Genomic DNA, 63,330 nt, shown 5'->3' with positions numbered 1-63,330 from the left:
GATTGTAAAAGAAGGCACGATTTGTGCAGTGATGTTATAGTTGTATGGTATTTATCACAAACCACTATAAATCATGTATACATTTTAAAGGGAAGATACAACATTTGCAAACATCAAAAAAAAAATGATCAAATTATCACGAAATATCTTATAATAATAATAATAATAATTTGGGAGGCTAATCATCCTTACTCGCAGCTGGTATGCTGAATTGCGAAGGACGTGGCTACAACATGGTCGGGCCGCTGGCACGTAAAGGCGCCTATGGCTGCCGGCCACATCGACCCATATATGACCACGGAGCACAGCCTAAGATCGAAAGTGTTTGATTTTTCCGGAGGGAAGAAAACCGGAGGGCCCGGAGAAAAACCCTCGTGGCACAGGAGAGAACCAACGCACAACTCTATTCACATGCGATCCGCGGCCAGGATTCGAACCGTGGTCACCTTGGTGAGAGGCGAGCGCTTTACGCACAAGCCACCCATGCCACCTTACTGAATTGCTAGGGGTTGACAGTCTAAAGCATCCTGTAAAATGGTGGCTCCTGGTGTGCTGACATTTTCAAGAAAAACTGTATTTTTCCAACGCTGGTCGGCCGACCAGCGTTGGAGAAAACTGGCTTTTTTCAAAAACTGCTCCTACTTTTTCATATTTAGTTATTCTGCATTTCTTTGCAATAGATTACACACTTGTGAAGGGGTACAAGCCTGCTAGACTGATTCTTTGACCTTACAATTCCCAAAAGTCTTTACATTTCTCCGTTTCATCTTAAGTAGGGTCAGGGAACCAGACTACAAGAACATGATTTGTTGTCTTGGTTTATCCAGCATATACAAGCCCAAAACGTGAAACAAGTCAGTTTAACAATATTTGCTATAACATACTAATCCTCCAAATCGATTTGTTTCTGACAAGTGCAGCAAAAGCAAATGTTGTACATTCCCTTTAAAGGGAAAATACAAATATATTGTTTCAATGACTTTTTAAAAGTTTTGTGTTCGTAGATGCTGGAAAAACCAAGAAAACAATCATGTTCATGAAGTCTGGTTCCCTGACCCCACTTAAGATGAAACGGAGCAATTTATAGACTTTGGGGAATTGTAAGGTCAGGAAACTAGCTAACCGGCTTGCACCTGTTCCCAGACGTGTAACCAACTGCGAACAACATGTGGACTGAAAATTTGGTAAAAGGGGGAAGTAGTTGGAAAACAGTCAGGAAATTGATACAAAAATACCACTTTTCTTGAAAATGACGGCACACCAGGTGCCGTGATTTTACAGGATACTTTAGACTGTCATTCAGTAAAAGTTAAGTAAGGTGTTTCATAATAATTCGTTATTTTTGTTTTTTGATGTTTGCAAATGTTGTATATTCCCTTTAAGTACGGTGTTCGATACGTGCCATCAGCGTCACATTTTTTGGGCGTCCCATTTTTAAGCTCTGGCAGGGATCATTTTGATAGATTTCAATTCATGCCAGACTTTCATGCAAGATGGCGAGAGCTAATTGTGCACCCGCACTGGTTAACCTAAACTTGAATAGTAAAGGGTATCTCTTTGCTCTTCATTAAATTGATTGGAATTGTTTAGAAGTTGCAGGAAAAAAAAGACTGACTTTTTACAAACAGTCAATTTTTTAATACAAAGTGCATAAAACATTAGAATCATTGAAAACAAAGACACTTACAATTTCATTATCTTCTTTTTTTATTGACCAACTTGCAAATTGTACACAACTGTCTCCTTATACCAGCATTTCCAGAAAATGGTAATCACACACATTTTCATGGAGCAATAATTAAACATAGGTTTTCCTGCTTATCTAAGCACATGTAGCATTCAAAGTCTGTGGAAAGATACTATAATTTCGTTGTTCATAACATTGTTCGGTTCAGCTGATGATTCCGATTTCTGATTAACAGGAGTATATATATTTGGTCTAGTGTAATTCACAAATATAGCATTCTAATTTCGTCTGAATTATAGGAATTTCGTCTCGTGGAAATGGCTTTTGAAATGAAGCTTACATTTATTTGTTCTTTTAATCATTTTTCGCTCTTCGGACATTTATATTCAGTGTGTGCAGTAATATCGAAAGCAAAAGTGGAAACTATTTGACGAAACCAACTTAATCATTAAAAGAAAGCCAAACAGATTTGAAACATACCTGACCTCAACGCTGCAACTTAATTGTCACTAAAGAATTGAATAACTGAAGCATACATGTATATAAAGTGAATGATGAACAAATGTGATGCGATCAAGCTACATGAGTCGTTTGTCGGGAATTTTCATTTGGAGATGGGGCCACTTCATCACATCACTTCATCACATCTCTTGGTGTTCCGACTTCCATAATTTTTTTAACTAAAGATGGTATCAGTATGGGTTTCCACAGCAGTAATGCTGAATTGTGCTCATTTCAGATCTGTCAAACAAAATTTGACCCGGGTCGATAAATGACTCATTGAGCTTGATCGCATCACAAATTTGCTTTTTTAAATTCAGTGCTAACTCTACATGAGACGAATTTCCTAAGACTTGGATGAATTAGGATGTTACATTCGTGAATTACACTGCACCAAAAATGAAATCTATTGAATTCGGAATGAACAAAAGGAGCCCAATGCCGTTCTTGAACGAAGTAAAAGTATCTTGTCATGGAAACTGAACGATACAAGAGTTGAAGTAATAGGAAAAACATACACATGTATTCATACATACATACCTTTTGCTTTTTTACAATTGTTACCCATACATAATCCTTTGAAATACACTGCTAATAATAATCTGAATACATCGTGCATTGCATGCAGTAACTAACATGCAATTTCATTGAATTTCCAAAAGCAGAAACGTGCAAATATCTCGGCACTCTCCATTTACTCAAGGCATGCACAGGAAAGACAGGTACATTGTATCTTGAATTAGTGCATAAATAAACTTACAGACTCCGAGAAATAAAATCTGATGCATGCAGATTGCTAAAAGACTAATGGCACATTGTAAAGCTTTGGTATCAAATACTGTGGACTTGTTTATAAAAGAAACAGTCCGAGTTTGTTAAGCCTGGATGTGACTTCCAGGATATAAAAAAAGAATAACATGACTGTGGACTTGCCAAAGATGTACCACTTTTGCGTAACGGCTTGCAATATACATTTAATATTAAGTATGAAAGACTAGACAATGAATAACTATGTCATTATTAGAGACCTGGACTAACATGTAATATTCTTTCTATAGTTCAACAGTGGGAATAAATAAGGTCCAGTTTGAAAGGAGGTAAAACAGGTGTGGTTAGGTTTTTGGCAATTTTTTGAGTTTTTTAAAATGTAATTTAAAACATTTTTACAATACAAACTTTATGACTCCACCCTGCTAGAGTTTGCTGTGCAAAGTGTGGTATTCGGCTAGTTGATAATAAAAACACACTGAGATAGCCTGTGCAAGGCATTCACAGGTTACAACAATTTATAAATATAAACTATTTCCTTACTGAACATTCTGAATACAAATAAGGCACAAGCAACCTTAAGAAAAACAAACATTTCTGATAATCATGCCATATATACACGTAAATTCCTTCATACAATTTTATCAACGATATATAAAGGCATTTTTGTCAATATATTTTATTTAAAAAAGAAAAAAAATCTGAAAAATCCATAATAAAACGGTTGGAATTTTCTCTACAGGGTAGTGCAAAAAGAAGGAAACCCACTTTTGACAGCAATGTTCACCTACTTGTTGAGCATATTTCAAAAATTCAATTTAATGGTAATTAAAATATTTGTCTTTTAACAAATTATTCATATTTCAAAAATTGAATTTGATGGTAATTAAAATATTTGTCTTTAAACATAATTGACATAGAAATGATTGCAAATGATTGTCTCTGAGATATGGTAGTTTAAACATTTCTGGTTGTCTACGGACGGCTTTAATTCCATCCGCTCGACTGAGCTCTGGAGCTTGATTTGAAGACAAAAAACACTACGCTCGACTTACACGCTGACAACAGTGATTTTGGTGACTTGTATTCAAATTAGTATAATAACACTATTCTTGCAGTTGTTTTAAAAGATTTTTTTCACCATGTATGGTTGAAGAGCTATACTTCACATTATAAAAAAAAAACCAGTTCAAATAAGTTAAGTAAGTAGGTTAAAATTCCTGTCAAGAGTGGGTTTCCTTCTTTTTGCACCACCCTGTATTTCCATAATCAACCCAATTTGTCCTCTAAAAGGGCATGATATACTTCTTAAGAAGAGCCTTTCCATATTTCAGAGGATGAAATTACTGATGAACGTCCATCATTTAAAGATCATTTCACCAAGTCAAATTTGGTTTTAAAGGTCATTCTCCGTGTTATTTTCGAGTTTCCTCCCAAAAAAGATTCCTTTTCTATTAAATTGCTATTTTTCTAGCAATACAAAAGTTATTCACTTTTGAATGCGGCATCAAACTGAAAAAAAAATGGCCCATGTTTGGTTATTGAATCATTACTTTACAATTTCAAATAATTGCCTGCCAGACAATAATTTTGTCCTATCAGGGGTAGGTTGGTTCCCGCTCCACAATCAGTATCGATAATATGCGGAGTACCGGGAGCCAGTCTGCTCTTTTTCATAGGTTTGCAGACGTCAAAATGAGGAAAAAATGAGATTTTTGGTTGAAATTAAATATACAAGTTGAAAATGTATTAACTCTAACTCCCTAGGCATTTTTGCTAGGATGTAATCTCAATCCTGCAATATCCTCCAAATGCCTCCATGTAAAAATTGCATACAGCTTCAATCCTCCAAAAGCATCCCTTATTTCTTGAATGTGGTCCTTGGAGGGGTGACCACTGCCTCAATCCTGCAAAATCCTCCAGCAATCACTGTCAGTATGTTGAGGCAGAGTCAGTGATATCCTGGAGCAGTGCGGAGGATTTCAAGTATAATATAGGCCTAAATGTATGCATAAACAACACAAGGTCCGGCGTAAGACCTTGACACAGTGCATCCTCCAAAATCAGCCACACACTTTTGTCATATAGCCTCAATCCTGCAAAATCCTCCATTTTGCAAAGAGAATTTGGGAATGTTAGGGTTAATAAAAAAAAAAATCGAATTTATTGAAGAGCACGGGGATGCAACTTGAACAGTGCACTGGTTATGTCTATGTTCACCCTTTGCGATCACTTATTTTTATTTGGTCTTTGTGTTGCGTTTCCTGCTTCTACTTTGCTTCTCTCCATTGGACACTTGGTGTTTCAGCCAGTTTCCCATGCGTTTCCACGGCGACAGTTCCCCGTCACTATGGCTACCGTTCCCGTTATTGTTGTTGCCGTTGCCGAGTTCCGTTGTCCGCCTCTTCTTAGGGGAGTCGTCCTGGGGCGAGCTCTCGGGGGATTTGGCAGCGTGGCCGCGTTTCCTCCTCGTTCGGGAGCCGGCCGTGTCATCTGCGGACGTTGGACTGCTAGTGGAAGAATCGTCGGACGGACTACCGGCTTCGCTGGTCACCGTTGCCACAATCACAGTGGGTTCCATGGGGATGCCAGGGGGTGATTCGTTACTTGCTGTGACCCTTTGACCTTGGGTGACCTTGTTAGGGGTAGCGCCAGCTTTGGACGGTCCATCGGAGACATCCGATTGTTTTTCCTGTCCCTTAGTCTCTTTGGATTTCTGCTCGTTCAATCTTTTAACCTGAAAAAGTAACCAAAAACTGTATAAGTGAGGCTGGTTTAACCCTCCTAGTCTGCTGCACTTCACAACCCTTCAAGTTTTTGCAATGGCACTTTTGCCCATAGAGTTAGCACCCACACTTCAAATTCCGTTGAGGTAATCTTCTGTAGAGTATGGATAACACTTTGAAATGATGCACATTGCTTTTGTGTGGCTAAGTTCATCAGGGGAAGTAGTCCGATTCGGTCACGCTTCACTGCTCTCCACAGTGCTGCTTTGTGTGTAGTGACTCTCTGCGTGACAGAAAATACACTTCGTATCCCTTCACCTGAAACTGACCTGCAGGGTTTTAAAGGGTTTTAAATATTGCTCTGAATATTGACTTCCCACTAGGAGGGTTAACACATGTGCACTTTCTTGGGAGCTTGTGTCTCTCATCCCCAACTGACTCCCATAAGAAAGTGCACATGTAAACAAAGCGTGAAATCAGAGTACCAAAGTGTGCTGCATATTTTGGTTCACACTCATAGCTGAAGTGTGTGAAGACATCAGCACGCGAATCGGCGCGTGAACCAGAACAAAGACAGCTGACGCCAGACTTCGATTTTCTATTACGCTTCAGGCCTAACACAGAACACATTTGGCTGATTTGATAAGACTTGATAAACAACATAAAAGGAAGTGCAGCTTTAACCCCCTCCCCAAAAGCCCCAAAAGCCCCACTAAGCCTTGCCTACCTCCTCATCAATGCACTTGAACTGCCAGGACCACTTGGTATTGTACAGAAACTGCCTCAGATCGAATCGGTTATCATCCGTGGCGTAGCTCTCGGCATGGTAGGCTGGAGTCAGCGTGGTCATCTTGTGCCGATTGATGGAGTAACAGCGGAAGAAATGCTTCACCTTCTCCGCCACCTACGTAAAAGTAAGAGGTTGCAATGCATGTGGTCAGCATTACGTCCTGATCAGCCGAGCCGATGAAAACATCTTTTCATTAGCGCGTGCGTTTTCATCAGTTGCTGTGTGTGACCACTCAGCACTCCAGACTCAATAACATTGAGTTTGAAGTAATATGTCTGGGAGCTAGATAAGGCAATGTAAAACATTCCCGAATATTCGCGCCACATATCGATTTTTCAAAGCCCCACAGGATCGTTTTCCAAAGCGACTAACATTTATCCAAATAGTGCAGAAAAAAAGTTATTCAAATATTAGCAAGTGAAACTCAAATGAACAAACCGACATTTGTAGAAGTCAGTGAGTCCACTAGACTTGGGGCTACTTAACAGTTAGCAGAAAAGTTATGTTACTTTAGTAGACAAAAAAAGCTTAAGCAGATTTCACGCCTTTGCTGCAGTTTTCAGAAATAAATGGATTTGGAGGACTAGTATGTTATAGCAAATATTGTTACACTGACTTGTTTCACGTCTTGGGCCTGTAGATGCTGGAAAAACCAAGAAAACCGATCATGTTCTTGTAGTCTGGTTCCCTGACCCCACTTAATATTAACAGAGCAATCCTTTGGGGCATTGTAAGGTTAAAGAATCAGTCTAGCAGGAGCAGGCTTGTACCCCTTCATAAGTGTGTAATCAATTGCAAAGAAAATGCGGAATAGCTAAATATGAAAACTAGGAGCAGTTTTTGAAAAAAAGCCAGGTTTTTCCAACGCTGGTCGGCCGACCATTGTTGGAAAAATACCATTTTTCTTGAAAATGTCAGCACACCAGGAGCCACGATTTTACAGAATGCTTTAGACTGTCCTTCCCTAACAATTCAGTAAGGTATCTTGTGATAATCTAATCATTTTTTTTTTTGATGTTCGCAAATGTTGTATCTTCCCTTTAAGTCAGCATGCCTTTAGCTGACCTTGCTACTTTTTATTTCCATGGAATGGACGGAGACTGTGTCCAAATTTCTTGGCTAGGACTAGCAGTAACACACGTGTATAATGGGTGTGAACTCTGCCAAATCACTTAGACATAACCTGGAGCTGAAATGACATGCCCAGTTCTTACAATCCCGTAGTCTATAGAATGTGTATCACATCTCGGTGTATATATAGTTTTGGAGTTGGAATTTACCTGTGATGGAGTACAGGTGTCTTTCCATTCATAGACCAGCTTGCAGAACATACTATAGGGTCCACACATGGAAATCTTCCTCATTCTACCGTACATTGATAGCTCTGCATAGGTCATTCCCATGTCCTCCTACGGCATAAGCAATAAGCAAAGGAACATTGCTAAGTTTAAACACCATCAAGCACGTCTGACAATCTGTATGACTGGACATAATGTGGAAGCTCAGCTTTCGTTCCAAAAAGTTTGGAGAGGGATAAACACTAAATCCTCATTAACCCTAAGTACATTGAATTTGGAAGGGCCTATCTGAAAATCCCTTCATCTATCATAATGCAAGAACCCAACGGCACATTTTAGACCATTGAACTTTCAAGGATCATCAAGCCTTCAGAAGTAACAGGGTCCCCAGCACTTTATGAAAACAACAGGGTGGAGAGCAGGGTGGAGAACAGGGCAGGGAACAGGCCGGGGAACTGAGTTGGAACGGAGTGGGGAAACAGGGTGGGGAAACAGGGTAGGGAATAAGGCAAGGAACAGGGTGGGGAACAGGGTGGGGAGCAGGGCAGGGAACAGAGTGGGAAACAAGGCAGGGAACAGGGTGAGGAAACAGGGCAGGGAACAGGGTGGGGAAACAGGGTAGGGAATAAGGCAAGGAACAGGGTGGGGACTGGCAGGGGGATGGTACTTGCCTCATCTGTCTGTGCCACTTGTCCCTCCTTGAGTGGTTCTAACTCAGCAGTTGGTGGTGCATCCATGATCCTTGACAAAAAAAAATGCATTCTCCATTAAAAAGGAAAAAATTGTAATTCACTATTCGGACGGAAATTTCTGAAAAATATTTTTTTTTACAATTGAGCTCTTGGGGAAGGTGTAGCTTTGCAAACATTTACTGCACTCGTCGGTTTCTCACATCATTTGCCGTTGTCTCCCAACAAGTGCGCATTTGTCTCTTCATTATAATTTCATTCCAATTGAAGATGATCCTTACCCTCTCAGTGACGGCAGACTGAAGTTCTCCATGGCATACTTGATGAAGCTGCGTAGATCCATCTTGCTGATGCCACCGATTGGGTTGATGTCAGCACTGGAACAATCGTACTTGGTCAGATACCCACGTAGACTTAAATCATGAGGGGAAGAAAAAAAATCTCATAACACCATATTTCCTTCCTGCGTATTTTAAAAATAAAAAAGTGAGGACGGGCATTTTTAATGTTACTAGCATTGTGACTTTGGCAGCATTCATTTCATTCATTCAAGTTAAGCTCTAGTTGCATACAGCAGCTGTTGAGCAAGCATGGAGAGTCAGTCCAACGCCCAACACAAAAAAAAACCTTCAGTATTCCCTCCGCAGCGCTCGCTTGAAGAATTTGTCAGTGGTGATGGCGTGGATGTTGACTACCTGCCAGATTTTTGGTTCTTGTCCTCATTGAACAAGAGGCGCTTGGTGAGGTAAGTGTTTGGTTGTCTGACAAGATGGGCTAGGTATTTTGTTTGCTGAGGCTGTAGGAATTCGGCAAGCTTTTCGCATCTGCAAATCCGCAAGATGTCGACATTACTCAGCTTTAGTTTGAACTCATCATCCTTCCTGTTGTATCAAGAATCAATCTCCTGAAGAAGGAGACATATGTGGACTTAAGTCTGTCCCGCTGTTGTTAATTTAGGTTCCATGTTTGGCAGGAATACTTTAGACAGCTTCACACCATAGAGTTCAGTAAACAAGTATCATGGTATCCAAGTAAATCGAGTGGATCGTAAGCTTCCCTCTCCACTTCACATATACAGGTTTATGGCTTCTGACTAGCCACCCTTTAACAAAGGAATTGACATGGAAGACTGCCAACAGATATATCAGGATAGCACAGTTGGTAGAGTGGGGTTACAACAATTGATTAAAAAAATCAAACATTTGAAAATTGAATAACCTTTCATCCACGTTGGCAGATCCCAGTACAAGCAGACCCCCCGGTTTGTCCATGGCCCACAGGCTGAGTTGAGCGAAGACATAGGATAGCACCATGCGGGTACGCGCCTGGACGTTCTGTAAGGCTAGGTTCTCTCTCGGGCTGCCCCCCTCCGTGCGGAACCGGGGCGCTTTACCGCTGACTTTGTTGAAGACATTGACAGTGGAGTTGACGGCAGAATCGATGGTGATGCCTGTGTGGTTACTGTGGGGAAATAAAGTCACGTTAAAAAGCTTTCAATTCATGCCTTGTAGTTTAAAGACACGTAGTTCACATTTGCAATTACCCAGAAACGTACCTACCGATTTAGCACACACAAAAAAGAGTTGCTCAAAGTGAAGATGGGACTGGTACCAAATACCCTCTGAAATGATTCCGCCTGAAATGGTATCATTCAGAAGAAAACAATCATTGGAGGTGGTCTAAGAATATATGCCAGCAGGCAGTTTTTATGTGCGTTAGCAACGGAATCCAGTTACGGGATACCGTATTTTTCTCTGTTTTGTCCAACTGTATAGCATCCACTGAACTGAAACTTCAACAAGTTAGTTGTGATGCACCCTTCTTAAGATTTTGAACAATTTTGTCAAACAGAAAAAAAAACACACAAAAAGCAAATGTTCCCATGTACTTTTAGACCATTATTTATGTTTAATACGACTTTCAAAATTCTTCGCCAGGACACACAGTTGAACATTTCTGTTGGATGTACATGTAGGCAGTAGTATACACGGACAGCCAACGTCTTAAGACACGTCCACACCTGTTACTGCCCTCATGCAACTTTCAAAGTGCATGAAACGTTTGTCTAGGTTACAAGCGTAACTCGCTCACTGTGGTGAAGTATGGGTGCCACAGTGAACTCAAGTACACTAACCATTCATAAACTACATAGCTCTAACAATTAACGACAAACAATTCAATAAACTACAAAGGGGTCTTGTAGAGTGGTTAGAACGTGGAGCTACGGAGTGGAAGGTTGGTGGTTCGAACCCCATTCGGACCAAAAGCTGGAAAACTCTCTCTGACGACCCAACAGTGAAATGGGTACCTGATTCGTTCAGGGAAGGTAAGACGGCGAGAGGAGAGGACTGGGCACCGCCACTCATATGCCGCGCCCAAGACACAGTGGACCTCTAACATCCCACTGCCCCTACGGCCAGTAATGGCTATGGGTACCTTTACCTTTTACCTTTTTTTTTTACAAAGGCATACTGACTAGATGCATGCAAAATAATTATAAAGTCAAACAAAGAAACTGACTGGAGCGGGGGATTTAACCTGACTAATGCATGATATCTTTGACCTCATTGAAAGTAAATATTTTCACTAGTGCACGATTTGCACCATATGCTCTGATCCATTCTTACCATCCTATCTCGGCAGCCAAGTTCTTGGCCCGGGTGTACGTATCCACAGATGAGTTGACAGTGCCTAGGTAACAGGTGAAGAAGATCCTGCCGGCCAGCTCTTGTGGGTCGGTAGGCAGGTAGGAGGGGTCGGCTGTGATGCGCCGGACGTCTTCCAACACCTGCTCATCTGAGACAAGACAAAGTCAGGGGAAAACTGAATATCGCTAGAACTTTGTGAATTACCTGGCCCACTCAGATGTTCTCACATTTTCCTTTTGTCTTGAACCCTAACAACACCTTACTGCAACTTCCACTCCACTGCAACAGCGGTCATAGAAAAACACCAGAAAATTGGACAGAAATAGCGCTCAGGACTCAGTCTGTTATTCAGTGGAAATCAAAGATTGTAACCTCCTGGACATTCTGAATTTCAATTTTAGTAGAGATAGCCTCCTAGATTATTTTTCATAACTTCCCTCCCCAAAACCACCCCTAAAGCCGTTGCCAATCTCTGGCCTAGGTCTAAGTGAAGTCCCCGCCTCTATGCTAAATAGACCCAGACGTTGGGTCTTAATTTGTTAATAAAGTCCTCCATTTTGAAAGTCCCAAGTCCCAAGTGCTTGATCTCAAGAAATATTTCGACAATCTGTTCTATGTATAGGCCGCAAGGAACTCTAAACATAATCGTCTGTGAGCTGGCATATAGGAGTTTACAGATTTGTCATAGTGTTGTGAACCCTGTAAATTTATTCGTTTAGGATTTAGTAAGAAATTCATGTATGAAGGGGAATAAAAAAAGAGCCCATAAAGAATATGGCTTACAAAATTGCATAAAATAATTGAAAGAATGAAAAGACAATATTGTTTGGATGTGACCATACCTCCATCACTGACTGTAGCACACACCAGTCGACACATGGAAGCAACAATGCAGGCTGTGGCTGAGCTGTCTATACCACCACTGAGAGGCAAGAAGTAACCAGCCTAAAGGAATATCACATACAAACAAGCATGTCAGGGCTATGGCTATCTCCTCCTCATACAAAATAGTGAGCCATGACTCACCTGGCCACTACGACGTAGGCAATCCAAACAGCCAGCAGGCTGGGGCTCTGGCTATCTCCTCCTCATACAAAATAGAGAGCCATGACTCACCTGGCCACTACGGCGGAGGTAATCCCACAGCCAGCAGGCTGGGGCTCTGGCTATCTCCTCCTCATACAAAATAGAGAGCCATGACTCACCTGGCCACTACGGCGGAGGTAGTCCCACAGCCAGCAGGCTGGGGCTCTGGCTATCTCCTCCTCATACAAAATAGTCAGCCATGACTCACCTGGCCACTACGGCGGAGGTAATCCCACAGCCAGCAGGCTGGGGCTCTGGCTATCTCCTCCTCATACAAAATAGAGAGCCATGACTCACCTGGCCACTACGGCGGAGGTAATCCCATAGCCAGCAGGCTGGGGCTCTGGCTATCTCCTCCTCATACAAAATAGTCAGCCATGACTCACCTGGCCACTACGGCGGAGGTAATCCCATAGCCAGCAGGCTGGGGCTATGGCTATCTCCTCCTCATACAAAATAGTGAGCCATGACTCACCTGGCCACTACGGCGGAGGTAATCCCACAGCCAGCAGGCTGGGGCTCTGGCTATCTCCTCCTCATATAAAATAGTCAGCCATGACTCACCTGGCCACTCCGGCGTAGGTAATCCCACAGCCAGCAGGCTGGGGCTCTGGCTATCTCCGCCTCATCCAAAACAGTGAGCCATGACTCACCTGGCCACTACGGCGGAGGTAATCCCACAGCCAGCAGGCTGGGGCTCTGGCTATCTCCGCCTCATACAAAATAGTGAGTCATGACTCACCTGGCCACTCCGGCGTAGGTAATCCCACAGCCAGCAGGCTGGGGCTCTGGCTATCTCCGCCTCATCCAAAACAGTGAGCCATGACTCACCTGGCCACTACGGCGGAGGTAATCCCACAGCCAGCAGGCTGGGGCTCTGGCTATCTCCTCCTCATACAAAATAGTCAGCCATGACTCACCTGGCCACTACGGCGGAGGTAATCCCACAGCCAGCAGGCTGGGGCTCTGGCTATCTCCTCCTCATACAAAATAGTCAGCCATGACTCACCTGGCCACTACGGCGGAGGTAATCCCACAGCCAGCAGGCTGGGGCTCTGGCTATCTCCTCCTCATACAAAATAGAGAGCCATGACTCACCTGGCCACTACGGCGGAGGTAATCCTACAGCCAGCAGGCTGGGGCTCTGGCTATCTCCTCCTCATACAAAATAGTCAGCCATGACTCACCTGGCCACTACGGCGGAGGTAATCCCACAGCCAGCAGGCTGGGGCTCTGGCTATCTCCTCCTCATACAAAATAGTCAGCCATGACTCACCTGGCCACTACGGCGGAGGTAATCCCACAGCCAGCAGGCTGGGGCTCTGGCTATCTCCTCCTCATACAAAATAGAGAGTCATGACTCACCTGGACACTACGGCGGAGGTAATCCCACAGCCAGCAGGCTGGGGCTATGGCTATCTCCTCCTCATACAAAATAGAGAGTCATGACTCACCTGGACACTACGGCGGAGGTAATCCCACAGCCAGCAGGCTGGGGCTCTGGCTATCTCCTCCTCATACAAAATAGTCAGCCATGACTCACCTGGCCACTACGGCGGAGGTAATCCCACAGCCAGCAGGCTGGGGCTCTGGCTATCTCCTCCTCATACAAAATAGAGAGTCATGACTCACCTGGACACTACGGCGGAGGTAATCCCACAGCCAGCAGGCTGGGGCTATGGCTATCTCCTCCTCATACAAAATAGAGAGTCATGACTCACCTGGACACTACGGCGGAGGTAATCCCACAGCCAGCAGGCTGGGGCTCTGGCTATCTCCTCCTCATACAAAATAGTCAGCCATGACTCACCTGGCCACTACGGCGGAGGTAATCCCACAGCCAGCAGGCTGGGGCTCTGGCTATCTCCTCCTGTGGTGTGGGTAAGATGCATGGGATGGGCTTGCTGACACGGTGGGAGGATTCCACATCACCTGACAGGGCAAACTCCACCTTGATACGAGGGAAGGACTTCAGAACACTTGCCTGCAGAATAAATAAAAACGATAAGGCCAAAAAAAATAAATAAGTCGGTCTCTGGTCAGCGCGCGCGTCGATTTTAATCATGCGCGTCGATCTTTTTTTTTTCCAAAATGTTCCGCGGTAGCTCCAACAGCGCCCTCTATTTCCGCACCTCCTCAATTTTTTTTAACAAAGAGCACCAAGGAATGGGAAATTGCACCAAGGCAAATGATCGAAAGCACCAAGGCAAATTATGGAGGACACCAATGTACATGAGGACACCAAAAAAGCAAAATAGTACCCCACCTTGTCTGTACAATCCAAGCTTGAAGAAGAAAAAAAAAAAGCGAAAGAAAAAAAAAGCCGCATGGCCGCGTCAATTCTGGAACTTTGGTCTGACCAGAGACCAAATATTTTTTTTTTTTTGGCCTAAGAGATACGACACGAGTCACTCCTCATTGAGGAATTTCTTAAATGAGTGCCTTATTTTTCTTAAAAGTAATGTATACCAGTGGCAAAAAAAAAAAAAACATAAAAGTTTAAAAGTAAATAATAACATCAAGCATCCTGTGAAATCGTAGCACCCGGCATGCTGTCATTTTTCAAGAAAAGACAAATTTTGTATCAGTTCTAACGATGGTTCGGACTGAACCACTGCCGTGACAAGAAATAGCTTCTTTGAATACCACATCTGCTACTGAGCGTAAGCCACCAGTCTGAACACTCAGTAGGCTTCCAAAACGTACGTACAGCAGTTGTCTTCATGTTTTTCCAGCACCAATGGACGCAAACTATTAAACAGCTCAGTGGGACGATGTCTGCTATAAATTAATAGCCTAATAGGTTGTTCCACTTAATTTAGATACCAATAACAAATCTATGATACGTACAGAGGACTGGTTGTTGCTGCTGATCTGAGCTTTGTAGGCTCGGACGTCTTCAAGGTCCAAGGTAGCCACGTTGACATCCTAACATGAAGAGACAGAAGAAAAAAAACCGAATCATTATCTGTTGGATTGGTATCATGACGGGGGAAAAAAAGGCCTGTTTGCAAGCAACACAAACTACATGTAAAACTGAAATTGGGATGAGATGACATTTCACTTTTTAGGCACAGGGTGATATCAACTAGTTAGAGGTAATATACAACATTTGCAAACATAAAAAAAAACACTAATTACTATACTTGACTGTTAGTGAATAATAGTCTCAAGCATCCTGTGAAGCATCATATAGTGTGCTGTCATTTCCAGAAAAGTAGAATTTGGTATCCATTTTCAACGGTGTTCGGCCGTGCAAAGTTTGGAAAAAAAGCTGACTTTTTTTTCTTCAAATACTGCCCCCGATTTACCAAATTTAAAATAGTCCACATTTGGTTGGCAGTCGGTTACACATCCGTGAACGGGTGCAAGCCAGCTAGTCTGGTTCCCTGAACTGACAATTCCCCAATGTCTATAAACTACTCCATTTCGTCTAAAGTAGGGCCAGGGAAACAGACTACAAGAACAGCATTTGTTTTCTTTATCTATAAACACAAAACTTTAAACGGGTCATTGTAATAACTTTGCTATAAAATACTAACCCCAAATCCATCCATCTCTGAAAATTACAGCAAAAGCAAATGTTGTATGCAATTTTTTTGTGGGTGGGTGGGGGGGGGCTTTCCACCTGCTCCTGAAATGCAAATTACGTATTAACTATGTAGCACAATAGCTTAAAAGGGTTGCGAAAATGTTACTTGTTTGTCCATAGAAAGGCAGTGTAAGTCTTCGGTCAACCTACCACATCTCGGAGTGAGAAATCATCTCCCTAGTGACAATGCTGCCGTTGATGCTAATCAGCGATCCACCTTCGTAGTAAACTCTCTCCCCATCGCACCCTCTCAGATTGGAATACATGTAGATACCTCCACACTGTAATCAAACCACACATTATTTTGTGAATGCTGAGAGCGCCCTCTGTTGGTGTGAATTGGCAGGCAAGAAATCAACGAGTTCCTTGTTAAGTTGTTAAAAGTGCATTTTTTCCTGTAAGATTGCAGGTGTCAAAAATGGATTGAATACTACCAAGAAATGTGCAAAGTTTAAAGGTATAGTCCATCATTTGTAATTTGTGCATTTTGTTCGTTTGAAGCAACTGATGTGCTCAATATCTAAAGAAGGGTGCTGAACAACTAACCTGATGACGTTTCAGCTCAGCTTTAGCTATATATTTCAAGAAAAAAAAACATTCTAGGATCCCAATTTCAAATCAAAAGTTGCTGAATCATGTTTTGAATTGGGCCTGAATTCAGCGTCGCGAGACACGTTCTCACTAAGCCGATTGCAGCTACTCCATGTCGCGCACTGATCCGACGAATTACAGCAACCGCGCGCACGTTTGCGTCGTGGCAATGCTTGCGCGCCCTTCGCCAAATAACAAAACGAACTACTAATTTGAATTTCCTATGGTGCTTCTAAAGAAGCACCGTTGGAAAGGCCTTCTTTTGTTGATTTCTTCAAAATGACAGCTTGCCAGAAAGAATAATTTCACAAGGAGTTTCGTCCCCTTACTATCTTTCAACCAAGCATGTTTTTCAACCATAATTACGCCAGTTACTTTTTGGATAGCTGCAAATGAATGACTCTGGCTTTAAGTACACTGCTAATAATCAGGTTTTACAAATAAATGGTTCTTAAGTTTTTCCTCCTAAATATTTACCATATTCAATAACTGGATAATACAGTGCCATGTATAAAATTGTTTGAATATTCAAACTCCCGGACTATGGAATGGATTGCCTTTACGCGATGGAATGCAAACATAACAAAAGTGCTCAAAATCTTAGAGTGCATAACAACTATTAAACCTATTGAGATTTTAGCTCAGTGATTACTTTACATTTTGAGAAAAAGAAAAAACAATGCACAATTAGTGGTCTCATAACTGGATTCCATTGCTAATGCATGTAAAAAATAAGTGTGCCAACTGGCACATTTTCTTAAACCACCTTCAATGATTGTTTTCTTCCAAATGAAACCATTTCAGGCGGAATAATTTCACAGGTAAATTTGATACCAGTCCTACCTTCTCTCTGAGCAAAGTTTCCGTCGCTAAATCGGTAAATAATATTCCGGGTAATTTCAACTGATCCTGCATGTCTTTAACCCTAACTTTCCCAAATCCTCCAAAGTCCTCTTTGCAAAATGGAGGATTTCGCGGGATTGAGGCTATATGGCAAAAGTATGTGGCTGATTTTGGAGGATGCACGGTGTCAAAGTCTTTGGCAAGACCTCGTGTTGTTTATGCTCATCCGTGCATAAATGTGATGCGATTAAGCTAAATGAGCCGTTTGTCAACCCTGGTCAAGTTTTTTTACAGATTTGAAAAGCACACTATCTCAGCATTACTGCCGTAAAAACCGCATGCTGATACCATCTTTAGTTCAAAAATTATGGAAGTCGGAACACCAAGAAATGTGATGAAGTGATGTGATGAAGTGGTCCTATTTTGGCCTGAATCTCCAAATGAAAATTCCCAACAAACGACTCATTTAGCCTGATCGCATCACAAATGTAGGCCTAGATTATACTTGAAACCTTCCGCACTGCTCCAGGATGTCACTGGCTCTGCCTGAACACATTGACAGTGATTGCTGGAAGATTTTGCAGGATGGAGGTTGCATCCTAGCAAATATCCCCAGGGAGTTAGTGTTTAACGCAGTTAGCAAAGAAAAATGTTCATGAGCACTGTACCTTGTATGTGGCTGCTTTGACCAGGTCAGTAACCACGTGACCTTTGCGGAGTTCATGATGGCTGCCGCTACCATTGGTGATAATCTCAACTCCGTCCAAGTACATTCCAATGTGTGGGCTAAAATTGAAATACAGATACTGTCAGAGTTAGAGACGGCTGTGCCTGGTCCTACCAATGCTTCACCCTTACCCTCCTAGACCCTTCAAAATCCATCAGGTTGTTCTGGAAGATTTTAAAGGATTGAGGAGAGGAGAAGCCAGACTACCTTACAATTGAATAAGGGTAGATGCCTTTTGGAAGTTTCAGTAAAAAGAATGTGACACTGGTTTTCTGCACCGCGGAGGATTTGGAGGAAGAAATTCATAATTTGGCATTTTCCAAAATTTATTTAAGTGTGCCACATTAGGGAACACTCAGCCGATTTTGTGCCCAATTTCCGGATGCCACCGTATTTAGATTTCGGACTACATTTCATGACACTGAAATTGTTCACAAAGGTTCAACAGCAAGCATCGTTGACATAAGAGTACCAGTATTTAGATGAACGAATTTGAACTTTGTTAACAAAGAAGTTTGGCAACACTGCATGAGGAAAGTCGAGGGAAACATTGAAGTGAACGTTAGGAAACACCACTCTATATTTTCTAAGTCTCCCTTGTTTCTTACCTATTAGCTGTCCACAGGCCTTCACAGACCTCTGTCCCGATGCATGTGTCTCGGGTGGAAATAACACCATCTCCAATGGGAACTGTCGTCTAACACAGACAGAAACAAACTAAATTCAACCAAACTTTTATTTTTGTAGGAAATCCAAACGTATTCACTCGAGTTTTACATAATTCAATTTGCAGAAGTAACCTGTGAAAAACTTACTCAAAGTTCGTCTGAATTAACAATTCTACCTGAATGCAAAATTGTTACCAAAAGTACAAAAATGTAAACATCCACCAAAAGGTATTCTGCTCTGTACTCAACTGTCCAGTGTCCACCAAATGTGTTTAGTATGGATGCCAAGGTCTTGGATATGGACTACCTTGCAAGAAAAGTGGCTGGTGCCTTAACCCTAACCCACCTCACTCCTCCAAAATCCTCCTGGCGGTTTTGGAGGATTCTAGAGGATTGAGGATAAATGGTGATTGAATCAAATGAGGATTCTGGAGGATTGAGGATGAATAGTGATTGAAGCACATGAGGATTTTGGAGGATTGAGGATGAATGGTGATTGAAGCACAAGAGGATTTTGGAGGATTGAGGATGAATGCATTTTGAGGCAGGACTGTCTGATGATTTTGAAGGATTTGGCGTTGGGTTATCCTTCATTTAAACACGAGTGCAAAATTTTGGGATGAGGAGGATTTTGGAGGATTGAGGATGAATGCATTTTGAGGCAGGACTGTCTGACAATTTTGAAAAATGTAGGCAGAGTTGCAAAATTTTGGAGGATTTTGGAGGATTGAGGATGGTTGTAAGCAACAAGGGCCTAGGGGGTTAGGGTTAAGAACTCTTGTGACAACTTTGCAACGGAGTGTAAATTGCAGGATAGGCCGTGCACAGGGGCCAATTCAAGATCAACATACGGTCCGCTTCCACAAACTTCACAGACTTTCTGTGTGTGTACAAAAGACACGAGGGATTAGCGTGTTTAGATGTCACCCATCAGCCGTGTCTGTGTACAATACAGCCAGTGCGTGTTAACACAGGCTTCGAAGCGAACTGGTTAAACCAAGCAGTCCTTCTGGTTTGAAAATCACAGGCGGGTAGAAAAAGGCACACCTTGATTTTTCTAGGCGTGTGTTTTTTCTAGGTGTGTGATTTTCTAGGTGTGTGATCTGTGGTCCAGGGAAGTTCAGGCATGCAATTATTCACACTTCTCGGGAAGCTTTTAGGTATGCGATGGTGTGGGGGTGTGATCGCACACCTCAAATCAGAAGGACTGACTAAGTATGCATTGCAATAAAAATTTTGTCAGTTACTTTTTGGATAGCTGCATGTGATAAACTCTACCTTTAAAGGGAATGTACAACATTTGCTTTTGCTGCAATTTTCAGAAATAAATGGGTTTAGAGGATTAGTATGTTATAGCAAATATTGTTAAAATGACTTGTTTCACGTTTTGGGCTTGTAGATGTTGGAAAAACCAAGAAAACCAATCATGTTCTTGTAGTCTGGTTCCCCGACCCCACTTAAGATGAAACAGAGCAATTTATAGACTTTTGGGAATTGTAAAGTCAGAGAATCAGTCTAGCAGACTTGCACCTCTTCACAGGTGTGCAATCAATTGCAAAGAAAACAATGAATAACTAATTATGAAAAATTAGAAGCAGGTTTTGAAAAAAGCCAGTTTTTTCCAACGCTGGTCGGCCGACCAGGGTTGGAAAAATACCATTGTTCTTGAGAATGATAGCACACCAGGAGCCACGATTTTACAGGATGCTTTAGACTGTCATTCCCTAACAATCCAGTAAGGTATTTCATGATAATTTGATCATTTCGTTTTGTGATGTTTGCAAATGTTGTATCTTCCTTTTAATATCTGCAATAAATCTTACATACCTGATTTGTAATCCTTGTAATCATCCTTGGCAGGAAGTACTCTTCCACCACGCGTTCCTTGGCCCAACCCTTGAACCATCGCAGCTCACGGTAGTTGCCATAGTTGGCCATGTCAGTCTTGGGCTTGATCAACAGTATTTTCCTGCATTGAGAATCAAATAACACGGTTCTAGATTTACATCTTCTTGCCAAAATGTGGGCACTGTATTATCTGTCTGAAAAATAAGGATATGCGGAGTAAAATATTACTTAAATGTACGGACTGGAAATTTATTCAGTTTGAGCTCCAAAATGACAAAAAATTACAGCAGCCTCACTCCATCAAAAATATTGGTGGAATGACAAACTCACGTTAGAAACGGCTATGAAAAATTATGACTGGAAATCCTTTAAAGAAAATTAAAATTAAAAAAAGATTTTTTTTTTAGAAGAACGAAATTTAAGGAGACTGGAAATTTATGACACAAAAAATTGTGAGATAAATATTCGATTAAGGGAATAAATGTGAGCTTGGCCGGTGTTAAACACTATGTTTAAGACCAGTTGGAGTCTGGAATCTGATAAAGATGTGAGCCGAAGTCCTTTCGGTCCAAAAGTCAAAACAATTCCAAATTATAAATTCACCCCTCTAGCTATGTTAGGGTATGGCCCACTCGGGAGTCGTCATAAACTCAAGATTGGTGCGATGTGGCGCAGAACGCAGCTGTGCCGGTGTAATATGAAATACTGACCCACTGTTAATATTGTGCTGCCTGCGTGAGGATTGTGAACGTTCAACATGAAGCCCATGACGGGCTTTCGACCAATAGGAATGCGTTAACTGTCTTAGGCCAAAAAAAAAAAGTCTCTGGTTTCTGGTATGCGCACGCGTCGCCGTAGCCATGCGCGTCGGTAAAATGAAAAAAAAAAATTTTAATGAAAGATGATGTCTCAAAACTGCCAAACTCACTGGTTTGACTGGAATCCTGCTGCTGCACAACTTTAACGTGTTTTTAGATGGGGTTATGATCGAGAATAAGCTTTATGTGGCCTCTCTGGACTCCCATATATTTGCACTAAGTTTAGTCGGGCACCATTTGCAGTCATCAGCCGACATTTGAAGCAAAAAAGTCAGCCGCACCACTTTTTGGACAAGCTCCATACCAGAAACCAGAGACTTTTTTGGGGGCCTTAGGTATTTATCAATGAAGATTATTAATCTGCCTTCCACCAATGACCCCTCAGGTACTGAAAATAATACTAAGATAGCATGAACAGAGATTATGTTGCTTTTTACTTCAGTACCTGTTCAGAAAGATCACCCTGGAGTTGTAGCGGACACCTTTGTGAAGAACAGGCCTGAGAAATAAAAAAAAAAGGAATGTTTTATGCAATGATTTCTACTCAGTCATTTAGAGTGAAGAAAACCGGATGTCTCATTTTAACATTTTCAATTTTTTTTAAAAGAATTTTGGATATTTTTATAATTATCAGTTATAAATTTGAAAGACAGCATCACTTGTAAAGGGTTAATCCAGAAAAGTTGACTCACATGCCGACGTCACATATGATGTCCTCAGTGACCTTTGACTTGAGGAGCTCAGCCAGGACTTGGAAGGAATGCAGGCAGGTATCGGACTCATAGAAGTGATCGTTGCATCCATAGCCACTGCAGGAGTAGAACAAAATAATCAACTGGTTCAACTGCATGTACATGTATGGCTTTACAATAGAGGACAGACACAAAAAGCTTAGTCTATGGGAGAGTGTTATATTATAGGGGCAAAGGGAAACACAAAGCATTGTCCTCGGGTGTATAGAAATTCACGACTGTATGATCAATGATAGTGTTAAAAAAAACTGAAGTGCTGACAAAAGGCACATTGCATCCAGCATGGGCTATAGGTTACAGTATGTTCTTGCAGTGGACCAGGCATGAAACTTTGCAAAGGTTTTCAGAAATTAACGCTAACCACCCCAACTCCATCAAAATCTATCCCCCTATTTTGGTGGATTTTGGAGGCCTTGGTCCAGGAGGCCTGGCGTGACTAAATATCGATGGAGTATGATGGACTTGGGCCTACTGGCCTGAAGCAGTGCTAGGGGTATCCGATTGATTTGCCTACAAATGTAGCTTCCTGTACTGCTATTGTGATAAAAGCCATGTGTAGCAAGTCCATGAATGTCAACCAGAGCGTCAGTGGTGGATTCCATTATGTCATGTACTGTTTTGTATTGGAAGCACAGTGATTGATGGATTTTGATGGACTTGGTCCAGTTCCTAGTAAAAGCCGCTAGGGAGTTACGTTAACAAAAGGAAGGTCCATTACAAGTAGCATGTTAGAACAGGATACAATGTAAAACAAGTTTCTAAACCCTAGCATGTGGCTTAAATGTACTGCACATGTAATGGTACACATCCTGTACATGTGGCGCCCAAAGGATATTTAGAATAATTGCATTTTCTGCTGATGCATCGTACAAAGTAAACACAAAACTCACCATATTTCTAGTTCTGGGCCAAGGCGATATTTTGCACCCATTGATTTGGCAATTTCAATGCCTGCAAAATGAAAGAAAAGTCTGCATGTTATTATACTTAGTAGAATAAAGTTCAACTTCCATTGGTTTACGGTACCTTAAAATAGAAACTGAGTTGTCATTATATTTACAGGCATAATTTTTTTTAAATAAAGTTTCTTGAAAGTAGGGAGGAGAAAACAGTTTCTGCCAAAATTTTTTTTTTTTTGGGGGGGGGGGGGGAAGGGGAGCCAAATTATCCACTCAAGACATTGAAAACAATGTCTCAAAATAAAGTGCATGACACAACAAAATCACAAATTGAACAACAAGTGTCTTGTGGTCAGACTACAGCCTAACTTTATTATTCTGACTTCCTTTTCTGTCATGATTGTGCGTAGAAGCAGCCAGCAATTGACGTCAATTGGAAATTGGCATTTAGGACCTGCCCGTTCTTACACCTCAAATACTGGTACGCCCACTCCCACATCCAAACATACATACATACATACATCAGCAACACTGTGATAATTGTTTTCATAAATGAAATTCTGTTCATCTTCTTGAGCACACTGCCCCAAGCAGATACATCTTTACACTTTGCATGTACATTATGTGAATGGTTAGACTTGTTTTTGCCATTTTGTGTTAAAAAAATAGGCCTTATTCACGAGGCGGCCATTTTTGATCGTGTTCCCTGAATCTATTTTATACATTGTAAACTGTTGAATGGGATGGTGCCAGACTATTTTATGATTGGAGTGCGTTCCAAGCTCACTTTCAAATTTGTTTTTTAAATGTGACTTAAAACCCAAGCCTCACTTTTAATATTTTTTTTAATGTTGCTTAAAACATTAGGATATGTTTAATCACAAATTTAAATTATTCATCAGAGCAGACTGGTATTAATTTGTACTGAACTTTTATTTTGTTGCTTACTACTCGCAAGTTCTGAAAATGAAGTGTTTACCTCACTTTCAATTTAATATACGGTATCTGACTGATGAATCAAGTCCATTGCCATACAAATTAAGGCCTAATGGCCATTAAATTTTAAAGAAACCATTTGAAACCTATTGTACTTATTTAATTGGCCATTTTGCGGCCTTGCCGCACTGTTTTTCTTACTTGGTCGGAAGCTTCTTTGTTGATTTTGACAAGAGCTGCATAACAATGGGAACAAAGGATCTACAGAAACCCACGCTTGTGGTTCTGTTAACGAGACGTCTTGCATTTTGTAAAATTGTAGGCCTAAATCATTTGTTGTTGAATCCCCCCCCCCCTTCCTAAAAAAAGTGCAGTAAAATTATTAGTATCCTCTGAAATTCACGGCAGATACACATTCCAATAAAAATATACTGCAAATAGGTTTTTCTTCTTAAAAGAAATACAAAAGAGGGAGGGGAAATCAGGTAAACAATTTACTTTATTCTGTATAGGGATTACTAATTGTGAAAACAATTGAGGGAAAAAATAACTTGTGTGGGAAAAAAAGTAGGGCCTTTACAACATGAAACATACTACATGTAGGCCTACTTCAATAGGAAATTGTTTGTTTATTCTGAAGAAACAAGATAAGATTATACATGACAAAAATGTAAACAAAACAAAAATGTAAACAAAGTCATGCATTCAGGCGAACTTTAACACTGAGTTAACAATACTTGAAACCATGATAGTGTCGTAGAAAGAGCGGGGGGTATTGATTTTTTGAGGAATTTTTTTTTAGGGTAAAACGATTATGAAAGACAACAAAATGCAACAGTATAAAACAAATTGTGATCACCGCGATGCACATGTTAAGCTGGAGTTATGGGGACCGTTTTTAATCGTACTCGCAGCTCTGGTGCAATGCTGAGAATTGGGGGCAACTTTGTCGTGAACACTGCATGCGGTGTGCAGGGAAGAATTGGTCAACACACGAACTTACTTTTCAGAATTCGTTTGCAGTTTCCTTCGAAGTCCATTGCCCACTGATTCAGCGTACACGTTGCGAGCGTAACCTTTCTTCCCATGGTTGAATCTGGATGGCTTTAAAACTGAGACACAAAAATCATAAAATGCGTCTGCTCTGCATCTGACCATGGAGGAAGGAATGACCAGCTAGCTGCTGACGGCAAAAAAATGCACAAGTTTCCGGGCAAGCGCCCAGGTATTTTGCGGAACTTGCAGAACGTGCGGAACTCTGCGGAACTCAGCAAAAAATGGAGATTACACTGAACAAAGACAAAATACTCAATTGGAAAATAGACTGACGTTCAAATCTCATTACTTAGCCCTAAAATTACCCTTCAAATTACGAGGGGTCGTCCTTCTGCGTGTGTTGAACTTGACGCTGTGTTGACGCTATGATCGCAGAACACATGCTGTAAAAGGATAAATACCGTTTACAAATCCAGTGTTCAGATGCGCGTGCAACTGTCGTTAGCTGATAAGGGGACGTGCTATCACTACAAACATTTCATGTCGATATATCCTCCAAAAATTTATTTGAGCATTTTTAGGGGAAAATTCACACATGAGATGAGATGTAATGAGATGTCCATATCTTACAAAGTCAGGTTTTTTTTCAGGGGGTTTGTTCCGGCCATGTGTTATTATCAAGCACGGGCATCCATCACGTGTATAATGGGTCCGATGTTGTGGGAGGGGGCATATTTATCGCTACATAATCAACATTAAAAATGATCACAATGTTTTAATTTTAATGTGGATAAGTGTATTATATCCTCAACAACTCCTGTGATTTTTTGGGGGGAAAATTCGTCCGGGAAGACCATACAAAAAAGGCATGTTTAGGAAGTACTTTGTTATTTTTTGCAGTGTTGGAACTTCCAGTTTGGAAACCGTCCACGCGTCATGTTGTAACATTAGGCCTAAAGAATTACCTTACTTCTAATAATGATACAAAAAGTTAAGCATTGATCGAATGTACTTGTATTTAGTATAAATAATATCACGGCAAACTTGTATCCGTGCGGGTTTTGTATCGATCTTTTGTAAATTTATCATGACCCTGTTTGAGCGTGCCGTTCTATTCTTTAAACAAAGATTCGTAATAATTCGTAAGTATCGTAGAGTACCCCAAATTTGCGCATACAAATATTCGCGCAACCAACTTTCTTGGCTCGTATCTTGTTTCCACGCAACACCGTCGTCAATATGTTATTCCCATATTCTGGTATATTAGTTATAACTTTTTACTATTATTGTTTTAAAAACAATCTATGTTGGGGATTCTACGTACCCATCCTTACTCAACATGTTGTGACTTTATAAGCGACGACTTAGCAGCTAGGTGGAGTTTCAATAGCAATTTGAGCACAACAGGTTTGGTGGTATGTCGGGGAGTATAGTTCTGAAATGACCATTCTTAAGTTGCCCTAGGTCGGGATCAAGTGGGTCAGTGGACTTCGGTAAAAAGTCAAACATTAAGAGTTTAATTAACATGTCGCGCACAGGTGCGCTTTTTTTGGATTAATGTGTTGAGACTCACCCCCATGATACCAAAAACGCATGATACCAAAAACGCAGATCAAGAATGGAAGGAGTCGGATAAAAAAAAATTGGGGTCATCGTCCACAGACCGCTGGGTCCGGGTTTCGAAACGGACCTCGTTGCATTTTTTGGTTTCCTATACACGCGCTCATTCAATTAGGGTTAATAAGAAATGACAATCAAAGAAATGGAGAGCTTCCTATTTTTTAATCCTAATGTGAAACACACGCAATTAACAAAAGCTGTTTCGGGGAACTACGTTACCAAAACAGCAAATTCTGGGCGGACTACTTTTCGTAAGTTGCACTCCCCTAACAAACTGCGCGTAGGCTTGACCGTTAAACTTGAATAGCGCCCTCAATCAACTAAAAGTAACCACGCAACTCGATCGTCTTTGCACACTGTACAATTATTATGTAATCATTTACCATTCTTTCTAATAACAACAGCAAAGAACCCCTTTATCTATCTTAATCCAAATATGAACACACGTAACTAGCAGGAGCTGTTTCGGCGAGCTACGTCGCCGAAACAGCTAATTTTGCTTGAACTACTTTTCGTACTTTTTACCCTAAACCAAACCTGCGTAGGCTTGACCGTTAAACTTGCATAGTGCCCTCAATTGTATTGACTGAGAGTATCACCACGAGTAATCGTCACTGAACAATGTACTCGGTAATAGAGTTCTTTCCAATTGCTACAGGCTGAGGAATTCGAACACACTTTACTTTCTCTTTCAGTAGCGGGCGTTACACTATTGACAGTGCACTCTGTTCCTTATTTTTTTTTTTCTCAAACTATTCTTCTTTTGTTTCTTTTCTCGCAATTAACCATTCGTTTCACGTAGCGCGACCGTTCAGTACCGGTACTGGTCTCGCACACATAATTGTATAAGGCCAAATCCACAGCACAGCGGTTGTTATTTTTTAGGGTGGGCCAAACATTATTTTGTTCCCCGAAAAAGTAGGTCCAAAATGTTCGGCCCCAAATTTGATATGAAAAGCAAGGGGGCACTAGGACTTTTCATGGCATCATTGCATGGTGGCTTAATTTTAATGCTGTACGCAACATGGCTGCCTTTTTTTGCGACGTCACACTGAAAAAAAAATGGTCAAAACCTTGGCTCTGTCAATGAAGATGCCACAGTGAAAAGGGACATACATACGCAACGGCGAATCTGGGCGGAGGCCAACGGGGGCACCCCCCCCCCTTTCAAAAAGAAAGAAAGAAATTACCAACTACCCATTTCTTTTCTTTCTTTTTTACTCAGTCAGTAAAATTCCAGCAAGCGTGTTCTCCACTTTATAAAACTTGAGTTAGTCAACTCGTATTACACAAAGCTGCTAAAAACGGGGGAAATTTTGTTTCAAGAAATAAAAAGGTCATCATATCCACGTTTTGGTATATAAAAAGTCAGCAATCGTAATGCGGAAGAAAAAAATCTATGAAGATATGAAAACTATAGTAAGATATATCAAGTTAAACATTCAGCAAAATAGATTTGTAAAAATATAGCAAATTCTTCAGGGATCAGTGGAGAGTACTATCACTCGGTTCCCTCGTTTTTTTGAAGCAAAAGAAGCAGTAAATGGCGGATAGAGATGAAGAGCTTGCCTAGTAGAGTGATGTATATCAAAATTCAGAGAAACAAAATTAATGGATTGAAGAGTTTAAGGTATTGGAAATAGACCGATACTTTGCGGGGGGAAAATACGGCGAATGTACCGCATATACGAATACACAATTTCAGCCAAAGTGCATGTTCATGAAACAGGTTCGTTTTTTACAAGACATTTAAATCGTTTGTTTATGACGGGAGTTTCGAAACAAAGACAAAGCGCAGACTGGAGCTGACAATCCTCCAAGTGTTTCCAACTGAGTATGAAGACCGTATGTACATGTACAATAGCCTAGTGGTACGAGTCATCGTCCACAGACCGCGGGGTCCGGGGTTCGAAACGGACCGCGGTGCATTTTTTGGTTTTCAATACACGCGCTCAGTCATTTTACTAAAGAGTCTTAATTTCCCGTCGTCAAATACCAACCGGCCTTAGCTCAATCAGTTAAGTCACCGGCTGGGACTGTCTGCGAAGTCCAGGTTATGCATCTACTCATAGGTACGGGGCTCTTTTGCTGTCTCGGCAGCAAGGCATAGGGTGTCGCCTCGTTTCCTCCCTTAACGGTGCTTGGCCCTCCGGGGTTACATGGATGGATAGGGAAGGAGGTGTGGTGGGCCGGGGAATCCGAGACCCAGGAAGAGTCCTATATGGGAGTTGGTAACCAATCGCGACCCCTGAATGCTTGGTCAACACCACATAACTTTTTGTTTTTCTTTATCCCATTATTATTTTTTTACCATTGTCGAGGCTTTATAAGGTACAGTGAAAACGAAATGTTTTTTTTTTCAAAAATAAATTCGCCCTTAACATTTTTTTCTAGCCGGGTTACTAAAACAGACCCTGAAATTTTACAACCCGTGTGGGTTTTTTTTCATAGAGTGTGGGTTACTAAAGAGTGTCTTATAAACATGAATGTGCACATATAGCCTAAAATATGTATCCTGAGGCAATCTTGTCAGTGTTTAAATAATTTGACCCTAAACAAATATTAAAATTAGACACAAATTGATACAGGTTTGCTTGTGAATTGAATGATTTATTTCTTCCAGTCCTTTCATCTTTGCCGTAGCCTAATAATTTTTCACTCGCCAACCGGGCTACTTAGGCTAGCGGGCCACCACTAAAGTAGAACCCTGAACTTATGTAACAACTGTAGGCCTACATGTACTAACATTTCAGTTTCAACAGTAACATTCAAACACAACTAGAGGTCAATGCGTTTGTGAGTTACAAACGCAGAGTGGACACCGTTGAGGGCTTTGAACTTGATGTTCAAAAAATGGGTGGAAGCCGTACACAGGAGTGTGAGCTCGTGTTTCTGTAATATTTGCATGAAATTGGGCCCAAAAATTGCTGTATTTTGCAATGGAGTGCATACGCATCATTTTGCAAAATGGCGATGGGCCACAGGACTCCTTTTTGGGAATGATATCCTTTGATGGAATTTTCTCCCAAAAGTCATAGGATAAATGAACAAAAATAAAACGGAAAATATAAGATTATGAAATAAGCTTTGATTTGGTGGGTGTCTCAAACGCACGGTTATGCACCTTGGAGAGTTGTGGGTTACATAGACTGATTATCAGAATCTAATATATATATATATATCTTTTTTCATTTACATTACGTAGAATATGGATCTAGAGGTTCTAGGTTTTTCCCCTGATTGGGAGCCTAAAATTAGAGTCGGTTACAAATGAGAATAAAAGAAATGCCTCGGTTGCTATTTTGAATCCTAATACGAAATACACGCAACTAGAACTGTTTTGGCGAACTACGTTAGTCAGCCAATTATACGAGAACTACTTTTCGTAAGTTCAACTCCCAAAACAAACTGCGCGTAGGCTTGACCGTTAAACTTGAATAGCGCCCTCAGTCAACTAAAAGTAATCCGCAACTGATCGTCACTGTACACTGTACAATTATTATGTAATCACAAACAATTCTTTCTAATCACAACAGCAAAGAATCCCTTTAATTATCTTTAATATCAAAATGAACACACGTAATTAAAAGGAGCTGTTTCGGCAAACTACGTCGCCGAAACAGCTAATTTATCTGGGAACAACTTTTCGTACGCTTAACCCCCAACCAAACCTGCGTAGGTTTGACCGTTAAACTGAAATAGTGCCCTCAATTGAGTGATCGCAAATATTCATCATTGAACAATGTACTCGAATTCCTTCCAATCGCTACAGTACCAAGGAATTCGAAACGCACCTTACTTTCTCTTCCAATATCCGGCGTTTACACTATTGACAGCGCACTCGTTACGTAATGTTTTTAGCACGTTCATTGTGACGCCAAATTGCCTATTCAACTGCACTCTCGTTGCATGAACCACCCCTCACTCAAAACTATTCTTCTTTCGTTTCACTTCTTGCAATCAACGAATGTATCGGGCCACATCCAGGACACAGTGGGGTTTTTTTAGGGTGGGCCAAACCTTCTTTTTTTTTTTTGTTCCCCGAAAAAATGTATTTTTTTTTCAATGCTGTACGCTGGTGGCTGCCCTTTTGCGACGTCATCTTCAAAAGATATTGGTTTGGTGATTTTTTTAGGGGGGGGGGCGTGGCCCCCGTTGCCCCCCCCCATCCGTGCTATTGTGTCTGTATGTCCCCATTCATCTGTGGCATGTTGACAGAGCCAATTCCAGCAAGTTCCAAATGCATGTATTCCACTTCATAAATCTTGAGTTTTCAACTCGCTATCAATTATTCGATCGAAGTCATTGATTCGTGTTTAACAAAATTTTTGTTTCAGGAAATAAAAAGGTCATCATATTTTGGTATAAAAAAAAGAGTTCATAAGCTCTTGCGGAAGTTATTATCATATCACATCCCTGTCCAGTTGATGAACTGTAGGTTGTTCGATATAAGGAGGGGCTTGGAAAAGAGTAATTGCTGGGGCGTTTCTGTTCTAGTGTCAATACCGTATCTCATTTCCAATGCAACAGACCCGAATATACCGTCTAAACACATGTTGATCGGGTAAAGCGGTGTGTGCCCTATTCGCTCTTTGTATCGCGATGTTGGAACAAAAGCGGAGAAGCTGAAGTGGCGACTCGCGCGTTCAAAAGAAATTACGTAACGGCGGGAGAAGTCCGTTGCGCCCAAAAGTAAAAGAAAGCATGAAGTAACGTTGCCATGGTGAACCATTGTGCATGCATTATGTGGTTTGATCCTTCGGAAACAACGCTTCGAGTCGCTTGCGCGCGACCAAAACCTCTTTATTCAGTCTCACAACAAACCAGGTAGTGTGACGCTTCAGTGAACCGGCCCGCCAACCGCCGCCCGCCGGTGGGTGCGGCTTTCGAAATTTCTTTGGACAGACATTTAAAAGACCTTTTCGTATTCCGCAGGCAACTCCCGCGGGTGTGCACGGTTTATGGGGTAAACGACATTAAAGATGACACCCCGTGCTGTTTACATGCCTTTTTCATCAAGGCTAACTAGTTTTCGATGTGTATCTTTTGTTTTAACGAGAACATTTACTTTTATTCCAATTTTGGGCGTCTGCAACCCTCTGAAAAAGGAGTTTTCATTTTGCACAAAAACGAACACGACCTGCGTGAGCTGAATTAATATCTAAGAGCCAAACATTCGAAGAAACGAGTCAGTTTCTAAACGTCAATTTTCGAGGTGAAACGCAGCGAGGGGACGCATCTTTAACAATTGAACCTGTGATATTTTCGGCTTGTACTCGCTCCCCTCCCCAACAACAAAACATGTTATTGTGAAATCGCTAATTTTCTAGCATTATAAAAGTTCTTCACTTTTGCATATATAAGACATGATCATGGGCGTCGCTAGGGGGGGGGGCAACCCCGCCCCCCTCTAGGAAAAGCAAAAAAAAAAAAAAAAAAAAAGGAAGAAAAAAATGGAAAAAAGAAAAGTAAAAAAGCGCGAAGTCACACTGGTGTAAATTTAATGGGTTGGGGGGGGACAAAATGTTCCTGCCCCCCTCTTAAACTGATAAATTGAGAATATGTTGAGAAATACAGGCATTTGTTGGCAAAAATATGTTTTGCCACCCTCTAGAAAAAATCCTGGCGACGCCCATGGACATGATATAGGTTGGTACCCAACACCCTATCATGTTCGAGAATGGATTGGAAACCAGTTCAGTTGCCTGACAGGTCTGTTTGTTATGTGCGCAAACGCAACCTGATATAAAACGCTTCTTGTTTGGACGCCCCCCCCCCCCCCATTAAAATAATCATATTAATAAACACACTTTTTTTTGGGGGGGGATTGAGCAGTATTTCAACAACAAAAAAACAGCGATAAAAGAAAGAACTAGAAGATAGGCCTAATTGAGTACATTTAAAGAAAAAAAGGAGAAAAATATTGTCCAAACAATAATCAAATAATAGCATTTACAGGGAGCGTAAATAACACATTCTTATTGCTTTAATTTTGAGCTGTAGTATTAATTTCATCAGATTTATATCCAAATTCCGATTCAACTTTGGCTCTCGTAGCAAAGCGCACATGTTAACAAAGCGTGACGTCATTATGTCTTAGGTCTTTTGGGCGACATGCAGACACTACCGGGTTTCAATACCGTATTTTAATTTCTTAACATGCAACAGGCCTACACCGCCCAAGCACAGATAAATAGCCGGTATATGCCCCATTCGCTCTCGTATCTCGCTTCCAATGCAACAGACCCGAATATGCCGTCTAAACACATGTTGATCGGGTAAAGCGGTGTGTGCCCTATTCGCTCTTTGTATCGCGATGTTGGAACAAAAGCGGAGAAGCCTGAATTGACGACTTCGCGTTCAAAAAGAAATTACGTAATGGCGGGAGAAGTCCGTTGCGCCCAAAAGTAAAAGAAAGCATGAAGTAACGTTTCCATGGTGAACATTGTGCATGCATTATGTGGTTTGATCCTTCGGAAACAACGCTTCGAGTCGCTTGCGCGAGACCAAAACCTCTCTGTGCAGTCTCACAACAAACCAGGTATTGTGACGACGCGCCGCACGGTGAACCGGCCCGCCACCCACCGCCCGCCGGTGGGTGCGGCTTTCGAAATTTCTTTGGACAGACATTTAAAAGACCTTTTCGTATTCCGCAGGCAACTCCCGCGGATGTGCACGGTTTATGGGGTAAACGACATTAAAGATGACACCCATGCTGTTTACATGCCTTTTTCATCAAAGCTAACTAGTTTTCGATGTGTATCTTTTGTTTTAACGAGAACATTTACTTTTATTCCAATTTTGGGCGTCTGCAACCCTCTGAAAAAGGAGTATTCATTTTGTACACAAACGAACCCGACCTACGTGAGCTGAATTAATATTTGAGAGCCAAAGATTCGAAGAAACGAGTCAGTTTCTAAACGTCAATATTTGAGGTGAAACGCAGCGAGGAGACGCATCTTGAACAATTGAACCTGTGATATTTTCGGCTTGTACTCGCTCCCCTCCCCAACAACCAAACATTTTATTGTGAAATCGCTAATATTCTACAGCATTATTAAAGTTTTTCACTTTTGCATATATAAGACATGATAAAGGTTGGTACCCAACACCCTATCATGTTCGGGAATGGATTGGAAACCAGTTCAGTTGCTCGACAGGTCCGTTTGTTTAATATGTGCGCAAACGCAACCTGAAATAAAACGCTACTTATTTGGACGCCCCCCCCATTAAAATAATAATATTAATAAACATACTTTTGGGGGGGGGGATTGAGCAGTATTCTAAAGAAAAACAGCGATAAAGAAAGAACTAGAAGATAGGCCTAATTGGGTACATTTAAAGAAAAAAGGAGAAAAACATTGTCCAAACAATAATAAAATAATAGCATTGACAGGGAGCGTAAATAACACATTCTTATTGCTTTAATTTTGAGCTGTAGTATTAATTTCATCAGATTTATATCCAAATTCCGATTCAACTTTGGCCCTCGTAGCAAAGCGCACATGTAAACAAAGCGTGACGTCATTATGTCTTAGGTCTTTTGGGCGACATGCAGACACTACCGGGTTTCAATACCGTATCTTTCTTAACATGCAACAGGCCTACACCGCCCAAACACAGGTAAATAGCCGGTATATGCCCCATTCGCTCTTGTATCACGAGAAGTTGAACGGGCGAAGACTTCCCATTCACATTGCAATAACGTTTACGTTTTGAACAAAAAGTTACGTAATGGAGGACTCGTACGAACAGTGTGCTGCACCTGTCGTGAAACAAAGACCGTATCTTGATCTATGAAAGCAACTCTTCCGCGGTGAAACCAATGAATTGATCTCTGCAAAGAAGCTGGTGAACAATATAGTATTCGGAAACAAAGCTCAAGAGTCGCTCGCGCGAGACCGAAACCTCTCCCTCGGTCTTTAAACAAACTATACTAGGAATAGACGACACATCGTGACCAACATAACCTGCTCCACACATGCTCATTCTACTCCCGTCCCTCGACTATGGAATAATGCGGGCACCCGTACGGTGAGCCGGGCCCGCCGCTTTCACAATGCCTTCCGAACAAGATACTAAACCAGACACAAGGTCAAAGTGAAAGGACTTACCTGCATGTTCAAACGTTTCGTTACAGAAGTCAGTTCAGTTCATTTTATTTCCAGTGTTCACAAATCAAGTGTATGGGTGCACAAAAAATTGCACCAAAGTCTGTTTCGAACCCCGGACCCCGCGGTCTGTGGACAAGTACCCTAACCACTAGGCTATTGTATATACAGTCTTTGAACCACCGAGTCTTAATATATAGTTGGAAACACTTGGAGGATTGTTAGCTCAATCTGCGCTTTGTATTCATACATGCCTGTAAGAAAAAACTTCTAAACTCCCGTAATAAACAAACGATTTAGATGACTTGTAAACGAACCTGTTTCATTAAGGCACTTTTTCTGATTTTTTTGTATTTGTATACGGTGCATTCGCCGTTTACAAAATGTATTCCGCTGAATTTTACTCTACATATGATACTATATAGTTATTTATTCCTGACATTCTTTTGTTGGCTTATAAAATTATTGATATATAATTATATAATATTCCCTTGTTTTTATTTGCATGTAAATATTTTTCTCTGAACACATCATTTTGCTGATTGTCACTTAGTGTCTGAACATTAGGCCTACTGTGTTATAGGGCCCATGCCTATATACATGCTGTGTTTTCTTATGGATTCCTCTACAGTTTTTCACTTGGACATGTACATGTACACGTATACATACTGATTGGTGAACACTGGAAATAAATGAACAGAACTGACTTCTATAACAAACGTTTAAACAGGTAAGTCCATGTTGCAGTATCCACTGACTACTCGATGTCCTTTCCTCTTTCCTTTCACTTTAACATTGTGTCTGCTTTTAATTCATTTTGTTGTAGAATTTTAAGCTTACATTTGTAAGACAGGTTCGTTTTCACTGTCGGTTTTTTTTTTATTACGTATCACATATACGTATCACATATAAAAAGTAAAAGTATCTCGCTAAGGCACTTTGAAAGCGGCGGGCCCGGCTCACCGTACGAGTGCCCGTATTATTATTACATAATCGAGGGACGGTAGCTGACTAGTATGAGCATGACTTGTGTGGAGCATGTTATGCTGGTCACGATGTGTCGTCTATTCGTTGTTTTTAAGACTGCGGGGCGAGGTTTCGGTCTCGCGCGAGTGACTCTTGAGCTTTCTTTCCGAATACGATTGTTCACCAGTTTCTTTGCAGAGGATCAAATCATTGGTTTCACCATGGAGGAGTTGCTTTCAAGATACGGTCTTTGTTTCACGACGGGTGCAGCGCATATACTGTTCGCAGAGTCCTCCGTTAGGCCAAAAAAAAAAGTCTCCGGTTTCTGGTATGGAGCTTGCCCCAAAAGTGGTGCGGCGACACTGCTTTTTTTTTTTTTTTTTTGGCTTAAAATGTCGGCTGATGACTGCAAATGGTGCCCGACTAAACTTAGTGCAAATATATGGGAGTCTAGAGAGGCCACATAAAGCTTATTCTCGATCATAACCCCATCTAAAAACACGTTAAAATTGTGCAGCAGCAGGATTCCAGTCAAACCAGTGAGTTTGGCGGTTTTGAGACATCATCTTGTATTGAAAAAAAAAATTCATTTTACCGACGCGCATGGCTACGGCGACGCGCGCGCATACCAGAAACCGGAGACTTTTTTTTTTGGCCTTACGTAACTTTTTTGTTCAGAAGGTATACGTTATTGCAATGTGAATGGGAAGCCTTTGCCCGTTCAACTTCTCCGCTTTGTTCCAATATCGTGATACAGGAGCGAATGGGGCATATACCGGCTTTTATTAACCTGTGCTTGGGCGGTGTAGGCCTGTTGCATGGAAAGAAAGATACATGTATAAGGTATTGAAACTCAGTGTCTGCATGTCGCCAAAAAGACCTATAAGACATAATGACGTCACGCTTTGTTTACATGTGCGCTTTGCTATGAGAGCCAAAGTTGAATCGGATGATAAATTCATTGGTTTCACCGTGGAACAGTTGCTTTCATAGATCAAGATACGGTCTTTGTTTCACGAAGAATGCAGCGCACTGTTCGTACGAGTCCTCCGTTACGTAACTTTTTTTGTTCAAAACGTAAACGTTTTTGCAATGTGAATGGGAAACCTTCGCCTTTTAAACTTCTCGTGATACAAGAACGAATGGGGCATATACCGGCTATTTACCTGTGTTTGGGCGGTGTAGGCCTGTTGCATGTTAAGAAAGATACGGTATTGAAACCCAGTAGTGTCTGCATGTCGCCCAAAAGACCTAAGACATAATGACGTCACGCTTTGTTTACATGTGCACTTTGCCACGAGAGCTAACGTTGAATCGGAAGTTGGATAAAAATCTGACGAAATTAATACTACAGCTCAAAATTAAAGCAATAAGAATGTGTTATTTACGCTTCCTGTCAATGCTATTATTTTAAAATTGTTTGGACAATGTTTTTCTCCCTTTTTTTATTTAAAATGTACCCAATTAGGCCTATCTTCCAGTTCTTTCTTTATCGCTGTTTTCCTTTGGAATACTGCTCAATCCCGGCCCTAAAAGTATGTTTATTAATATCATAATTTTAATGGGGGGCGTCCAAATAAGTAGCGTTTTATTTCAGGTTGCGTTTGCGCACATAACAAACAGACCTGTCGAGCAACTGAACTGGTTTCCAATCCATTCTCGAACATGATAGGGTGTTGGGAAACAACCTATATCAATTATGTTATAACCTTATATTATGCAAAAGTGAAGAACTTTAATAATGCTAGAAAATTAGCGATTTCAGAATAAAATGTTTTGTTGTTGGGGAGGGGAGCAAGTACAAGCCAAAAATATCACAGGTTCAATTGTTCAAGATGCGTCCCCTCGCTGCGTTTCACCTCGAAAATTGACGTTTAGAAACGGACTTGTTTCTTTGAATTATTGGCTACAGATTGTTGCAGACCCCCAAAATTGGAATAAAAGTAAATGTTCTCGTTAAAACAAAAGATACACATCGAAAACTAGTTAGCCTTGATGAAAAAGGCATGTAAACAGCACGGGGTGTCATCTTTAATGTCGTTTACCCCATGAACCGTGCACACCCGCGGGGGTTGCCTGCGGAATACGAAAACGTCTCTTAAGTGTCTTTCCAATGAAATTTCGAAAGCCGCACCCACCGTCGGGCGGCGGGCGGCGGGCGGCGGGTGGCGAGCCGGTTCACTGTACGCAGCGTCGTCACAATACCCGGTTTGTTGTGAGACTGCACAGAGAGGTTTTGGTCGCGCGCGAGCTACTCGAAGCGTTGTTTCCGAAGGATCAACCACAAAATGCATGCACAATGGTTCACCATGGAAACGTTACTTCACGCTTTCTTTTACTTTTGGGTGCAACGGACTTCTCCCGCCGTTACGTAATTTTTTTTGTGGACGCGAAGTCGCCAGTTCAGCTTCTCCGCTTTTGTTCCAACATCGCGATACAAAGAGCGAATAGGGCACACACCGCTTTACCCGATCAACATGTATTTAGACGGTATTCGGGTCTGTTGCATTGGAAGCGAGATCATATTGAAACTAGAACAGAAACGCCCCAACAAGTACCTCTTTCCCAAGCCCCTTCTAATAACGAACAACCTACAGTTCATCAACTGGACAGGGATCTGATATGATAATAACTTCCGCAAGAGCTTATCAATTCTTTTTTTATACCAAAATATGATGACCTTTTTATTTCCTGAAACAAAAATTTTGTAAAACACGAATCAATGACTTCGATGGCATAATAATTGATAGCGAGATGAAAACTCAAGGTTCATGAAGTGGAATACATGCATTAGGAACTTGCTGGAATTGTACTCAATGAAAAAAAAAGTCGGTTACAACCAATTGGCTTTGTCAAGATGCCACAGATGAATAGGGACATACATACACAATGGCGGATGGGGGGCCCAACGGGGGCCATGCCCCCCCCCAAAAAAAATCATCAAACCCATATCTTTTGAAGATGACGTCGCAAAAAGGCAGCCACCAGCGTACAGCATTAAAAAAAAAAAACATTTTTTCGGGGAACACAAAAACAAAAAAAAAGGTTTGGCCCACCCTTAAAAAAACCCCACTGTTTCCTGGATTTGGTCTGATACATTCGTGAGTGCGAGACCGTATCAGACGGTCGCGCGACATGCAATGAATTGTTGATTGCAAGAAGTGAAACAAAGGAAGAATAGTTTGAGAGAGGGGTGGTTCCTCCATCGAGAGTGCAGTTGAATAGGCAATTCGGCGTCACAATGAGCGCGCTAAAAACATTACGTAACAAAGTGCGCTGTCAATAGTGTAAACGCCCGATACTGGAAGAGAAAGTAAGGTGCGTTTCAAATTCCTTGGTACTGTAGTGATTGGAAGGAATTCGAGTTCATTGTTCAATGATGAATATTTGGGGGATACTCTCAGTCAATTGAGGGCACTATTTCAGTTTAACGGTCAAACCTACGCAGGTTTGGTTGGGGGTAAACGTACAAAAAGTAGTTCGCAGATAGTTAGCTGTTTCGGCGACGTAGTTTGCCGAAACAGCTCCTTTATATTACGTGTGTTCATATTGATATTAAAGATGGATTCTTTGCTGTTGTGATTAGAAAGAATTGTTTGTGATTATATAATCATTGTACAGTGTGCAGTGACGGTCAGTTGTGCGATTACTTTTAGTTGGCTGAGTGCGCTATTCAAGTTTAACGGTCAAGCCTACGCGCAGTTTGTTTGGGAGTTGAACGTACGAAAAGTATTTCGCGTATAATTGGCTGTTTTGGTAACGTACTTCGCCAAAACAGTTCTAGTTGCGTGTATTTTGTGTTAGGATTCAAAATAGCAACCGAGGCATTTCTTTTATTCTCATTTGTACCCGACTCTAATTTTAGGCTCCCAACCAGGGGAAAAACCTAGAACCTCTAGATCCATATTCTACGTAATGTAACAAATGAAACAAGATATATATATATTAGATTCTGGTAATCAGTATTTGTTACCCACAACTCTTCAAGTCGCAGTACCGTGCGTTTGAGACACCCACCAAATCAAAGCTTATTTCATAATCTTATATTTTCTGTTTTATTTTTGTTCTTTTATCCTATGACTTTTGGGAGAAAATTCCATCAAAGGATGTCATTCCGAAAAAGTAGTCCTGTGGCCCATCGCCATTTTGCAAAATGATGCGTATGTGCTCCATTGCAAAATAGAGCAATTTTTGGTCCCAATTTCATGCAAATATCACAGAAACACGAGCTCAAACTCCTGTGTACGGCTTCCACCCATTTTTTGAACATCAAGTTCAAAGCCCTCAACGGTGCCCACTCTGCGTTTGTAACTCACAAACGCCTTGACCTCTAGTTGTGTTTGAATGTTCTTTTTAAACTGAAATGTTAGTACATGTAGGCCTATAGCTGTTACATAAGTTCAGGGTTCTACTTTAGTGGTGGCCCGCTAGCCTAAGTAGCCCGGTTGGCGAGTGAAAAATTATTAGGCTACGGCAAAGATGAAAGGACTGGAAGAAATAAATCATTCAATTCACAAGCAAACCTGTATCAATTTGTGTCTAATTTTAATATTTGTTAATGATCAAATTATTTGCACTGACAAGAGTGCCTCAGGATACATGTTTTAGGCTACATGTATAAACATTCTTCTTTATAAGACACTCTTTAGTAACCCACACTCTATGACAAAAAACACGCGGGCTTGTAAAAATTAACTGTCTTGTAAAAATTTCAGGGTCTGTTTTAGTAACCCGGCTAGAAAACAAATGTTAAGGGCGAATTTATTTTTGAAGAAAACCATTTCGTTTTCACTGTACCTTAAAAAGCCGCGACAATGGTTAAAATAATAACGGGATAAAGAAAAACAAAAAGTTATGTGGTGTTGACCAAGCATTCAGGGGTCGCGATTGGTTACCAACTCCCATATAGGGCTCTTCCTGGGTCTCGGATTCCCCGGCCCACCACACCTCCTTCCCTATCCATCCATGTAACCCCGGAGGGCCAAGCACCGTTAAGGGAGGAAACGAGGCGACACCCTATGCCTTGCTGCCGAGACAGCAAAAGAGCCCCGTACCTATGAGTAGATGCATAACCTGGACTTCGCAGACAGTCCCAGCCGGTGACTTAACTGATTGAGCTAAGGTCGGTTGGTATTTGACGACGGGAAGTTAAGACTCTTTAAGTAAATGACTGAGCGCGTGTATTGAAAACCAAAAAATGCACCCGGTCCGTTTCGAACCCCGGACCCCGCGGTCTGTGGACGATGACTCGTACCACTAGGCTATGTACATACAGTCTTCATACTCGGAGTCTTAATATATAGTTGGAAACACTTAGAGGATTGTCAGCTCCAGTCTGCGCTTTGCCTTCATACATGCATGTGAAAAAAAACCTCTAAACTTCGAAACTCCCGTCATAAACATATGATTTAAATGTCTTGTAAAAAAACGAACCTGTGTCATGAACATGCACTTTGGCTGAAATTATGTATTCGTATATGCGGTACATTCGCCGTATTTTCCCCCGTAAAGTATCGGTCTATTTCCAATACGTTATACTCTTGAATCCATTAATTTTGTTTCTCGGAATTTCGATATACATCACACTCTACTAGGCAAGCTATTTATCTCCATCCGCCATTTACTTCTTCTTTTGATTCAAAAATACAAGGGAACCGAGTGATAGTACTCTGCACTGATCCCTGAAGAATTTGCTATATTTTTACAAATCTATTTTGCTGAATGTTTAACTTGATATATGTGAAACTATAGTTTTCATATCTTCATAAGTTTATTTCTTCCGCATTACGATTGCTGACTTTTTATTGAAACAAAATTTCCCCCGTTTTCGCAGCTTTGTGTAATAGCGAGTTGACAAACTCAAGTTTCATAAAGTGGAGAACATGCATGTTGAAATTGCTGGAATTTTACTCACTGAGTAAACAAGAAAGAAAAGCAATGGGTAGGCCCCCCTAATTGGTAATTTCTTGCTTTTTTTAAGGGGTGGGGGAGGGGGTGGGCTTGGGATTGCCCCCGTTGGCCCCCGCCCGGATCCACCGTTGCGTATGTATGTCCCTTTTCACTGTGGCATCTTCATTGACAGAGCCAAGGTTTTTACTAATTTTTTTTTTCAGTGTGACGTCGCAAAAAAAGGCAGCCATGTTGCGTACAGCATTAAAATTCAGCCATCATGCAATGATGCCATGAAGAGTCCTAGTGCCCCCTTGCTTTTCATATCGAATTTGGGGCGGAACTTTTTGGACCCACTTTTTCGGGGAACAAAATAATGTTTGGCCCACCCTAAAAAAAACAACCACTGTGTCGTGGATTTGGCCTTCTACAATGTGTGCGAGACCAGTACCGGTACTGAACTGTCGCGCTACGTGAAACGAATGGTTAATTGCGAGAAAAGAAACAAAAGAAGAATAGTTTGAGAGAGGGGTGGTTTCCTCCATCGAGAGTGAAGTTGAATAGGCAATTCGGCGTAACAATGAATTTGCCACACAAAAAAATAAGGAACAGAGTGTGCTGTCAATAGTGTAACGCCCGATATTGGAAGAGAAAGTAAGGTGTGTTCGAATTCCTTGGTATACTGTAGCAATTGTAAAGAACTCTATTACCGTGTACATTGTTCAGTGACGATTACTTGTGGTGATACTCTCAGTCAATACAATTGAGGGCACTATTTAAGTTAAACGGTCAAGCCTACGCAGGTTTGCGTTTAGGGTAAAAAGTACGAAAAGTAGTTCGAACAAAATTAGCTGTTTCCGCCACGTAGCTCGCCGAATCAGCTCCTGCTAGTTACGTGTGTTCATATTTGGATTAAGAAAGATAAAGAGGTTCTTTGCTGTTGTGATTAGAAAGAATGGTAAATGATTGCATAATAATTGTACAGTGTGCAATGACGTTCGGGTTGCCTGATTACGTTTAGTTGATTAAGGGCGCTATTCAAGTTTAACGGTCAAGCCTACGCGCAGTTTGTTTTGGGAGTGCAACTTTCGAAGAACTTTGGGAGTGCAACTTTTTTTTTTACGTAACAAAAAGACGAATCCACCTTCAAAATCGTACCATGTGGAAATTGCAATCATGGCGCCGAAAGACCCGATGTCTATTATCTGTAAAGACCAGACGCAATGTTTCATACAATTTGTCCTGCTGCGCCGCCGATCTGCCGATGGTTTACGAATACATGAACCTGTAATAGGCCCTATTCTTGAAATTGAAACTGGACTGAATTAAAAGAACATTTCTTTAAAATGTTTGGGCATTTTACATTATGCATTAAAATTGTACATTAAAAGAGGGAGAAACTTGGAGGACCGCATGATTAACTTCTGTAGTCGTGAGATAAAACTGAGCTGTGAAGTTACAATTTGCATAGGCTAGAGGCCTAATTACTCCTCTGTTTTAGTTTAATTAAATTACACTAATTTTTAACTTGAATTCAATTTACATGTTCAAGCGGTTTGTTCTTGTTGATAAACCGAAAATTTCAACTTGAAACAAAACATTAGAAAGCATCCTTGCAACAGTTTACAAACTAAGTCTTTACAATTCCTTTTTCAAAAATATAATGCACGAAAACATGCAGACGAAAATACATGCTATCAAGTTAAGAAACTTAGAAGGCTTAAATGTTAAAAATGTTTTAAAAAAATTACTCAAATAACTCCGGGGGGCCAGGAATTGCCTCAGATTGCACCGCAGAGCATCTAGAATCCAAAATTTCACGGGGCCCTTAAGCTAGCGGGCCCCGGACCCCACGCCAAAAGGCGTTCGCGCTCCGCATTCTGGGCAGATGCCCTATACGCATCCTTGCAACAATTTACAAACTAAGTCTATTCAGTTCCTTTTCAAAAATAAGCACGACAATAACTATGCAGACGAAAATATTTGGTTATACAAGTGAAGAACAGAAGAAACTTGTAAACGCAAGAGTATATTATAAACCAATGAAACAATCCTTATAATCTTAAAACTATTTGCTCAAATTACTCAGGAGAAAAGGGGCAAGGAATCCCCTCAGAATACACCACAGAGCATTTAGAATTCAAAATTTTCCGGGGTCCTTAAGCGGGCCCCGGACCCCACGCCGTAAGACAGGCGTGATCCGCCCTCGCAATAGTCCTCGGAGCAAAATATGCCACAACGCATCGTTGCAACAGTTTACAAAACTAAGTCAATACAATTCCTTTTCCAAAATAAAATGCAAGAAAATATGAAGACGTAAATACATGGTTTTCGACCTTTAAGCACACTTTAACTTAAAATTTGTAAAAGTAAGAGAATATTTAAAATAAAATCTGTTGCTCAAATAATTCAGGGGAAAGGAGCCAGGAATCGCCTCAGATTGAGCGTCTAGAATCCAAAATCTCCCGGGGCCCTTAAGCGAAACATTGAAATTAAAACATTGTGATCATTTTAAATGTTGGTTCTGTAACGATAAACATGCCCCCCCCCCCCCCCCCACAGCATCAGACCCATTACACGTATACTTTATACCGTGCATTAGGCCTATTTTCACAAAAACCTGAGTTGGTAAAACGCGGAACTCTTATTATTGAAGGTCTTCCCGTGTGATTTTTGCACAGAAAAAAAATCAGAGGAGATGTTGAGGATATAATACACTTATCCACATTAAAATTAAAACATTGTGATCACTTGTAATGTTGGTTCTGTAGCGATAAAAATGCCCCCTCCCGCAGCATCGGACCCATTACTGTACATACCGTACATCATTCTGCCTGTTTAAAACGCGGGACTCTCTGAGGCCCGTACCCATCGATCGCGCTGCCTGGATGAAACATGGAACATTTAGTACAGAGGGCCTTCCCGTGGGTTTATTTTTCGTCCAAAGAATAAAAGAGAGGATTTGTTGAGGATATAAGACAATTGTCGACATTACGAATAAAACATTACGATAATTCCATAATGTTACCGTCTGCAGAGCCCCCTATCAACTGTTTAATACACGTGCTTCACAAAGCTCTGAGTTGAAGCTGCACCCCTGGCTTGTAAACGGCATGTATCCCTTTACAGCATGTGTTCTGCACTGTTTTGCAAATACTACACCCAATTATAATTATGGGCACAAACAGGTGGGATATCTTTTATTTTAACTAATTTAAGGGCAGATTTATGAGGATTTTTGGACTTAAGAATGAGATTGGGCCCTTGCTGTACTTTTAAAGCCAGTATTTAATCTTAATTTGGTGTTATATTCCTAATTCTGCAGAGTTCCGCAGAGTTCCGCAGAGTTCTGCACGTCTGCAAGTTCCGCAAAATACCAAATACCCACTCCCGCCAGGTAAATAAATTCGTCGGAATGAATTGATTGACGCGAGCACTCGTGCTAAATTGCGCCCCGCTGCAAAGCTGTGCAAAAGAACCGCAGTATTGTTAGCCTTTCGCCAAGACCATTGTGGCTTAGGGTAGCAGACCAGTAAATAAACTTCCATAGACCCCAATGGTAAATGCTCCCACTTCAAAAAATCGGGAAAAATACTCATAACTCTCCAAGGTGTTCGAGACGCACATCAAATTAAAGCTTATTTCATCATCTTTCATTTTCTTTTCAATTTTCGGGGGGTCAACTGATGACTTTTAGGAGAAATTTCCATCTGAAGATGATCACCCCTGAAAATAGTCCTGAAGCCCATCGCCATTTTGAAAAACGATGCCTACACTCCATTGCAAAATAGAGCGCTTTTAGGGTCCAAATTACATCAAAATTACACAGAACGGCAAGCTCCCAGTCCTGTGCACGGCTTCCACCCATATTTTTTACAAACCCTCAAGTTCATGGCCCAAAGCATGCCCAAATACCGAAGATTTTGAGGGCATGCAAATCGTGATTTGGCCGGCGCAGGCAATTTCGGACCGATTTACTGGTCTGCACCCTATAGAGAAGCGAGGTTTTGAAAAATTTCCCCAAACCACTTGTACGGCACGAGGAAGGATGGATGACTCATATTTCATCAAAAAATTGCAAGAAAAAAAATCTCTGACTGCGATTTCTGGCCTGAAAACAAGCCCTCTGTTTGCGGCTACCTTACTGTAGGGCGCCCCCAACGGGCGTTAATTGAGTTTTTGCTCCTTCCGACCCCAAATTACCCCCCCCCCCCTCTTGTTCGCTCGAAATTGCTGTGATCGGACGACGGTCCATCGGCGCTATTCAGATTTTGGGCGCATTTGTTGCGGAACCGCCATTGGTGATCCCGTTTGAAACGCTGCCCCCCCCCCCCCAGGTTCCGCCCACCTGAAAAAAAAAACCACTCCGCAAACATTTGACAAAAACGATGGAAGGCGCCATTTTGAAACTACAGAGAAGCGAGGTTTTGAAAAATTTCCCCAAACCACTTGTACGGCACGAGGAAGGATGGATGACTCATATTTCATCAAAAAATTGCAAGAAAAAAAATCTCTGACTGCGATTTCTGGCCTGAAAACAAGCCCTCTGTTTGCGGCTACCTTACTGTAGGGCGCCCCCAACGGGCGTTAATTGAGTTTTTGCTCCTTCCGACCCCAAATTACCCCCCCCCCCCCCTCTTGTTCGCTCGAAATTGCTGTGATCGGACGACGGTCCATCGGCGCTATTCAGATTTTGGGCGCATTTGTTGCGGAACCGCCATTGGTGATCCCGTTTGAAACGCTGCCCCCCCCCCCCCCAGGTTCCGCCCACCTGAAAAAAAAACCACTCCGCAAACATTTGACAAAAACGATGGAAGGCGCCATTTTGAAACTACAGAGAAGCGAGGTTTTGAAAAATTTCCCCAAACCACTTGTACGGCACGAGGAAGGATGGATGACTCATATTTCATCAAAAAATTGCAAGAAAAAAAAATCTCTGACTGCGATTTCTGGCCTGAAAACAAGCCCTCTGTTTGCGGCTACCTTACTGTAGGGCGCCCCCAACGGGCGTTAATTGAGTTTTTGCTCCTTCCGACCCCAAATTACCCCCCCCCCCCCCTCTTGTTCGCTCGAAATTGCTGTGATCGGACGACGGTCCATCGGCGCTATTAAGATTTTGGGCGCATTTGTTGCGGAACCGCCATTGGTGATCCCGTTTGAAACGCTGCCCCCCCCCCCAGGTTCCGCCCACCTGAAAAAAAAACCACTCCGCAAACATTTGACAAAAACGATGGAAGGCGCCATTTTGAAACTACAGGTAGCAGACCAGTAAATAAACTTCCATAGGCCCCAATGGTAAATGCTCCCACTTCAAAAATTCGGGAAAAATACTCATAACTCTCCAAGGTGTTCGAGACGCACATCAAATTAAAGCTTATTTCATCATCTTTCATTTTCTTTTCAATTTTCGGGGGGTCAACTGATGAATTTTAGGAGAAATTTCCATCTGAAGATGATCACCCCTGAAAATAGTCCTGAAGCCCATCGCCATTTTGAAAAACGATGCCTACACTCCATTGCAAAATAGAGCGCTTTTAGGGTCCAAATTACATCAAAATTACACAGAACGGCAAGCTCCCAGTCCTGTGCACGGCTTCCACCCATATTTTTTACAAACCCTCAAGTTCATGGCCCAAAGCATGCCCAAATACCGAAGATTTTGAGGGCATGCAAATCGTGATTTGGCCGGCGCAGGCAATTTCGGACCGATTTACTGGTCTGCACCCTATTAGAGCGGCGGAGCTGCGAAAGCACGACGCAACTGGACCAAAGATTAAGTCAGCGCGCACAAGTGTGTTCTCCCGCTCCAGTCGCTTCGTGGTTTCGCCGCTTTGTCTGATGCCGGCAAGCAGCCACGATGGCCTTGGTGCAAGGCTACAGTATCGTAGGCACATACATGCAACTAGTGCCAGCATTTTTCCTGAAACCTTGGTTTGGCTTCATCTCTTCATCAATGCAACAATGCAGCAATCAGTGGTGCGAAGGAATAAAAGCCTTGAATATTGTTAACCAAATGTTAAAGCTTCAAATGTTGACCTAAGACCCCACACATAGTAAAGCGCCTGCTTTACTATGTCGTGTGCTCATTGTTTGAATTTGCTTGAACTGAATTTGAAATTGTCTGACAAGAGACGAAATTAAACATTGAAAGTGCACTCTATCGATGCTGATGGCGAATTTGAATATTAGAAACGGTGAATTCGAATGATGAACGTTTTAAAATAGCCGCGAAAAAATATATTCTTTTATCACTCTCATTTTGTTTCGAGGAGTATTTTGAAAGATGATTTTTCAATTTTAGGATATTCTTGCATGGACTCGAAACATGTAACAGGAAAAAAAAAAGACAAATTGCGTCAATTTAAGTTTAAGTGATCTCAGTTTAATGTAGAACACGCTCATTTAAAACACAAAATAACGCCTATGACATTGTATATCATCAAATGACACGCAATTGTATTGAGATTCTTTTTATGGTCACTTCCCGATGTCATTCACATGTTAATATTTTACGTATTTCAGATTAGAAACCACATATAGGCCTACACTGAACTCTTGTGATCAAAATGACCGAGATTCCTCCTTAAACACATTAATTTTCAAGTTAAAAATGAGGAATTGTCTGACAGTATGCCACCTCTATCTATAGAGGAGAGTAGGCCGGTTGTCCAAAATGCAGGATAATCCCTTACACATTCATAATTCTCTGGAAACAGGATATCAGGAAAAAAAGTACGATTCAACACCAACATGCATTAATGTGCCAACCTTTTTTTAAGCTTTGTGTGGACCTAAAAACAAAACAGGTCCACACGATGCAGGTTGTGTGAACCACTAAGCCAGGTCCACACAGGGTGTCCCCCCTCTAGAGGCATTTTTGGGTTAGGGTTATGTCACAAAATGACGAGGAACCCTCAGGGAAAACATGTTTTTAAAAAGGATTAAAAGAGTGTTCGCACCGGAGTAAAAAAAGAACTTTCAGTCTCCGGTTTTCCTTTACACGAAAACAAATGAATGTCCACAGAAGGTAACGTAGGCGTGGGTGCGTATTTGTACACTGATCTCAAGTGATTAGACATCCGATTAATCTTTCCCTCTTTTCTATACCTTAAAATCTTTTCTTTTTAAACAGATAAATGACACTTCCGACTTTTTATCGTCTATATCTTTTAAAGTTTGTAGTGATATATTAAGTGTCGAGAAAAACTTTGTATAGGCCTACATCTAAGATTTTTTTTGTGAAAGCATATTACACAGAAAAGTTCCATTAGTTTACTAGTAAACTGACAATTAAAAAAAAAAGTTTCTCACATCTCAAGCAAAGACAGTTTAACTTTCTCAGTCCAAACTTCACATCTGAGGATTTGTTTTCACATTTGCTCCGAGACTATACAAATATCGTAACATGCATCCTTCAGTCACCTTATGCCGACTGAGTGTACCATGCACTATGCAACCGGTCAACCCTTCTCGTTTAAACGGATGTGAATCATTCATAAAAAAAAATCACCTTTATAATAATAAAATGACTGCGAAATTCGCTAACAATCAGAATTATACGAATGGATATAAAATGAAATGTATACCTCAAAAATGACGCCATGGCGACCACGAGGTGCCTTTTACCCCCTCAGACGTCATTAATGTAACCAAGCAAGGGGGAATACATCGATATCTTCAGTTTTTGACATTCCCAATACAACACATAAGTTAATGACTTGTTAAGTAACATAATTTAAAAAAACAGTAAATTTTGTAATACTTCCGCTAGACAGAAAAGATAAATATAAACTTTACTTTCGGAAAAGAAATCAATGTTACATATTAAATTTATAACTCATTACAATACATTAAACAGCACAGGCAACCAATCTTGGCTTTAATTTCAACTCAATTTTCAGTTTAAAACTTCAAACTTTAGAAATATTAGGTTATAATGGCCGCAGTTGTGCGTTCAATGCATAAAACTCGTTCAACAAGTAAGCAGTCAGCACATGCCACGAATGCACAAATCGTCATTCGTTGTTTTTAGTGTTGATTCGGCTTAACCTCTTTTTCAGCCTGTTATAAAATAGTTGACAACAAATTTTGAAGCCACGTTTCAAGTCAATAATAATTATCCATCAATTAATTAATGAAAAATAGTATCGTGAAATTGAAGATGACAATGAATCGAGTAAGCTCGGGTGATTAAGCGTGTTCACGGAGTTCCTGCCCTCCCCAAGAAAATGTAAAAGACCACTGCCAGTGATTTTCAGCCCAATCAAATTATAAGCGCCTAAAATGACGAGTAAATTTATTACAATGTACAAACATATCTTCTACGACCAGAAAAGGACAACATTCTTCTATCTCTCTTTCGTGCTCGAAATATTGTTAAATTAATGGTTGACTCCGTCACAGGTTTTTGGCAATTATACTCATTACCTGTTTTCACCTGGAAGCCCTTAATACTTTTAAAAACATTTTTATACGAGAAAAGAAAGTTTTTGATCATGCTTTCAAACTGCACTTTTACATTATAAAGATAATCAAAATGTTTTTACTCTCAGTGATTATCCAAAAGTCACCCAAATTTACGTCATTGTAAGCAGTATTATTCATCACAACTAATCAATACAAATATCCATCTTAAAACTTGTTTACATATTTTAAAAGTGCGTGTCGAGTTCGTGCTGCTCGACTTTGTCCGGTGGCATATCGATGTAGGCGTCACTCCCTTTGTTGTCAATGGATCCTGCGTTGTTGCTCGGTGCATTGCGTCTAAAAACAAAACAAACAAAAGTTATTAAAGACTTGAAAGTTTGCATGGTGGAGCGTTAAGTTTGTGGTAGCAGCAGCATAAAGTCAAATCTCGTTTTGTGACTTAGTGCAGCTCTGAAAAGATTCCGCTATGTAAGGCAAAAAAAAAAAATAAGTCGGTCTCTGGTCAGCGCGCGCGACGATTTTAATCATGCGCGTCGATCTTTTTTTTTCCAAAATGTTCCGCGGTAGCTCCAACAGCGCCCTCTATTTCCGCACCTCCTCAATTTTTTTTACCAAAGAGCACCAAGGAATGGGAAATTGCACCAAGGCAAATGATCGAAAGCACCAAGGCAAATTATGGAGGACACCAATGTACATGAGGACACCAAAAAAGCAAAATAGTACCCACCTTGTCTGTTCAATCCAAGCTTGAAGAAAAAAAAAAGCAAAAAAAAAAAAAAAAAGCCGCGTGGCCGCGTCAATTCCGGAACTTTGGTCTGACCAGAGACCGAATATTTTTTTGGGGGGGCCTAACTCGACGTTTCACACAGTACTTATACAAATCTCCATCAAAGTCTTCGAACCGGGCATAATTATTAGTTGTTTTGTTAAAAGGTGGAGAATTAATTGTATTCATCTTTTAGCAATTTGTGCTACTCTACTATGCTAAATTTGTATGCCATATTAGGATCATCTATGAATTCATAGCTATCAGATTTGCCCCAAACAAGCTTTGTCTAACTAACGTTTGAAACTGAATGATGGCGTTAACCTTAAAAAAAAAATCGAAAACCATCCGAAACAAATTGCGTTTGCATCTTTAACAGGGGTTTTTCTTTTAAGCAGTTTGTTTAAGTCTGGGTTCATGGTTGGCTAAAAATCAAAAAGTCTAAAGACGGATGGTGTTGCCCATAACAATCGATGCAATGAAAAAGACCAGGGTCTGTACTGAATAGACATGTACATGTATTTACTGTATTCGTTAGGGTGGGAGATGGCAACCTTCACGTGGTCCACCCTGTTTTTACTAGTGGCATCAAACCGATGTAGGCAGCAACACGCTACTTTTTATTGTAGTCTGTCCACTTGTACTGAATCATAGGAAAGAAACAGACGACTATATTCTTTGATGTAACGTGAGAGGGCGCAGTTACAAGTGATGACGTCATGTTACGTCCTGTCTCATTAATAACGCATAACAAGTTTACTTTTAAAAACTGACCTATGGCGGGGCTGTGGTCCACTCGAGAGGTTGCGTAGTACGTGAGAGGTCCCCATGCCCTCCTCCTGGGGCAGGGCTTCGTCTTCCTGATCACTGCCACCAGGATTAAAGGTGACTTTACCAGCAGGAATACTCAGCATTTGGCCACTCTCCAGGGCTATCGTCAGGGTACCAGACCGTGCTCGTGTTTCCTAAAAAAAGAAAGAAAGCGAAATGACATACCATTTCAGGCGGAAGAATTTCACAGGGTATTTGGCACTATAGTCCTATCTTTACTTTGAGCAAGGTTCTGTAGGCTCTTTTCAAATTACAAGTGGCTTTAAAATAAGACTGTCATGATAATTTTATACCCAGATATAGAATAAAATAGACACTCAATCCTACTGAAATTACTAGCCAAAGCCCGGCTCTATGTTTTCGATACAGGTGTATTGGATTTTAAATACATTAAGCCTCACCTCCTCGAACTCCTCTTTCATCTTTTTATCCTCGTTTTCTTTCTGAGTCTTCTGGCTCTCCGGTATGACGTCATCAAGGAAACTCAGCTCAGCTTGAGTGAAGATGTAGTCCATGCCTTTACGAATGATTACAATAGCCAGCACCTGCACACATTACAACATCAAAAATGTAGTAAAAACTGTGGCATAAACAAGTTGATTGCCTTTCGAAGATTTTCAATTTTGAACTTTGATTTCAAAACATGAACTCAAAACGTATTTCTGTTTTGCAAAACTGAAATATTCTTTAGTTGTTTTTAACTATAGACCGATCCGGGCACGCTATCAATTGTATCAGGAAGGCCCCCTCCAATGGCGGTAGGATTGTGCTAGCTATTGGTCAGACTCATAATATAGGTTTTCCCGGCTATTTTAAAATGTTTTTGTCATTCGAATTTTCCGTTTCTAATATTCAAATTCGTCAATCAACATCGATGTAGTGCACTTCCAATATTTGTTTTCGCCTTTTAATTTGTCAGACAATTTCAAATTCAGTTTAAGAAAATTCAAATAATGAGCACACGTTTTCGTTTCGGGGTATTCAATTTCGTCTTATCTACATCAAACACGGTATTCAGAAATCAAATTCGTCTAGTTGATTTATATACGACGAATTCGATCTCTGAATGCTGCCATTCAGCAACAACTTCTAAGACGAATTTGATCTTTAATGACGAATATTCTCAACCAGGTGACTAAATAGGTGACCAAATTTTGAAATTGAATGGTGCACCAATGACACACGCTTAATTAGCGGTAGTAAATATAGAATTCCCTGGATCCCAACAGACCTAAGACATGCGCTTTGTTTACATGTGCGCTTTCCTAAGGGAGAGCCAATCGTCCCTACATGGCTCCCATATAGGAAAGCGCACATTTGAACAAAGCGTGACGTCATTATGTCTTAGGTCTATTGCAAGCCACAGTGCGTGGATCCTATACTCCTTTTTTCTGACTAAATATACTCACCATGATCGGAAAGACAATTGCACCTTTGGAGGTTTTGATGATCCAGAGAATGGCGAGGCATATTGCCTGGATGGCAGTGAACAGGTGAACTTTCCATAGCTTGACGTGCCGGAGGTAGATGTGATCTGGTTGATGTTTGGCAGGCATCAGGAATAGGAGCAGCCGATCAACAAACTAAAAAAAAGGAATTTATACCAAAAATTACTCGAAATAAAGAATATGATAGGATTGCTAAGATTAGGTTGATAGAGATCTATATCCGTATAAGGGATGAGCAAAATCACTACTTGGAAATGGAATGCCAGAAGTTTGTAGAAACCCGGATGCTTAGAATGTTTTATGAATAATGAAGCTATAACGTAATTTCTAACGTCAATTTAATGTTACAATTTGCAAGAAAAGTAAAGTGTAGGCAAAGTTACAATGTTTTCACACACTTATTAATGCTTTAACAATTTTATTTTGCTTTCACAATTTTGTTTTGCTTTCACAATTTTGTTTTGCTTTAACATTTTTTTTTACCTGCACTCCTCTAAGAGAAGAAATACCCATGTAAAGAAACACTCCATACAGCACGGGCATCGGAATAAACTAAGGAGGAATGAACAAAACATTGAAAAAAACTGGTCACAGCTGCACTATAATTGGCCTGCAGTGTGAATGACCTGATAAAGTCAGTGGTAAACTCTAAAAAGTCCCGGGCGTGATCAGCTTCGACCCCGGTCAAAATGACACTTTTCGGGTCACCTTTCTTGACTATTTGATCCCGAACAAAGTGTCATTTTGACTCAAAAAATTAAATTATTATGAACACAAAAAGTGTCACTTTGACACGACATATTTGTAATTTTGACACAGACACTGGTCAAATTTGACTCGGTTTCAGGGTTGAATCTGACCCAGAACTTGTACCTTTACGAGCATACACACCATAAACGGATTTACTGCACAAAGTGATTTGCAGCCATTACACAATATAACAATCACCTTACTTATACATTTAATAGGAGGATATAACTTACTTCAGTCAGATCAAAGTATTCCTGTTTCCATAAAGTCTTAGGAGATGACCATTAGTTAAGTTACATTGTGCACGGTAGTTATGGTTTCTTTCAAGTACATATTTTGCTATAACATAACTTAATTGTAAAACGTATGTTGAATAAACATGATTTACGCGATGCATTTTTGACAAAATTTTCTGAACTTTTTTACCCTTAGTACACCAGTCATCAGACTCGATACACCCATCATTATGAACACCATCAAACCAGTTACACGCTGCTCCCTAGAAGAAAGAGAATTAACAAGAAACTCTAACAAAATAACCCAACCGTATAGTAGTGCCCACGTTTTGGAATTTTAAACCATCTGGATAGATTTAAAGTATACGGATATGTACCACAACTATCTACCTCAAATATTCCATCTCAAATGGCTTACTAGGAGCATTTCTTTTTTTCATTACCAATGGTTGAAAACAATTTCGGGTCAAATTCGACCCAAACCCGGGTCAGATGTGATCCAGCGACAAAGTGGCATTTCTCTGGGTCACTTTTCCAAGCATTTGACCCGGAAATTTCATTTTGAAACAAACAAATTGTCAAGTCGACCCAGAAGAGTGTCAGCCAGGTCAATCTGATCCGAATTCCGGGTAGAATCTTACCTGAGCTTTTAACAAAGCAGTACATTAGCCCATGTTTTTTTCCCCAGAACTACCCACTCGTAAGTGTAATTTATGAAACAGTTTTTAGGAAACCTATAGTTCAAAGAAATAAAAACAACCACTTACAGACACCCTTCTACTTTGGGCGGTTCTCCTGGAATGACCGTCTTAGACATGACACGGAGACTGTCGACGTGGTTGATGGAAAGCACAGTGGCTGCAACAAACCACGGCATGCCCAGGATCGACATGAGGAAAAGCAGCAAGCCTACCACGAACAGGTCCAAATGGTAACCAAAGCCTTTCTGTTGATATAAAAATAGAAAGACGGTATAAAAACAGAGAGACGGTATAAAGATAGAAAGACGGTATAAAAATGGAAAGACGGTATAAAAATAGAATGAAGGTATAACAATAGAAAGACGGTATAAAAATAGAAAGATGGAATAAAAATAGACAGACGGTATAAAAATAGAAAGACGGTATAGAAATAGAAAGACGGTGTTAAAATAGAAAGATGGAATAAAAATAGACAGACGGTATAGAAATAGAAAGACGGTGTTAAAATAGAAAGACAAGAAAAAGATAGACGGATGGTGTAAAAAAAAAATAGACAAATGGAATAAGATAGACAAGGCCCAAAAAAAGTCTCCGGTTTCTGGTATGGAGCTTGCCCAAAAGTGGTGCGGCGACGCGGCTTTTTTTTTTAAATTCAAATTTTGTCTTATACCTTGAGTTTGTTTTCACGTCTGTTTACGATGACAGCAGTAATCTGTTGGTCCATGAAAATCAGGATTCCGCAGAGAAGGGCTGGAATGATGGCCGCGAAGTACGTCCACCACGGATTGACGAACAAGGGCACTAACCACCCTCGGTCACTACGTGTGGGCTTAATACAAAAACAAAAAAATCATTGTTCACTAGAATAACATAAAAAAAGAATGCATCATGGTTCATGAATGGTTGTATCTTTGTCTTCAAATGGATATAAATATTTTTTTTAATTCTTGAATGTCTATAGTTACCAAGAACTTTGTATACATACAAGAACATTAATTACATGAAGTTGATTGCTATAAAGAACATTGACCCCAAAACATAAATTAATTTATATTTAAGATTAGTAAAATGCAAATTGATCAATTTATGTTTACATGCATGTTGTAACGACTTACTTAAGTTTTATATTGATCTTATCGGGCTTCTTAAGGAAGAAAAATTAAACTCTTGTTTGACTCAAAGATATGGAATAGAAATTGGAAAGAATGTAGTATCCAGACGCCACTTCAGCAGTTGTGTACAAAGTCTATGAAGAGTCAAGAACATTTCATAAGTATGTCCTAACAAAATTTGAAATGTTTCTCAGTCCCAGATTCATGTTTTTTCAACATTTTTGCATTGACTGACCTTTATTGAGATGATATATGGAGAAAAAAGTGGCGGAAGGTTGCAACATTCTTTCCAAAATTTAATGTAAAACGATCAGGCTATACATAATTTAATTATGGAAATGATATGGTTGATAAAATATGAGTTAATCAACCTAATTACCCGGTAGTTAAAATGTAAATTTAACACTTTCCAATGTTTACCTGAAACTGGTTTGGCACGGTCAGTTTCGGCGTTGGAAGTCCCACGAGTATGTCAAACACAGTCATCGAGATGAACGCAAAAAAGACTCCGAAATTACTGATGAGATAACGAATCTGTAAAACAAGAAATGACCACTTTGCTGAGTCATGCGCTGACGGGGCGTAAAGGGTTAAAGTTAATTATGTTTAGACCGCAGCCGCCGCATATAACTACACAAAGATTCATGACAATTTTAGCTTGCTACCCAACTGATCATTAAAGAAATTGAGCCTCATAACTAATCAAAATGAGTAGAACTAGATGTGTAAACATGTGACTGAGAAAAAGTATACGACACAGCTGCGAAACTGTTGTAATCTGTCGACCAAAAAGATACAGTGTAGAGGCACTGAGGCTACCCACAATGATATTGAAACTTATAATCGAACACAAGCAAATGCCAGCATTTCTAATTTTTAATGCACATCATACACGAAGTTTCATGACAAAATATCACTCGCAGTTCAACTGTCGCCATTTTTTTGTTTTATTTCTTACAATCCTGACAAAGACCTTTGACATTTTGACATCCTGTCTACCACCAATCTTGCTCCCCTTTGGAGAATCCGTTAAAAAGTACGCTTTTAACATTTCTTCAAAATCAGGTTTTGTCAAACTTTATGTTGTATCATTTTTTCAATTCAGCAAACTTGACTTAAGAGGTTTCGACTTAGTTATTTGCAGTACATAATGGGGCTATATTCGAAAATTTAAAGTTTCAATTGTATACCCTTCTCCCAAACCAGTACCACCTATATGTTCCCCAAATCCAAATTTAAAATATATCTCAAACTTAGTTATTGTCATCAACATATTTTCTTTTTGTCTCTTCTAAGACCTTGACATATTTGACTTGTTACCGGATCTCTGATAAAAATAAAGGCTACGAGATCTGGCTCACACTCTTAAAAAGTCCCAGGTCAGTTTTGACCCGCCATTCTTGTTTTGGTCGTAATGGCAAATTCTTGTGTCAAAATGACACATTTCCGGGTCAAATGGCTCCGGAAAATGACTCAGAGAAGAGTCAGTTGACCCGGATTTGGGACGATTTTAACCCAAGACTTTTCACAGTTCACGTGCTTGACAGCCAAATATGAAAAAACAGTTTGTTAGTAAATGAAGTAAAATGAAGGAAAGACTGTTAGAATTACCTGTGTCGGGAAGAACGTGGTGAATTTGAAAGTCTTGAGTGCGTAGGACAACACGAAGGTGCCACAGAAGAGGATGACGCAGAACAGGAAGACATCGGGTACAGGTTGGTGATGGCCGCATGTCTCCCCTTCCAAGGTACCGTTCAAGAGTTTGCAGTCCTCCTCGGATATCTCGCCCCAGTCTGAGACGTTGCTGAAGGTGTCGTTTGGTTGGATGCAGACGCAGTCGGATTCTGTCATGTTCATGTCATGACTGGAATCCGGGTGTCTAGAAAAAATGCAATACATAATTAACATAAATTATGCAAAATACATGGGGTGCAATTGTACTCATGGCGTTTCGTGAACATGAAATAAACTAATTTTTAAAATTTTAATGAAACTCATGTGGTATTATATTTTCAATGTTTTTTGACAATTGGAATTAGGTTTTGGTTTATTTCCTAGAATGGAACTGAAAGTAAACTCACTGCAGTGCAGACTGTGTATAGACAAAAATCGTGGGTTTTTTTTCAAAAATGTTTTCAGGCTGGAAATGAGTGTAGTGTGGCGAGGCTACACAAACTGCCTATTACATACATTGTTTATTCTATGTATTCTTTTGGTCGTAATGACGCCTATGTTCTTTTACATATACGCAAAAGAAGAGCTGCAGATGTTGATTGAATGATTCAGTCCACTAATATCGGATAATGTTGTTAAATGTGTTTTCGCCAATCTTACTGCGATCGTTAGAAACGCTGACTCAATGCATTGATTTGAAATTAAGTTTGACAGCCCAATGTGAAATTTGGATCAATTTTGGATTATTCCCGACTATTGTCATACCATTCAAAAAGACGTGAAATGTGATCTTTTTGAACCAATGAAATACCTTCAAGAGATTTCCTCGTGCCCAAAACTGTTTTGCTAGGAACCGCAGACAACTTACGCTTCCAGCGGGTACTTGTGGTTGATCTCAAGCAGATTCTCGATAGCCTCCACGATGAAGATGAACGCAATCAGGGCCGCGAACGCCTCCTCCGTAAACCGCGTGATGTATCGCACGTAGGCACTGAAATCCGTGGCGACTAGAATGATGCAGATGACGCAGGTCCAGAAGCCGATCCAGACACGGAAAGACAGGTAGTTCAGTCCCATAGATCTGGATATTTTAACATAAAAAACATTGTTAGCTACAACACACATGGACTATACAAATGAAGATATGGTACTCTCCACGTAATTAAGGCAACGATGCTTGAATAGCGTGAGAAATCTTCCGACTCACTGAGACAGAACAAAGTTTGTGACAGAACAACCAGATGCAACGTCGTGGAATATTATATTATGCGAGACTTCAACCAAAGTAAGTTCTGTACGTTACGGCCTGTGACGTTGATTTTTTACTGTCAAGACAACCGAATAGTGCAAATAAAAAGCCTACACGGAAACGGAAATCTTTCAATGGAGATTGTTAACTGTATGAACGATTTACCGATAACATGCAGCATGTAAAAGAAATTAATGTTGCATTCATCAGAGTATAAACAAGACTTAAGAAAGGGAGGCTGGACTGATGTAGTTCGGCAGATAGGTGATGGGATTGTGCCTTTGATGACAAGCATGTCACTTGACACAAAGTCAGAGTAGGTCATGAGAAAGAAATTTTGCTATAGGGTCATCGCAGATTTGTCCTTTGAAACAAATATAGGTAGAATAACAAGCAATGGCAGCCATTTTGCTATGGCCCTATAGCCACATGTCTTTCTCATGACATACTCTGAGTGTGTATCAAATGCTATGCTTGTATCAACAAAGGCACAATACTCCCAAATAGTTCCCCATGACATGCAAGTGGATGCCCGTTCTCTGATCCCTCATGCATCAATTTCTGGTCCATAATGACAACATCTATGACTCCTAATTTTCATATATAAAGCGTTCCAAATCTCGATGTATTCACAATTTAAAGAGGAACACACTTACGTGCACAACTGAAACATGATTGTCTCGAAGATCAAGATTGGTCCGGTGCTTCCGATGATGGTCAATGGCTGGCCCGAGAACAGATGGTAAACTACACCACAGATTGCTCCGCCGATCAGACTCTCAAAGGCTGCCTGGACAATGAGAGGGAGAAATTAATGCGCATGTATACCTGACTATTTGTGTACACTCAATGCAAAACAACACACGAAAGAAAGGAATATCTTACAACAGCCTCATTGGCCTCTGTAATTAAGCTACAAGCCAACAAATCATGGCACCAAAACAAGACAAGGTAGACCTAGTAAAGCTGGTCCACAGAGCGTGCAGAACTGATCCCAGAGTTGATCCCTTGCACATAGCATCGCTTGATCTCGAAGACCAATCGAACACAGCAAAACAGGACCAGTGAGGTAACATGTTTATATCGGTGGTGTTTAGATATCACTGGCGTTAAATTTAACACCGCTGATTTGCAGTGTGCGAAACAGATAACGGTATGATTATAAAGTAGTTGTTTTTATTTGTAGTATTAAAACAAAGCCTATACAAGCACTTCATGAAACCTTTTCTTACAATGTAATCGTCCGTTGCTCCTCCAAGCAATCCACCGAACGTGATAATGGGCGTAATGCAGGCAATGTACATGAAGACAAACGAAGCTATGCACTGTATGCTGAGTGCATCCGTGAAATCACTCAGGTAGAAAGGTATCTTTGTCTTGACATCATTGATCAGTCCACCAAAGAGCCTGTGAACAAAATATTTCCAAAGAATTAAAAAAAAAATACACGAGTTGGTGTTCAAGGAACACCTCTCATCATGAAAATAAATAATTTATTCTTATAAATGACCTCAGATCCACATTGGCAACAATCCGGCCCTTTTGCTTCAAAATATGTTACTATTAAGAAAAAAAGGGTTATTTCGACCTCAAATGTTTTATACATGTACCTAGACATTCACTACTTTGAGAATACTGAAGCCTACCTTCCTGTCCGCGCCAATTCAAATTTAGCATCGTCTTCCTGGTGGATACTGAGAGGTATAGGGTGAACGAAGTGTTCGGATTGACGTCGCTTTTCCTGTGACGGGGTGGATTTTGGCGGCTCAATGCGAATACTTGGATCCCAACTTCCTAATAAATAACATTATGTAGCTCTTCACGATCATTATATCTTTAAAAAGGAAACACCAGCATTACAAATGTAAAACAAATATAGACCAACATAATGCGATAAAATGAGAAAACGCACCTGGGGGAAGCACGGTGACTTGGTCCATGAATTCATCGATTCCTGCCAGTAGGTCATTCCTATCTCTTGCCCTGTACGCTACATCATGGAACACCTGTAGGATTGATTGGAGTTTTTGGTAGAGCGCACCATCTTGACGGAATTGTAGTCATGCACCATCTCAATGATTGTCAGACTTTTAAAATGTGTCCAAAGGTCAGAAATTGGCACCAAAATGAACATCAAAATTGGTAAGAATAGACACAACCACTTAACTGGCGTCAGGATTACATTCTTTCTTGAGTTCGTTTTAAATTCTGAGTTACTGAGTATGAATAAGGGAATAAATGTGTGCTTCGGAGGTTTTAGGCACTATATTTAAGATTGATTGCAGTCTGGATGTTGATAATTGCCCGAGCCGAAGGTGAGGGTAATTATCAGCATCCAGACTCTAACCAGTCTTAAACACAGTGTTTAATACCTACCAATCACATATTTATTCCCATTCATAACTACCTTTTCGGTCAAAAAAAATCAAAACTTTTCGGGTCAAAACAGGTCAAAAATTATAAATTTCCAACAATTTTGATCAACAAAACACCCCTCTGGCTATACAGTGGTAAGGCCCTCTGGTTAACAACTCCTAAAACGTGTCCCCAGCGGAGGTCCATGCCCCTGAGGCCCCTCTATTTAAAATCTTGAATTGAACCAAAACAATTTAACAGCTGCCTTCAGTGCCCTGCTTTGAAAAATTGGTGCACCCCAAGTGCCTTCTACAAGTTTCACCCTAGTTATACGGCTGCTGCTGGTAAGTGATAATTTATCCGCGTATGAATGATTTGAGAGTAATTATTCGGTTGGACCTTAAAAGTCGAACTAATGGCTGCGCAGTCAGATCAGATAGCTATTAACAAGCAATAATTCTGAGCAATTGCGGATTTCAGTGCAGATGTATACGGCCAAATAAAAGGCATAAAAGTCCTTCTCATTTCTCTAACTGGTATGTCCATTGAGGGCAGGGACATAGTAGAATATTCATTGTTTAATTTGAAGCACTGACCTCGTCAGAGAAGAGAGTAGCAACACAACGTCCAATTTCTCGGTATTTCACCGTGTCTCCAGTAGGAGGGCCGAGAAGCAAGAACAGGAATCTGGTAGCAATCGGCACCTCTGTCATGTCCGGCAGTAGAACCCCGTTCGACAAGCGGACAAATGCAATGATGGGCTTCTTCAAGAAATCCACTTCACCGACCAGTACGTTGGACGCTTCGGCTCCGGGCGGAAGTTTCTTCAGGAACTGCAATCCAATCACAAGTGTGAACAGATCAATATTAGAAGTCAAAAGATATACAAATAGAGTGCACGATCAATTTGAAGCAAGACCTATTACACAAACATTCCCTCGCAAGATGTTTTGATTCATTGAAATGAAAACGGCAAGATTCAGTCATTGAGAATATCAAGCTGCAACCAGTCGGATCTTTATACAATATTGCATCCAAATGGTGAAAAAAGACTTCAACCTATGTTCCTTTATATCTCTTCAAAAGACAGAAATTTGAAAAACAAGAGGTTGGATCGTATGGAGAAGGGTAAAGTGGATACAAAATTAATGAGTGAATTGAAATATGGATACATAAGGTAGTATCACTATACAGGATTATAAGCAAAGAAAGGAAGCAAGTATAGGATCGTAGCGGCAGGGAAACAAAATAATGTTGGTTCAAGAAGTTGTACAGTGATACAACTATACAACTGCAACTTCTTGAAGAAACAGCAGCTGAGGCAAGATTGCCCAATCATTACCATCATAATAATCATCAGGCCTACCAGACTTACCTTTACTGTAAGAAGACACTGTCAGTATAACGTTGTGGTAACAAATTAAACTGATTTCCACTTAAAAATAGCCCGGTGTAGTGTAAAATTCTGGCCTCTGTGAAATACGGATTCATCAATATTGCGCAAGCCTCAGTGGGCATGAGTAGAACAAGGACGAGTACGTATGAGAGTCACGTGTATTCGTATGAGGAGACTAGTTTTTATATGGATACAACTTTCATATGACACCATTATTCTGAAACCTACCTTGCTTTCTTTCTGAATTTGCTCTGTACTGTCAGACGGCTCCATTCTACCGAGTGATCCTTGGCTGTTATTACGTCGCATCTTTTCGAGGTTTGAGGCGGAGCTATGCTTCTTTAACAGACCATCGAAGCCAGCCGCTGTGGACAAAGATATGCAAATCCAAAAAAGAGAAGGAATAATCGAAGTTGTAGGGCCTTGTTTTCTCTCTTTTTTTGGTATCGCTAAAGTCTTGCGTTTACTCCTTACGTTCAAACTATTTTGTTTTATATATCCTTACTAACCATTGAAACCCTATTAGTTATATTCTTCCTTGCGTTGTGGTTTTTAAACTAATACAATTATTTGAACATTTTCCCAATTGCTCTATGTCGTCCAGCGCTATAGGACAAAATGCCCGATTATTTATATCAGTTAGCCCCTCTATTAATGTAATGATTTTCAATTTCGCCCTGGGGCATAGCTCCGCCTCAAGACAAAAGTATTAATTTTTACTGTAACAAAACGAAAAACAAAATCCAAACTATAGATTGTGGTTGTAACTGGAAAACCACAAAGCTGCTCCCAATTACGTTTTTGATTGTCTATTGGACGTTACAAAATATTTAATGATTTATCAGAAACAAATTAACTATTGAAATTGAAATGACAATCTTAATTGGACTTCCGCTAATATCGGAAGTAAGGGTCAAATAGCCTTGACATTTTAGC

The 63,330-nt window shown here is 40.6% G+C and overlaps 2 protein-coding genes across 2 annotated transcripts in view; both read right to left on the bottom strand.

Annotated features, from left to right (window-relative positions):
• Positions 1–5,094: 5,094 nt before the first annotated feature.
• Positions 5,095–25,311, bottom strand: LOC119741493 (glutamine-dependent NAD(+) synthetase-like). Its single transcript, XM_038217265.1, is given in 20 exon segments — positions 5,095–5,693; positions 6,410–6,586; positions 7,753–7,881; positions 8,442–8,511; positions 8,741–8,872; positions 9,678–9,920; positions 11,087–11,255; positions 11,950–12,052; positions 14,004–14,177; positions 15,044–15,121; positions 15,936–15,964; positions 15,967–16,066; positions 17,888–18,005; positions 18,555–18,643; positions 20,442–20,583; positions 21,726–21,779; positions 21,973–22,089; positions 22,923–22,983; positions 24,871–24,979; positions 25,229–25,311. Coding segments are annotated over 19 exon segments (2,568 nt in total). The 5' UTR covers positions 24,956–24,979; positions 25,229–25,311; the 3' UTR covers positions 5,095–5,195.
• A 22,912-nt stretch (positions 25,312–48,223) lies between these two features.
• Positions 48,224–63,330, bottom strand: part of LOC119742050 (electroneutral sodium bicarbonate exchanger 1-like) — a 23,744-nt gene continuing 8,637 nt past the window's right edge. Inside the window, exons 8-24 of the mRNA XM_038218066.1 lie at positions 62,623–62,759; positions 61,595–61,831; positions 60,556–60,649; positions 60,290–60,437; positions 59,876–60,050; positions 59,300–59,433; positions 58,263–58,475; positions 57,332–57,599; positions 56,141–56,254; positions 55,279–55,437; positions 54,675–54,853; positions 54,098–54,170; positions 53,405–53,473; positions 52,883–53,056; positions 51,875–52,018; positions 51,417–51,607; positions 48,224–50,212 (exon numbers count right to left, since the gene is read on the bottom strand). Coding sequence (XP_038073994.1) covers positions 50,101–50,212; positions 51,417–51,607; positions 51,875–52,018; positions 52,883–53,056; positions 53,405–53,473; positions 54,098–54,170; positions 54,675–54,853; positions 55,279–55,437; positions 56,141–56,254; positions 57,332–57,599; positions 58,263–58,475; positions 59,300–59,433; positions 59,876–60,050; positions 60,290–60,437; positions 60,556–60,649; positions 61,595–61,831; positions 62,623–62,759 — 2,621 coding nt within the window. The 3' untranslated portion in view covers positions 48,224–50,100. The remainder of the gene's footprint in view (positions 50,213–51,416; positions 51,608–51,874; positions 52,019–52,882; positions 53,057–53,404; positions 53,474–54,097; positions 54,171–54,674; positions 54,854–55,278; positions 55,438–56,140; positions 56,255–57,331; positions 57,600–58,262; positions 58,476–59,299; positions 59,434–59,875; positions 60,051–60,289; positions 60,438–60,555; positions 60,650–61,594; positions 61,832–62,622; positions 62,760–63,330) is intronic.

This window comes from Patiria miniata, unplaced genomic scaffold (genome assembly GCF_015706575.1).
Source record: "Patiria miniata isolate m_02_andy unplaced genomic scaffold, ASM1570657v1 HiC_scaffold_5, whole genome shotgun sequence".
NCBI classification, from domain to species: domain Eukaryota; kingdom Metazoa; phylum Echinodermata; class Asteroidea; order Valvatida; family Asterinidae; genus Patiria; species Patiria miniata.
Note: the sequence above shows the minus strand (reverse complement) of the source record. Positions and strands in the feature narration are given on the sequence as shown.